The following is a 72,089-nucleotide window of genomic DNA, read 5'->3' as shown; positions in this document are numbered from 1 at the left end:
AAAGGTCAATACGAAGTAGGAAGCCATTCTAGAGCTCCACAAGACTCAGTCCAAGCTATCCACACCTTGCGTTCTGGAAAGAAGGTGGACAACAAGGTCCAACCTATTGACAAGGGAGAAAAGTCCTAGAGAAGAACAAAATTCAAAAAGAAGTCATAGAGTCTCCAAAAGAGAATGAGAAAGATTTGGAAAATCCTCCCATCATTTTTGTCAATTTCAAAAGCTTAATTTCCCCATCGCCTTAGAGATTCTAAAAAAGATAAGCAGTTTGAGGGTGTCTTAGAAGTCTTCCCAATTGTGCATATCAATATCCCATTCCTAGATGCCATTAAGCAGATACCTTCTTATGCGAAATTTCTAAAGGATTTGACCACAGCTAAAAGGAAAATATCATTTCCTCAGGAAGTCATCATGGCAGCCCAAGCTTCGTCGCTAATCCAACAAACGATTGTACCAAAATTTAAGGATCCCGGATGTCCAAAAATTTATATTTATATTGAAAATCAAGTGGTCGAAAAATGTCTCTTAGATTTAGGGGCCAGTGTGAATCTTTTACCATATTCGGATTATAAACAATTAGGTTTGGGGATTTTGAAACCCACCGATATCACGTTGAGTCTAACGATAAATCCATAAAAATTCTAAGGGGTATAGTTGAGGACGTGATAGTTAAAGTCAAAGATTTTTATTTTCCTGCTGACTTTGTTGTCTTAGACACAGAACCAGTCGTCAATTCGAACAGTCATATTCCTATCATTTTAGGACGTCCATTCTTAGCCACGTCTGACGCAGTCATTTGTTGTAGAAACGAGATTATGACTTTAGCATTTGGGGATATAAAAGTGAAACTGAACGTCTTGCACAATTTCCAAGGAATTGATGTAGATGATGGTATGGAGGAAGTGTGGCGGCCCGCCAAAACGTTAACACAAATCCCCATGTCAGATCACGAGGTACTAGGTGGCACCTCGAAATTTCAGCTTGATCTCCTCTGTTTATGTTAGTATTCCAAGGCGTTCAACCTGCACCTGATAAACGACATACATTCCTATATATATACATTCAAAATATAATACTAGCAGAAGCCTATATACATCTAATAACGTATAAAAATCAGAGTGCGGAAGAAGAAGTTTATATACATGATTATACAGGAATTCCTCACTCTAACAAAATTCCTATCACTCAGAACAAAATCTATATTACTCTCAGACAAATCGACACCACTAGGGGTAATAACCCCAATACTCACCAGGTAATTGACTCTTGTCATCTATCTGACCCACCAGATGGTCCTCACTCGCTGGTTCTATGCCCTCCTCGCCAACTGCAGGCTCTGAAGCTATAAAAAAAAAAAAGGAACGGGTGAGTAACAATGGTTACCCAGTAAAGAAACAAACAATTTCTGCCAATAACCCCTCCTAGCATGAACAAATAAGCATACTAAATCATTTTAACAATATAAAATTTTATAGAATAAACTACGATTAACTGGTACATATAACCAGGGATGAGCAACTAAACATTTTAAAACTCACATTACATCGATCATCATTACTCATTATAACATTCTCTTTTTATACAAATCTAATTGATCAAATGGAAACATTAAACATGGATTTTATTTTATACATCAAAATAAGCAACAGTTACATAATACACAATAGTGGAGTATTGGAATTAAAGAGTTGGGATTCACGACTGGATCGCTCCCAGTCGGGACATGATGTTACAATTCTTCTCTGACTTTTAGTTCTTGATTTTGTGGCTGGTCGTTGCATTTATAACGTTTGGTTGACCATTTATCCGGCTCAGGCTGGTCGTTTGACGTGACAGTAAGCAATGGGTCTCTTTTTGATGTGTCAGAATGTTCAACTACTATAGATTTTTAGTGATCACTGACTAATCATCTTCATCTATGCCTGACTAATCATCTTTGTCTATGCCTATCAGGCATACATGTGATTACCAAATATACAAACCATTCGTATTTGACCACCTTTACATTACAAGTTCACTGGTAAAGATAGAGAGGAATATCCCGGATTCCAGTTATGACTCCACCTCCACTCTCATATGCATCTCATACCACGTATGAGCTTGGTGGTTCCTACCATACATCCCAGGATAGTACACCACTCCGGATGATATGACGCACTATCCCTTCAGGCATTCACAGACTCTTTAACAGTTCACAAAATAGCTACATATACATATATTAATTTCATTTGAAAATAAAAGAGAAATTAACAATACAAGGTTGAGAATAGATATCCAGTTTCCTACCATGCAAGTGTGGCCACCCGGCCAAAAATAAATAACATAATAGAAAAATAAACAGTGTCTCACGCTAATAGAAATTTAAATAAACATGCAACCAGCAATATTATCCCTGGATATCTGTTCACCAACCTACACACAACACAACAACGTAAAATGCAGACATCACCCATCGGGTGTGACTCTGACATTTTACTGTTTCATACCATTTTTCCCTTTTTTCGATTTTTACAATTTTCAATCTTTTCAATAAAATATCCATTTTCTGATATTCATCAACTCAATATGAGTTTATTGAATATTAAATCACATTTTCCAACTATAGAATTTATTTTTATCAATAATATTGAAAAATAATACAAATTTTATATCAAAACGGGGACCGAGCAGTGCACAAGACCCAATTTATGGAAATAACCCGTTAAAATACCATACCCACATATAATTTGTTAAAAATACAATTAAACATATCAAACGTGCAATTTCTGGCATGAATTTTTGAAATAACAAAAGAATTCTATATTTTGGAAATATATCAAAATTTTTCCAATAAAATCGTAAATGCAATTTTCACAATCTACGATTACTAATAGAAATTGAGAGTTCCTTACAATCTCTAGGCGAAAGGATATAAGCGTCTGCACGGAAATCGAGGCAATCAGTGCAAAAAAATCGAGGTAACTCGTACTTCGAGGTGGTTGATTTTCAAAATCGTCCCGGTGATTTTGAAGATCTCGATGTGGTCGTCATTTCTGCCTTCTACGATGGAAGACGGTTTGATCCCAAAACCGATGAAATTCGACGTTGAAGTTTTGAAATTCTCGTATATAAATACGACTGATTTTTGACGATATCGGATGAAATAGAAATTGAAACGAAAAAAGGTTGGGTGGGTTTTGTACATGTCGAGGCTGCGAACGTTTCTCCCTTCTGCGTCAGTCAACAACGGCGAACCATTTGCGAGAGATCTGAGGTAGAAGATCGAAGAAAAATGAATTTTTTCGTTTATATATGTCGCAGTTGTTTGGACGAGTTGGGGAAGATGAGAGAAAAAAAAATTTTAAAAATTTATTTATATAAATTTTGGGACAAAATCGGTATTTCGCCTATTGTTTTGATCGACGATAACTTGACTGTCCGGACTCCAAAACTGACAAATGAATACTCTATTTCGTCTAATTTTTCGTTCCGGATCTAATGGTATGGTCAATTTCTATAAATTTTATCTTTAACAAAAATTGACATTTTTACCCTGAGGTGACCCCTAAAATTGATGTCATTTTTATTTTTGACGATAATTCGACTTCCTGATCTTCAAAAATGACAAATAAATAGTCTATGTTCAATAATTTTTTGTTATGAACCCAATGGTGTAATCGAATCTTAATAATTCTTGCTCTAGTAAAAAGTCACTATTTTAACCTGATCCGACTCAATAATCGAGGATTTTGCAACGTTTATATTTGGACTCGCATTTAAGCGTGCTTACAGGCTAAAGTATGTTTTTTGATCATTTTGAATCCAATTGTGAGGTCAGATTCCATTAAAAATGACCAAAAATATCCTAAAGTTTTATCCCTAAGTCCCACTTTCAAGATTTTCTTAAAATTTAAATATTTATTCTTCCTCGAGATACGAATTGAAAATTCAGGATTTTACATTCTCCCCCCCCCCCTTAATAAAAATTTCGTCCTCAAAATTGAAATCATACCTTATCGAGTTTTGTCTCGATTTCACTAGCACGACATGTATAATAAACAACACCTATTTTCGATTACTATCTATTCTTAGTCTCAAGCCAATCTCATTTATAACTCGTAGACTTATATCTCCCATACTCCGTCAATCCAATACATTTATTAATTAATCACTTTAATTCAAAATCATACGCCAACTAATCCATTATTCGTATAATCTTAAGATAACAATCAATTCACCTTGTATCACTTCCTTGCTAATATCTATCAACAACAATTCCTTCAAATCTTCTCTATTATGTTTTACTCATACTTACCCTGATTATTACTCCTCATTGCATAGACTTACCGCAAACACATCACTACTAGTTGCACACCATTTAATACTCCTTAATAAAATAATATACAACCTTCACACTTATTATATCCCTATTACAATACAAATATCTACTAACACTAAATTTGTAAACTGCATTAAAATCTCTATTCCTAATACACCAATATCATTATATTCAATGCAGTATTCCATTTATACTTACCATGACATCTCCCCATAATTTTCATGATTTAAAACCTTAATCAAGAGGGTAAATCTTACATTAAATAAATTGTTTCGCAACTAACCATGTGTGAAAGGCTTGACAAATACTTCTTCAACATGGACACGTGGAATATCCGGTGAATTTGCTCAAAATCTGTTTAACTACTTCAAACAATCCCATAAGCTGCAAGTCACACGCTTTCTTTCTCTACTCCCAAAATTACAGTATTGACCAGTTATTATTTAAATATCATTGTAATATCAATTAGTCCTTATTCATATAATTTTATATTTTGCCTAAATCATACATATTTCCACTTATCATCTAATATTGACAGTACCACAATTAACCTTTACAAATCTCACAACTATCTCTCCTGACTTTCAATTCATAAGTAATATTGTTATCTTACCTTCTTCATCTATTTCTCACAATTCCATTAAGTCACCATTAATGCAACCTTGTCACAAAATCATTCATTCTCGTATTTTACATCGACCCACCTCCTAACTTATACTCTACTAAATCTCTTTTCTTTTACATACCACATGCTATTTCAAAATTGTACGATACCTTTTTTTTTTTCAAATTTCACCAGTTCCTCAACTCAACCATATATAGTATTAGTTATTACCCATACCTTCTGTGACGCCCCGCCAAACGCTAACACAAATCCCAAGGCCAAATCCCAAGGTACTAGGTGGCACCTCGAAATTTCGGCATGGTCTCCTCTGTTTATGTTAGCGTTTCACGGAACTCAAACCTGATAAACCAATTTATAACAAAACCCTGTATATAAAGCTGGTAAATACAAAAAATGAACAGGAAAGCGGAAGACTAATTACATCTAACATGTAAGTAGATCAGAGTGCGAAAGATTTAATCATATACAGGCTTACAAAATACTCTCACTCTAACATAGGCCTAAACTCTCAATCCAAAAACTACATACATCCTGGCAGAAACTGACAACACTAAGGGATGTAGCCCTAGTGCTCACCAGGCAATAAAATCTGATCATCGATCTGATCGACCAGATACTCTTCAATTACTGACTCTACGCCTGCCTCGGTAGCTGCAAGTGCTGAAACTAAAAAAATAGGAAGGAAAGGGTGAGTAACAATGGTTACCCAGTAAGTCCACAGCCAATTCCTACTAATAACCCTTCCTAAGCATGATCGAATAAAGCATACTGAACATTTTAATACATGCAAGGTCTTACGAGATAAAATACGATCAACTGGTACATATAGCCAGGGATGAGCAACTAAACAGTTTAAAGATTACATACACATGGCATCAATCATCCATACTTATTATACATTTTCCATTCTATGCAAATACCGTTGACAACATTAAAACGATAGACATGCTTTCAGTTATAATTCGAAATATAACAACAGATACATAATACAAGTGGTGGAGTATTGAAATTAAAGAGTTGGGATTCACGACTGGATCGCTCCCAGTCGGAGACATGATATTCCCCAATAACATCGTAGTTTCCTGATTTTGTGGCTGGTCGTGTCTACCACGCTTGCGGAACCATTTATCCGGTTCAGGCTGGCCGTTTGACGTGACCGTAAGCAATGGGTCTCTTTTCGATGTGTCAGAACGTTCGACTACTACTAGATTGTTAGTGATCACTGACTAATCATCTTCGTCTATGCCCATCAGGTGTGCATGTGATTCCCAAATGACACTCCACTCGTATACGGGTCACCTTTACAATGCACGTTCACTGGTAAAGATAAGAAAGGAATGGACCCGGATTCCAGTTGTGACTCCACTCTCATACGCGTCCCATACCACGTATGAGTTTGTTGGTCCCTACCGTACATCCCAGGATAGTGTACCCCTCCGGATGATGTGACACACTATCCCTTCAGGCATTCACAAACCCTTTAACAGCTCACAAAATAGCTACGTACATATATGATTTTTCATTTAAAACAAAAGAGAAATTAACAGAACAGGGTTGAAAACGGATATCCAGTTCCTACCATGCAACCGTGGCCAATCGGCCTAAAATAAATAACAGTACTCAGCGCAAGCGCTAACATAATCGGAAATAAACATGCAACCCTTTCATTAATAACCTGGATATCCTTTCACCAACCTACACACAACATACAATGTAAAATGCAGACATCACCCCTCGGTTGTGATTCTGACATTTTACCGTTCATTCCCTTTTCCCATTCTCTCAACATTCTCATTTTTCATCATTTCAAATCAACCATTCATTTTTAATCTTTCAAAGTCATTCTTTGGTCTTTCCATTGAAAACCACTGAAGTTTATTCAAAATAAGGTCCCAACGATGCTTGAACCAAAGCTGTTAAAAATAGAGAAAGCTGGTGAAAATTTGGCTAAGTGTCAGAAACTCAAATTTTCAAAGTTCTCGAAATTAAAATGGGTTTTTCGAAATGAAAGTCTCGATCATGAGATTCGACACCATATAGTTTTTGTAATCTAATTCAAAGAAACGCGAAAGTTATTTCATTTTGAAAACTTGCCGAAAACGTCGAAAATACGTTTTGTTCTTTAAACCAAAATTCGGATTTTGATCCTTTGAGATTTGGATCTTAAAACCATTCCCATTGTTCCGAAATGGGGGGTAAAACCTTAATTTCATTAAAGAACTTAAAGTAAATGGAAAGTAAAAATTAAAGAGGACATTTACTAAAATGTTTTTAATGAAATAAAGGGTGAGAAATAGTGTATAAGGTGTGAGGAAGTCAAGCCAAGAGTCAGAACACTGTTCCGGTCAAAAACTGTGTCTGTCGGTGGCAGAACTAGGATTCTGTCGGTGGAACCGACAGTTTACTCATCAGCAGGTGTCGGTGGGACCGACGGTCCTGCCGACAGAACAAAGTTTTCGGCGGCTTCTTGATTTCGTCGGTGGCAGAAGCAACATTCTGTCGGTGGGACCGACAGAATGCCTTCGGTAGGTGCCGGTGGCACCGACCCTACCCGCCTACAGCCTGAACCTCACTCGCGATTTTTGGTTTTTCGATCCCTTTTCGATTTCTTCTTCTTCTATTTTTCGAACCATTCGACCCACCCACGATTTTGTTATCAAAATTCGATAAAGCATAAACAAACACCTACTTCTACCATGAATTTGAAATCAAAACACCAATTTCTACGATTTAAATGCAAACAATAAGTTTTGTTTCAAAACCCTAAATGCACATTTCGGAAATCTAAAGCTACCAATAAGAATTGGAAGTCCCTTACTTGGTTGTGAACGCCAGGGTACAAGCTAGCACTACACTCAAGGTTGGATGGCTCAAGAGTCGAGGTTGGGCTGACTTGGATGCGAAACGAGCGAGGGTTTGCAAGGTATCCGACAATGACGTTCTCCTTCGCTTCTACAATGAAGTATATACCTAGCTCCTAACTCGATGAAGCCCTCGGATGGAATGTGTTGAGGTTTACTCGAGCTACCCGGCTGGTTTTGATGGAGGATGGAGAAAATGAACAAGAATGGGTAAGTAAAGATGGTGAAGTTGTAGCTCTCGACGTGGCCGACAACTTTGTCTTCTTCATCGAGGTTCAACTCGGCTTCGTTCGGGCTAGAACTTGAAGGGAATGGGTCGAAACCCTAGGGTGGAGAAGTGGCTGTCATTTGGGGTTTTCTTAGAGAAGAAGAGGAAAGAATGAAATAAAAGAAATCAGATTCCTTTTTATAATAAAGCTGAGGGGCATACTTGTAATTTCCCCCTTATTTCTAGTTTCGATCGTAACTTAACTATTCGGACTCGGAAAACGACAAACGAATATACCATTTCGAATAATTTTTCGATTCGGATCTAATGGTATTATCAAATCTTTTCGATTCTCGCTCTAACGAAATTCCACTATTTTGGATCCCACTTAACACGAAATTCGAGGATTCTATAACTTCTCTATCCGAATTCGAATTCAGACTTGCTTACAGGCTAATGTATATATTTCGATCCTTTTGAATCTAATGGCGAAGTTGATTTTCCTCGAAATTAATCATAACCAAGATCCGAGTATTTTACTCTAAGTCTCTCATTCGATATTTTCTTCCAAATCTCACCATTTAATTTCCTCGAGATATGACTTGAAAATCTGGGGTGTTACACCTTCACTTGCTATATAGTCACATTATTAGTCTTATAAATCACACTCGCCTTCTCACACTTCACAACCATCCTTAAACCTAAAACATACCTATCAATTATCAAAACACAGTCTAGTTGGTTCAGGATTAGCTTCCTTTTTTTTTTTTTAGCTTGCACTTTTTTATTCTAGTTCCGAATTAGTTTCATTCCTTCACCCCCCTTACTATTAGTTGAGTAGTTTCTACTCCGCCCACTTCCAGAAACTTCGCAGTTCTAAATTATAATAAATATCAAATTGCTAGAAAAAGGGTGAGGTTAAAGATGAGGATGGGATGATAGCATAGAAAGTGGAAAGCGGTAGGAGAAAGGTTAGGTTGTTTAGTCCGCTCCAAATATTTTACTAGAATAATGAATAGTAGGAAGAACAGCTCTAGCAAGTATGCAAACTTTCAGCAGAATTATATGATCTAGAAGAATCAGTATTGAATAGAATTCCAATTTCTAACATTATAATTAGAAATCGTACTTTCCAAAACTTCATCGTCGGAGACAGGTACTTTCTCTTGGGTCATAATCCTTACTCACACTTATGATAGAGGACATTCTTTCTTAATATGTCCCACCTGATCACACGCGTAATATGTCAACAATCTTATCTTCGTAGGTTTCTATAGAGTAGGCAGTTGGTAAATTGGAGCCTGCATGTTCTGAACCTGCCTTGTTGGTTCCTTTGGTTCTATTGACATCATTAGAGCTCCAACTACTCTATAACTCAGTGATTGGGAAACTTTACAACTTGATAGTGGAGGAGTTCTAAATTGTGGATACACTGATCCGGGGGAGATTGATCTCGAATATATCAGCTTCTTGTCCGAATCTGATCTGGGAAGAAAAGAAATCTAAGGTCAACTCATTTGCCCCCTGGAGGTCTGTAACTCTATTTCTCCTCTCGTTTTATCCTTTAAGCTCGATTTACCGTATCCCTATAATTGGTAATCTCAATCATCAACCTCTTGACCCTTAGGTAGGATCATAGTCCTCTAAAGAATCTACAGGCCTTTTACAAATCTGTCAAGATAAGCTTGGCCGCATATCGTGACAACCTAATGAACATCATATCTTAGTCTCTGTAATTGATAAATTACCTTGCACTAATCTCAAAAACTCCTAGTACTTGATTTCTTGAGCAATCTCAGATATAAATCTATCGAGAAATATCCTCTCGAAGTCTACCCACTCAAACGATCTATCTCCCAATACATTCATCTCAAAACGTTACTAATGATTGGCATTCTTGTCCAACTGGAATGTAATCACCGTCACCCACTGATCTCTTGGGCATTACATGACACTCAAAATCTTTCAGGTCTTCAAAACCTACTCATTGACCTCAACCAGATTGAAAAAACCCTCATATCTTGGTGGGCGTAATCGTTGAAAATTCTACAATCACATCCATAAATTTACCTGTCCTTTAAGCTGAGGAATTTTCTCATTTTTCAAATGCACGACCCGTGGTAATGGTCCCGGAGGTGGAATAATATTTGCCTCTTGCGAAGAAGTCCAACGCTATCTCATTTCTTGGATTTAGTGGTGCACCTTACAATTGTGGTAAGTTTTGTACCATTTCTCGCTTCTGATCGTTAGTCTTGTATGTTCGGGATGGCACGAGTGCGTTATCAATTTTATTGAAATCTGGTGGCCTTATTATTTTCTAAATTGGTTTGTCTAGCATCTTTTAGAGCCACACATCCTTAATTGATTGACGCCGACCCGAACATTGTTCTCCTTTATATTCTAATTTGCCACATTTGAATATATTACAACTCTTTCTTTCGATTGATTTGCTAGTATATATTGTTGTTTCTTATAAAGGTCTTCCATCAATTGAGTTGGTATGTCTATAATCTCACTCCTCATGTATGATTATTTTTCCTATGAATTTATTAGTTTCGTAATTGTTTGTCTCTTATTAGATACTAATTGCTTTCCTTTTATTTAGCTTCAAGGTGGTGGTGATTGTATTATTCATATTTCTTCTCTAGACTTGACATGAGACTCATCCACCTATCTTATGAATGACATTAGTTGTAATATCGGGTTAGATGTCTGATCTAGAACCTATCTTGTCTCTGTTGCGTTTTGGCCTCTACCTTGTCCACTCCTCTTGCTTGTTTTTATTCGTAACAAGGCACTTATTAGAATAAGGCCAAAATCACTTTTACGTAACTATGGATTGCTACCGTAGTCTGGAACTTAGTAATGGACTCAATTTCTATTACTAACAGAACAAACCTAGAATCCTATCCTAGGCTTACTAGGCTCTATAGACTTTTAGAGAAGGAAGAACTCGTAATTCCAATATGGAACTACTAATGAGTTCAAATATCGGATTCTTAATATCACTCTAATATCTGTGGAACCAGCCCACTCTTCAAAACATAATAGATCTGTAACCCATACGGATTTAATACTATGCACTGATACCATCTGTGGCGTCCCGCCAAAACGCTAACACAAATCCCCATGTCAGATCTCGAGGTACTAGGTGGCACCTCAAAATTTCGGCATGGTCTCATCTGTTTATGTTAGCATTCCAAGGCGTTCAACCTGCACCTGATAAACGACATACATTCCTGTATATATACATTCAAAATATAATACTAGCGGACGCCTATATACATCTAATAACATATAAAAATCAGAGTGCGGAAGAAAAAGTTTATATACATGATTATACAGAGAATTCCTCAATCTAACAAAAGTCCTAACGCTCAGGATAAAATCTATATTACTCTCAGACAAATCGACACCACTAGGGGTAATAACTCCAATACTCACCAGGTAATGGACTCTGGTCGTCTATCTGACCCATCAGATGGTCCTCACTCGTTGGTTCTATGCCCGCCTAGCCAACTGCAGGCTCTGAAGCTAAAACAAAAAAGAAGGAACGGGTGAGTAACAATGGTTACCCAGTAAGGAAACAAACAATTTCTGCCAATAACCCCTCCTAGCATGAACAAATAAGCATACTAAATCATTTTAACAATATAAAATTTTACAGAATAAACTACGATTAACTGGTACATATAGCCAGGGATGAGCAACTAAACATTTTAAAACTCACATTACATCGATCATCATTACTCATTATAACATTCTCTTTTTATACAAATCTAATTGATCAAATGGAAACATTAAACATGGATTTCATTTTATATATCAAAATAAGCAACAGTTACATAATACACAATAGTGGAGTATTGGAATTAGAGAGTTGGGATTCACGACTGGATCGCTCCCAGTCGGGACATGATGTTACAATTCTTCTCTGACTTTTAATTCCTGATTTTGTTGCTGGTCGCTACATTTACCACGTTTGGTTGACCATTTATCCGGCTCAGGCTGGCCGTTTGACGTGACCGTAAGCAATGGGTCTCTTTTCGATGTGTCAGAATGTTCGACTACTATAGATTTTTAGTAATCACTGACTAATCATCTTCGTCTATGCCTATCAGGCATACATGTGATTATCAAATATACAAACCATTCGTATACGACCACCTTTACATTACAAGTTCACTGGTAAAGATAGGGAGGAATATCCCGGATTTCAGTTATGACTCTACTCTCATACGCATCCCATACCACGTATGAGCTTGGTGGTCCCTACCGTACATCCCAGGATAGTACACCACTACGGATGATATGACGCACTATCCCTTCAAGCATTCACAGACTCTTTAACAGCTCACAAAATAGTTTTATATATATATAATATATATATATATATATATATATATATTACTTTCATTTGAAAACAAAAGAGAAATTAACAATACAAGGTTGAGAATAGATATCCAGTTTCCTACCATGCAAGTGTGGCCACCCGGCCTAAAATAAATAATATAACGAAAAAGTAAACAGCGTCTCGCGCTAACAGAAATTTAAATAAACATGCAACCAGCAATATTATCCTTGGATATCTGTTCACCAACCTACACACAACACAACAACGTAAAATGCAGACATCACCCATCGGGTGTGACTCTGACATTTTACTGTTTCATACCATTTTTCCCTTTTTTCAATTTTTACAATTTTCAATCTTTTCAATAAAATATCCATTTTCTGATATTCATCAACTCAATATGAGTTCATTGAATATTAAATCACATTTTCCAACTATAGAATTTATTTTTATCAATAATATTGAAAAATAATACAAATTTTATATCAAAACGGGGTCCGAGCAGTGCACAAGACCCAATTTATGGAAATAACCCGTTAAAATACCATACCCACATATAATTTGTTAAAAATACAATTAAACATATCAAACGTGCAATTTCTGACGTGAATTTTTGAAATAACAAAAGAATTCTATATTTTGGAAATATATCAAAATTTTTCTGATAAAATCCTAAATGCAATTTTCACAATCTACTATTACTAATAGAAATTGAGAGTTCCTTACAATCTCTAGGAGAAAGGATCGAAGCGTCTGCACGGAAATCAAGGCGATCGACACGGAAATCGAGGTAATTCGTACTTCGAGGCAGCTAATTTTTGAAATCGGCCCTGTGGTTTTAAAGATCTCGATGTGGTTGTCATTTCTTCCTTCTACGATGGAAGACGGTTTTACCCCGAAATTGATGAAATTCGAGGTCGAAGTTTCGAAATTCTCGTATATAAATACGACTGATTTTTGACGATATCGGATGAAATAGAAAGTGAAACGAAAAAAGGTTGGGTGGGTTTTGTACATGTCGAGGCTGCGAACGTTTCTTCCTTCTGCGTCGGTCGTCGACAACGAACAGTTTGCGAGAAATCTGAGGTAGAAGATCGAAGAAAAATGAATTTTTTCATTTATATATGTCGCGGCTGTTTGGATGAGTTGGGGAAGATGAGAGAAAAAAAATTATTTATATAAATTTTGGGACGAAATCGGTATTTCGTCTATTGTTTTGATCGACGATAACTTGACTGTTCGGACTCCAAAACTGACAAATGAATACTCTATTTCGTCTAATTTTTCGTTCCGGATCTAATGATATGGTCAATTTTTATAAATTTTATCTCTAACAAAAATTTACATTTTTACCTTGAGGTGACCCCTAAAATTGATGTCATTTTCATTTTTGACGATAATTCGACTTCCTGATCTCCAAAAATGACAAATAAATAGTCTATGTTCAATAATTTTTCGTTACAAATCCAGTGGTATAATCGAATCTTAATAATTCTTGCTCTAGCAAAAAGTCACTATTTTAGCCTGATCCGACTCGATAATCGAGGATTTTGCAACGTTTATATTTGGACTCGTATTTAAGCTTGCTTACAGGCTAAAGTATGTTTTTTGATCATTTTGAATCTAATGGTAAGGTCAGATTCCATTAAAAATGACCAAAAACATCCTAAAGTTTTATCCCTAAGTCCCACTTTCATGATTTTCTTAAAATTCTAATATTTATTTTTCCTCGAGATACAAATTGAAAATTCGGGATTTTTCAGGAAGTGAACATGATAGATACGCTATTCAATCAAACATATCAAGAGTTAGGGTACTCTAATCTCCTAACGAAATGTTTGGCTCACTTTGGCCTTGACTTAGACGTAGAAGAATCTATAAGCAAAGTCAATGCTTTGCTTGAATCCGTTCTACTCTTAGATTCCGTACGGTGGCACGCAAAAGTTGAAAGTCTTCCTGTGTACACATCCAATCTTATTCATTTCCATGTCGAGCCTCCAAAATTAGAACTCAAGTCGCTTCCAAAGACCTTGAGATATGCATTTCTCGGCAAGAATCAAACCTTGCCCGTGATCATTTCCTCTCACCTCAATGAAGTTCAAGAGGAAAAGTTGTTAAGAGTATTAAGAGAAAATCAAGAAGCTATTGGTAGAAGCATAGCTGACATCAAGGGAATTAGTCCATCTGTGGTGATGCACCATATTCGTTTAGAGGATTTTGCTAAGCCTTTCTTAGAACCTTAAAGATGGCTAAATCCTGTCATGAAAGACGCAGTTCGGATGGAAGTGATGAAATTGCTAGATGTAGGTATTATCTATCCTATCTCTGACAGTCGTTGAGTGAGTCCTATACAAGTAGTTCCTAAGAAGTCTCGTATCACTGTGGTAGTGAATCAAGATAACGAATTAATCCCCACTCGAGTCCAAAATGGATGGAGAATGTGTATTGACTATAGAAAATTCAACTCGATGACTCCTAAGGATCATTTTCCCTTACCTTTCATTGGTCAAATGTTAGACCGTCTAGCAGGACATTCTTACTATTGCTTCTTAGATGGTTATTCCGGGTACAACCAGATACCCGTTGCTCCAATCGACCAAGAGAAAACAACTTTCACCATGTCGAAATTTCGAAGTGCCACCTAGTAGCTCGATATCTGACATGGGGATTTGTGTTAATGTTTGGCGGGGCGCCACACATAGAACCAAAGTTGTTGAAACTGTGAAAGTTGGTGAAAATTTAGCTAAGTGTCGGAAACTTGATTTTTCAAAATTTTTGAAATTTAAAACAGGTTTGTGGAAATGAAAGTCTTGAACACGAGATTCGTCACTATGTAATTTTTATTGCCTAATTCAAAGTAATGCAAAAGATGTTCACATTTGAAAATCTGACAAACACGTTGAAATTTACGTTTTGTTCTTGAAACCAAATTTCGAATTTTAATCCTTTGAGATTTGAGTTTTTAAACCATTCTCATTATTCCGAAATGGGAGTTAAAATCTTAATTTTATTAAAGAACTTAAAGTAAATGGAAAGTAAAAATTAAAGAGGAGGAACCGTAACCAAGGACGGTGGAACTATCAGAAAGTTGTAGTTTCACGAATTTTTGATTTTTTGTTGTATTTTTCAGGTTTTTCGCTCATTCTTTTATTCTACTAACCCATCCATAAATCACATGTTTAAATCACGATAAAACACATCAAACACGAAGGTTCTAGCATGAATTTAAAATAAATTTGATGACATTCTACGATATTGAAGCATACAACAAGTTTTGTTAAAACCTAAATGTATATTTTCAAAATCTTTGGCTACTAATAAGAATTGAGAGTTCCTTACAAGTTGTGGTTGTTGGACACGATGGGATAGCTTGAAAATCAATGATCGACGGTGTGGAACTCCGAAATTGGGTGAACTTGAGTGCCAACAATCGGTTTGGTTACGAAACCCTAGATAAAGGTGTTCTTCCTCTTTCAACGACAATGGACTTCTCTTCTTCAAATTGGATGGGACTCCAAGTAAGTAGAATCGAACCCATACACTGTCTTTGGTGAGGGATCAAGAAAAAGGAAAGAAAATGAAAATTGAATGGGGTGAGAATGTGGAGCTTGTCGATGCCGACGACTTTTCATTCTTCGTCGATGATCAACACGAACTTGGTTGTGAGGGATCTCACCGAGAATGGGTCGAAACCCTTGGGTTGGAAAATGGGCTAGTTCTTTGTAAGTTGGAGAGGAGAAAATGAAATAAAAGAAGGGATAAGTTCTTTTATAACAAAAAATAGAGGATATTTTGGTATTTTCCACGGTAACTTGACTATTCAAACTTGGAAAATAACAAATGAGTATTCTACTTCGAATAATTTTTTGTTGCAGACCTAATGGTGTTGTTAAATTTTTCTAATTCTCGCTCTAGCGAAATTTCACAACACAAAGTTTGAGAATTTTATAACTTTTTCATTCGAACTCGAATTCGAATTTGCTTATAGGCTAAAGTATATATTTCGACCTTTTTGAATCTAATGGCGAAGTCGGTTTTTATTGAAAATGAGCATAACAATATCCGAGTATTTTACTCTAAGTCCCTATTTTGGAATTTTTCTCAAAATATCATCATTTGATTTCTTCGAGATACGAGTTAAAAACTCGGTGTATTACAGTATATGTTCCGAACTCTATTCTTTATGAGCTAATAATTTATTTTGGGTGATGTTTTGATATGAACCCAATGGTTTCATTAGATTTCAAAAATTATAACTCCACTAGATTGTCCTTTTTTTTTAATAAAAATTTGACATGCAAATCGAGGATTTCATAACTTTTTCCTCTGGACTCTGATTGAAGTGTGCTTACAAGGTAAAGTATGTTTTTATACTATTTAGGATCTAATGTTAATGTTAGGTTTCCTCAAAAATTTGTAAATAAAAATTCATAATTTTTAATTCTTGGTTCAAATTCAAAATTTTAAAAATCATAACTTTAATTTTTTTTCTCAAGATATGAGTTGAAATATTTGGTCATTAGATCTTCTCTCTCTCACTATTTAAAGAAAATTATAGAGGAAATAAATATCTAAACTAAAAATGGAAAAAAGGCAAAAGGCTCAAAGGTCAAGGACTTGGGCTAGACAAGACAAGCCCAAACCCTTTCCATAATAGGTAAATGTTCTATTTATTGAATAAATTAAGACTTTTGCAAGGAACCTTTTTGAGACATTACCACAGTGAAGTTATTAGTTGAATCTTGGTTGGGTTCCTTATCTTATTCTCTTATTTTCAATGCAAAGTCATTCTGATAATTTGGTATATAATTTTGTGTTTTTAATCTTTGACTTGCACAATTGAACACGCGCATAATCAATTTTCTAACAAATACATTATTTCATGCAATTACACTTACTTGAGATGACACATTATGCAAAAGGATAAAATGAGGCATAAAGATGATTATTAACTAATAATGGTAAAATTGTGACTTAAACTGTGATAAGTGCTTGGAAAAAGTGCGGATAAATCAATATTTTGAGACATTGATCAAAATAGATATAATTAATTGATAAAAATTTCCTTCCCTTAAAATATTTTATTGACCAATGATCCTTTCTCACAATGAGCATTTGATATAATGTATTATTATAATAGTAACGAATCACACCGAGCATGGTGGATAAAAAGAAATAATTGAAGAATACTTAGGATCGAAGGTTATTGAGAAGAAATTTATTAAAAATATTTAAAATTATTTGCAAGAATAAAAATACTAGTTCAATATGACTTCATCAATCTCCCCAAAAGAGGAGATTTTTCAAGCATAATCATGGAGACAGAATAAAAAAATTAAAAAAAAAACTCTTATCTTTATTATTGATGAACTCGTTGAAATCCTTAAACAAAATCTTCTTTGTCTTACAAAATTATAGTAAGAGTAAAAAATAAAATCTAAAGCTAAAAGATGAAAAAATAAGCAGAGAAGAGGGGAAAAAGGGATCGAAACAAATACTTCTAAAACTAGGGAGTTAAAGTCTTTTATATTAAAAAACTAGGGTTGTCTTGGCAGCACATTTTCGCCCCAAAATGATTGAATTATCTTTCATGAAATAAAAATATCTCTTCCTATCAATTAGAGTTCCAACCCACTAAACTCGTCCCGTTTTAATAATCGAGTGAAAAGTTATGTGCGTAATGATTAAATATGACAGATTTTGAATCTTTGACTTGTTACACATTTTTTACCAAAAAAAGTTCAAATGGACTTTTCTTTATTATATACAAAATTGTTATCATCTGAATCAATTTTCTAACCCTACTGACTTTGCCTTAATTTCATAAGTAAGTCAAAAGTTATGGATAAAATAGTATGATATGACAAATTAAGAATGAGGAAAAACTTAATTCTATCAATCTGAGACCATTAGATTTCTTAGACATTACTTTGACTTTGACTTTGCTTATCATTTTTCAATTTTTATTTATTTTACCAGCAAGAAATGGGTATATAATTAGATCCCCGAAATCCGTAAAAATATATGCAATTTAGTCAATAAAATGTAAATTATAATGAACTAACTATTATACATGATTTCATGAAAAAAAAATCGTAAATATAGGTTAGAAAATTTGATTAAGTGATATATAAAATAATGGGAAAATACACACTTTTAGGCACTTAACACCTAGGTTTTCCCTTCAACAAAATTCGGGGTGCACACTTTATGACCACTAGAACCCTTTTTTTAAGGTTTCCAGGTAACCTTTTCCCCAAGTCGCTTTACCCAAGGTTTGAACTTGAGTTGTAGTATTGGCTCTAATACTAAATGATAGAAGTTGAATAAGCTCTAGGATATTTCTACCAATTTGGGAATTAGAGAAGAGGGAAAAGATAGATGACTGTTCTAATCAACTGGGAACTCCTCAATCTACCAAAGAATTCTTTTGGAATGGATCCTTTGTAGCGCCTTATTCCTATATCACTCTCAATGATTGAGAGATAATTGCATCAACAAAGCACTAAAATCTGGTGGTTGAAAATGTTAAATGACCATTGAATTTCAAAGCCATTGTCTAGACTTTGAAAAATATAGATTTTTTTTTCAAAAATAAAAATGATCCAAGCAATAAACCTTAGAAGTATATCATTTTATTTTTTCCCAGCCTAGTACTCTCTGATTTGGGGAAAAAGTGTCATAGGGAGCTACAGAAGATCTGCTCCTGAATTCTTTGATAATTACTAATACATTATATCCCTTTAAATCGAAATTTAAATTCATCCCAAATTGGAATTATTTTAGTCTAACTAAGAAGGAAAGAGATCAACTAAGACACTAATTGCCTTACAACAAGAACACAAGCAAAAAAAGAAATAATTCAACAACCTGCAACAAATGAAATCAATTGTCTAGTGCCTCTCCACTAGGGGAGTAGATACTTGTAGTACTTTTTTTTTCCTATAACTCTCTGTAGAACTTTTTCTATAATAAAGAAACACTCACATTGGACAAAATATAACACCTCAACCACCTCAGGATCATGGCTTAGATCATCATCATCCGAAAAAAAAGAAAAAAAATTTCCTTGATAAAAGACTTTAAAAATGGTTTGTCATTAAACTCCAACGGGATATTAATATCTCAGTGATGTGACGCTCTCTCAACCGTCAAAATGTACTATAGGAAAAAAGTGCTACAAAGGATCCACTCCCCTCCACTAATTGATCATGTTCATGTTGCATACATGGATTGCAATTATGAAAATGGATCTTATCATAAGTTAAAAATAATTTATCATGAAAGTTGAAGAGCTCGAAGATAACTGATTTACAAAAGAAAAAAATTTTAACATTTTTTTGGGGTTAAACCATATCGAAGATGTGGGCATTTAAGTTATTTCTCGTTAATTTATCATAGAAAACCAAGGTAGGGGACATATAATCAATTTGACGTGTGTGGATTAGAACCATAGATTTTCTTTCATCGGGATATACAATCACATAGGTTTATGAGATTGTGCGGTTGTGTACCCCCATCAAAGGCAAAATCTATGATTTTGGCGCACCCCACGTTAGGGAGCCGATTGAGAGTATTCTACGTGGGGAAGTCATATTATCACCCATAGTTGAATTAACACTTTAACTTTAAAGTTGTGAGAATATGATTCACCATAAGGCATATTCAAATGACGTGACAAGTTTGGACACAGTATATATACGCGTCTCGAGATAAATAATTGCACTTCCTCATAAATAAAAAAAAGTGCATCCATATATCTCGAGGCGTACAGATCATGATCCGAATTAATCCACACGTATTGGACTCATTTGAGTATGCCACCTGGCGATAGAATCTTAACCGTAACACCCTTATTTATTTGTTAACAGCTAAGCAAATTCTCAAGAGAAAAGAGAGAACTACCCACCTCGCACCTTATAAATAAAAAATAAAAAGATTTGAAGGCTTTGTTACTTTTTTGTTTTTTGTTTTTTGTTTTTTGTTTTTTTTTGAGGAAACAAGAGCAAGAGGAAGAGCAGTGATGGTGAATAACAACAGCAGTGAAGAAAGCATGAAGAGGAGGGGAAAAAGTAGTAGTAGTAGTAATAGTTGTTGGTGCAGCAAAGAAGATTTGTTCCCAGAAGAATCGTTCAAGAGCTGGGGTTCCTACTTGAAGGCCTTGGGTGAGACAAAAAAGAGGCTGAAAGACCGAGTTCTGAGTCGATCAGGTGATGAAGAAGAGGTAACTCGTATGAGAGCACGAAGTCAGCACCAGATGAAGAAAAGTCTTTCTTGGTGGGATCTCATATGTTTTGGAGTGGGTGCAGTAATGGGTGCTGGAATATTCGTTCTCACAGGTCTTGAAGCAAGAGAACACGCGGGTCCAGCTGTTGTTCTTTCTTTCTTTCTCTCTGGTGTCTCTGCTTTGCTCTCTGTCTTCTGCTACACCGAGTTTGCTGTCGAAATCCCCGTTGCAGGTCATTTCTCACTTCTCACCCACCACCGATACCGAGTTGACTCGTTTATGCAATATACATATAAGCAAACCGAATCATTAGATAGATGAAATTAAAGATCACACACCTTTTTTTTCTCTCTTTAAAATTAAAGATCACACACCTTTTTCCTTTAAAATTAATTGTAATTTCATAAGGATTGGTGTGCTTAAGAAAAAGTTGGTGTAATAATAGAATCTCTCTTTAAATAAGGCTGATTCATCGGATCTAAAGTCCAAAATATTTAACAAGAATAATGATGAATGAACACGTTTGTCTATGCGGATGACGTGGCAAAGGCATAGAATCGCACACCTTTTTCCTGTGTATTCGGAAGTATGATTCTGTGCCCTTATCATGTCAGTTGCGTACCCAATTCATTTTATAAAAAAGAGTTCCTATTGCACACCAACTTTTACTAATGCCACTACATAGAAATAAGTTGTGATGGTTAAAAATCTTTTTTTATTAGATGAAATGCTAATTTTGCCCCTGCCATAAACTCCCAAGGGTAAAGGATATCAAGGGTATTTTGGTGAAAAAGGCCGATTTCCGTATTAATAATTTTTCTTATTGTAAAATTTAACTAACCACAACAGAAAAATAAATAAATAAATAAAGATTTGGTAAATATTTTGAAACGGGTAAATTCCTAGTAATTTGGAGATCTTTCGCCTATGAGTTAGTAAAAAAATCTCATGACACCAAAATTTTGGATACCCTTAATGCCCTTATCGTTATATTTTAACTGAATACAACTTATTTTGATCAAAAACCAATAAAAGTAAAATCTTATTGATACTATTATCATGTTTTTTTTTTTTTTTTGTTTTTAAATTATAAAAATATTCTTTTGTAATTTTTTTTTTTTTTTATCACGATAAAGTTCATCCCAGATTTCCTAGAGGCTCTCTTCTTTTGTCATTTTATCTTTAAAAAATCCTTACCTTTAATTAACATTTTAAATTACAAAAAAAAAAAAAAAATTCCTTATAATACATATGTCTTTCTACATACCATCTAGCCATCTACATTCCGGTAGAACCAAACGAACCGGATTTTCGGATTTGGTTCAGGAATCGCTATAACCGAAATCGATGTATTTTGGGTTCGGTTCGGATTTTCATCAACATTCAATACCCACAATCGAACCAAATCAAAATCTACTTAAATATTTTTAAGCAAAAGTGTTTTGAAATGGGTTCTAAGGGATTTGAATATATAATATGTGGTGAAGCCAACATATCTTACCAATGCACCAACTTAGTATTTGTGTTAAATCTAATAAAAATATACATATTATAAACTTATTTGGTATTCCGAATCCAGACCAAAACTTTTCGATTTCAATTCCATTTTTCGGTTCAGTTCCGAGTCGGATTTCAGGTAATGGGTAATTTGTAGATCCCTAATACCATCTACTAGTCTTAAATAAACTCTGTCTGAACTTGTTTATTAATGTGAAATTTTACAAGACCTATTCAATGCTTGAGGATCTCCAACAAACAGATGGTGTGAGATAAGAGTAAAAGAAAAATAAATCTCCTTGAGATCTCAAGTACTAAAGAAATTTAAATAGATATAGATTTAAAATGGTTGGACTCATCCTATGTGAGTTGCCTGGTTTTATAACCATGACTCGAAATTTCGAATTAAAATCCAAACAAAGACCACAACACTGGCTTATAAAAGGACCACTGAATAAAAATAGTCAAAACCATTTATTAGGGAGGTGCTATTGGCACTCCAACTTTTACTTACTATACCCCAATGTTTTAAATTATTTATTGCATCCCAATTAAAGATTAAAACACACACTACAAATACTACAAAAGTTTAGCTCAAATTATAATCTCATTATGGAACATTATAACACTCTTCAAACAATTTTTAGTAGGTGTTTACGATTATATTGGGCTCATATAAAGTCTTAAACCCTAAAAATAGAAATCTAAAGAGAATAAATGAGGCAGCTTGTATTCCTAACTTTTACTTATTCTCCCACTTCACTTAATTTCTTGGGTGAGTTACCATTTTGGTGCATTGAATATGGCAAAATTCCATTTCCAGTAGATTGTTCATTTAATTCCCAAAATATGATTTTACAATGCAAGTGTCATTTCTATAATCAACGAATTCGTTGATAAATTACAAGCAAACTCATCATTATCTGCAATCTCACTAGTAATTTATCGGCAAATTCATTGATTATAAAAGAAGCGACTTAAAAAATATGTTTTTGGAATTAAAATGAACAATATACCGGAACCGGAATTTTGTCATAAGTTGGGCATGTTTTGAGAAATATCTTTATTTTCTTTATTTTTAATTGGAGTGTAATAAGTAACAGTTGGCGTGCCAATAGCAGCTCTTATTATTAATAGAATGATTTTAGGCTGTGTTTGGTAAATCTTCTAAAAAGTACTTCGTGACTTTTTATTTGATTGATCTAAATTGTTTTTTGAAAAAATGCAATTCGGTTAAATCAGTTGAAAAAAATAAATTTTAAGAAGCAGAGTAAGGCAAAAAAAACAAATTGCAAGCCAACATCGATAAATTTTGATTGTTTTGGATAGTTTTTATTTCTTTATGATCTTGTCATGCAGGAGGATCATTTGCCTATCTAAGGGTGGAGTTAGGCGACTTCGTGGCATTCATCGCTGCAGGAAACATTTTATTCGAATACGTTGTATCCGGAGCGGGTGTTGCCCGCTCTTGGACATCCTATTTCGCCACCTTATGCAATCGAGAGCCAGACAACTTCCGCATATATGTACCAAGCCTCGCCAAAGGCTACAACCACCTTGATCCCATTGCGGTCTTCATCTCAGTTGCCGTTGGTATCGGTGCATCCCTTAGCACTAAGGGCTCCTCCAACTTCAATTTCATCGCTACCATCATCCATGCCGCAGTCATCCTCTTCATTGTTGTCGCGGGCCTTACCAAGGCCGACCCTAAAAATTTCACCAACTTTGCTCCATACGGTCCACGCGGTGTGTTCACTGCCTCAGCCGTCCTCTTCTTTGCTTACGTCGGGTTCGATGGAGTGGCTACATTGGCTGAAGAGACTAAAAATCCAGCCCGCGATATTCCAATCGGGCTTGTTGGATCGATGTTGATCACTATATTCATATATTGTTTGCTCGCAGTCACGTTATGTCTCATGCAACCTTACTCTACGATCGACGTTAACGCACCTTTCTCCATAGCATTCAAAGCTGTTAACATGGATTGGGCTAAGTACATAGTTGCTTTTGGAGCGGTGAAGGGTATGACGACAGTGTTACTAGCTAATATCATTGGCCAAGCTCGATACTTCACTCACATTGGACGAACGCATATGGCCCCACCATGGCTAGGGATCATTAATTCAAAGACTGGGACACCAATGAATGCTACCATTGTCATGACCATCGCAAACTGCATAGTAGGTTTCTTCACTGATCTAGATGTCCTAAGTAACCTCCTCTCTGTCTCCACGTTGTTCATATTTACACTTGTTGCCCTTGCCCTCTTAGTAAGACGGTACTATGTGTCGGGTGAGACATCAGACTTGGAAAGGAATAAACTCATTGGGTTCTTGGTGTTGATCATTGGGTCATCGGTCGCAACAGCAATTTATTGGGCAATTAGCAAAAATGGCTGGATTGGTTACGTAATAACAGTGCCTTTATGGTTCTTGGCAACTTTGGGGTTGAAAGTGATGGTTAAGGAAGCTAGGAAGCCAAAGCTTTGGGGAGTGCCATTGGTTCCCTGGCTGCCATCGATTACTATTGCTTTCAACGTGTTCTTGTTGGGTTCGATTGATGGGGCATCGTTTGTGAGGTTTGCAGTGTGGACAGTAATCTTGCTTGTCTATTATTTACTTGTTGCGCTCCATGCATCATATGATGCGGCTAAGGAGGTTAGCCAGGACAAGGATGGGCCTGAATTGAGGAATATAGAAGCAGGGACTGCGACGTTGCCAACATTACAGTCAACCAACGTTGAGACTGTAGAAGGAAATTGAAGGAAACATTAAAAGCTCATTGTTGCTCTCACTGCTTCTTAATTTGTAAATAGATTAGATTTTGGTCTTAGTTGTTTGGTTTGATGTTAATGTTAGATATATTTTCTGTCCCACATGACACTTTTAGTCTTTTATAAAAGGAAGTTACTGATCTAATCTCTAGAATAGTGGTTACTAACAGTTAGCGAAGTAGTTTTCCTCTATCTATTAACTTCTAACTTTGATGGGAAGTGGAGTGGTAGTTACAAAAACTACATCAGCAGTTACTAAAGGAAATGGGTCCTCTCTCTACCCATTTTAAGAGGCATTATACAATTTCCATCATTAGTGTGTAAATGCAGATTTTCTTTTAAGAGAAAGGGTCAAGAGAGAGAAACTCATCTCCTGCAGAAATCCATATTTTCAGATTAACAATTAACTAAAGAAATTGCTATGGATTCAGGTATGTTATTTATCTTTGTAAAATCATATATGTTACAGAAATTGGATGTGAAAATCATGATAATCATGATCATAGAATAACTTTTATTAATCAATTTTAACTTACAGTTTAAACATTTGCAATTATTATTATTATTTTGGTACAAATTTCTGATTTAAATGTTAACCAATCTATATCCTGCATAGAATCCAAATCCCTGCAATGACAAATCAAAGATGGAGAAATTTGGTTCACAAACTTCAGAATTATCTATCCTACAAGGTTGGGATTAGAAATATGAATCCTATTTCATCATTCAACTCTATCTTGTTCCGTATCTTCGGCGAAGGTATATTATATTTGTATTTTTCTTACCATTTTCATCTATATGTACTCTTTATCCCCCAACTCTACGGATACAATATGAATCCCATTTCACCATTCAAGTTCAACTATATCTAAATTCATATAAAAATTAGTGTGGATATACACATAAAGATCATCATAAGTCTTATCCAATGAAGTCCAAATTTGCTGTGAATGGAAAACTATACTAAGCTATATAAAAAAAATGAACCAATGGCATGAGGCCACGTGTACAAAGAAAAGGGTAAATCCAAAAAAACAAACTCAAACGCTTAACTATGTTCTCTTGCAATATTCTCCCCTAACCAATCGGGTGAATATTTTCAATTCACATGACTCATATGCCATTGATTCATGAGCTTTTTTTTTTGGTTTTTGTTAACTACAAATGTCATTTTTTGTGGTAAAAATGACATGAGCCCAATCATATGTCTAGTGGGAGAAAATTAGGAGTATCTTTTCCATGACTACGATATGTGACAACACATAATGACATACCGATGAGATCACATCAACCTCAATAGGAAAAAAAAAAAGGATTACTATATATGTATGTGATTGCCATGAAAAATGAGATATCCCAAAGTCACTTCCAATATATTGCCTATCATCACCCAAAGTCACTTACAATATATTGCTTTGAATAATGAGATATTAATGATTACAAAGCACAGAACAAAAAGAAATTAATGAAGAAAACCATCCCCACTCTTTAACTAGATTTTCTCTTCTATCATATAGGATATTTCATAGCTTGGAATATGATCCATCAATATAGCACCAAAATCCAGCTCCCAACAAATTCCTCTTTAGAGACTTTGAATTGCTTTTCTTTCTTAAAAACTTTATAATTGAGTGACTTTGATTTTTATTTTGTTATTTTTACTAAAGCTTAAACTTCAACTTTTAACTCAAAAAATTTAGTGGCAAATGAACAAAAGTTCCTCCTTTATTTTATTATCTTGTCTTTTACCTTGAAAGGCTAGCTCCACATTACTAAGGAGTTTTTATTGATATTTATTTGCTCTCTCCAATTGTTTCCCTAAATACTATATATATTTTAGTCCATGTTTATCTCTATACAATTATAAAAAAGAAAAAGGGCAAATCGACATTAGTTAAATTTCTTCAATTACAAAAATACTCTTAGATTACATCATGATTATTTTATTTTAACTTCGATGAATACTAATTTTTGTAGCTCATACACGAAACGAACATTTCACCCACTACTTGGTAGAGTCGTGTTGGATTGACTTCATTTCTCACACTTTTTTGACATTCACTTGTATCTCAATGAAAAGCATCTATGGTTCATACATGTTGGGTGCAAATCAGTTTTATTAAGAAAATAAATAAAGTACAGAATTAAATGAGAAGTTAAGTTGAATCCAAATTAAATATTAGGGAGAAAATTAAAAGAACTTATAAATTTATAGAAACAAATTAAGATCAAGACTTCATGTTGAACGCGATGTCCTTAAGACAGATTTCGCCCCTGCTCCAGTGCCAACAATTTTTAAATGTCTATCTCCCAAGATACAGAGAGGGTAACACTCCAATCTCTATTTATGGCAAACCCGAAAATACTTGATACTCATTTTTTGTTTAATATATCTCACAAATAATAAACAATGAGAACAATTTAAGCATAATCGATTGGATGATTTTAGACTCAAGAATCTCACAATATTCTCTTCAGAATAAATCAAAAAAAAGAAAATTATTTGATCTCCTTGGATTGACTCCAATAAAAAAAAACAATGAAGAGTTCCCATTATTTCAAAGAGATGTTAAAAATTGGGGTGCCAATAGGCAAAATTTGAACCAGCGCCTTAAAGGCATTAGTTTGAAAATGACGTTCCAAAAAAGAAGACGTTGGAAGAGTTAAAAGAAGTTATAACTTCTTAAGGAATGATCTCATGGTTAGAATGCAACTTATTAAGTTATTTTCTTTCAAAAAAAAAAATAAACTTTGATTTTCTAATTCATTTTTATTTATTTATTTTACAAAAAATTTAACAATCCCTCACATGAATGCAGAAAATAAAATTAAAAAGTATATTTATATAGAGAGTACAATATGAAAATCATTTGCACCGAAATAGGTGTCTTTTGAACTTAGACATTCCCTAATGAAGACCAATCGGATTTACTTGACTATTCAATGAACATAATGTCTTAAACTGACTAACTGTTCTCATAAATTAAGACAATAGGCTTCACACAAAGGCTTTCCGTACAATGGGTTCTTGCGGTTGTGTTCATTACAGTCTTGAACAACTCTAAGATTCATAAGTGCTTTAGAGAATTTAGTCTTTAAGAAATAATTATCATAAAAGCGACCACACTTCTTCATTTATATAAGTGACACCCATTAGGAGTATCCTGTTATACTCTACTTAATAAGATATAGGCATATTAAAATAACTAGTATTAACCTTACATAATTGTAGGTAGCATTTCTACATCATATGATTTGGGTATAGAGATTTTTCTCTATTTAATGTTATCTTGGAATTACTCATAACTTAGTTGTCCTATTGAACTTAGATCTTGAGATCTCCAATCAACTAGGTTAAGTTTCTATTAAAGTAATTTATTTATAGGCTTTAAACTCATTCCCCTCGATGTATTATAAACTTGCTCTCTAAATAATCTTTTAGTAAAAGAATCTACTAAGTTATTTTGAGATCTCACAATTCAATAGAAATTATTCCATTGGAAAGTAGTTGCTTCACAGTATTATGTTTTTAACGTATATGTCAAAACTTTCCATTATATACATTATTAAACGTTCTAGCGATTGTTGCTTGACAATCACAATGTATACCAAAGAGGGATATCCTCCAAAACATGCCTCAACCATTCAACTTCTTTACCAGTCTTATCTAGTACAATAAACTCTGATTCCATAGTGAATCAAGCAATACAAGTTTGTTTGGAAGATTTCTAGGAGATAGTTGCACCCTCAAGAGTAAATGCATACCCACTGGTGGATTTAGATTCTTTTGAGTCTAATATCCAGTTAGCATCATTGTCACCTTCAACTACAACGGGATACCTCGAATAATACAAACCATAATCAAGAATATATTTTAAATATCTTAATACTCTTATTAAAGCTTCCCAATGACCACAACCTGGGTTACTTAATTTATTAACATAATAAACTATATCAGAGCGAGTGCAATTTATAATATACATTAAGCTACCAATCACACGAGAATATACTAATTGTGATACACTATTTGCAATATTTTTCTTAAGATTACAATTTGCATCAAAATGAATTCTAACCAGTTTACAATCAAATTGATTAAATTTTTTAAGTACTTTTTTAATATAATGAGATTGTGATTAAACAAGACCATCAATATTTCTAGATATTTTAATATATAAAATAATATCTGTAAGGCCTAAATCTTTCATATCAAAATTCTTTAATAAAATTCTTTTAGTAGATTTAATAATATCAAAGTCAGTACCCATTATTAATATGTCATCTACACATAAACAAACAATCACATGTGAATTATTTATATTTTTTACATATATACATTTATCATGCTCATTTATTTTAAAATCATTAATTAATATTAAATTGTCAAACTTTTCATGTCATTGTTTCAGAGCTTGTTTTAGACCATACAAATAGTTAACTAGTCTACAAATTTTACGTTCTTGACCTTTAGTTACAAATATTTCAAGTTGATCCATGTATATTTCTTCATTTAATTCACCGTTTAAGAAAACGATTTTAACATTCATTTGATGAATTTCTAAATTATACAATATTGTTATTACTATTAATATTCTAATTGATTTTATTCTACTTATTGGTGAATAGAAGTCAAAGAAATCTAATAATTCTTTTTGTTTATACTCTTTAGCTACTGATCTAGTTTTATATTTATCAATAAACTCACCTAATTTTAATTTATTTTTAAAGATACATTTACATCCTATTGTTTTACTACTAGGAAGTAAATCTACTAATTCCCAAGAATTATTTTGTATTATAGATTCAATTCACTATTAATGGCTTCTTTCCAATAAAAAATTTCTGAATTAGATATAACTTCTTTATATGTTTAGAGTTCATTCTCAATTAAGTAAATTAAAAAATCAGGACCAAATGAAGTTTCTACTCTAGCCCTTTTACTTCTTCTAGGTTTTAAGTTATTTTGATTGCTACTTGAACCTTCTCTGATTATCTTTTAGGATAAAGTCTAAAATTATCTTTCTTTTAAGGAAAAATATCTTCAAAAAATTCAGCATCTTTAGATTCAAGAATAGTATTTTTCTCAACACCTAATACATTAGATTTGAAAATAAGAAATCTGTAAGCACTACTACTATTAGCATAACCTATAAACACACAATCAATAGTTTTAGGTTCAAATTTAGTTCTTTTAGATGATGGGATTATAACTTTTATTAAGCACCTTCACACTTTTCAAGTATTTAAAAGACGAAAATTTTCTTTTTCAAAATTCATTAGGTGTTTTATCTTATTTCTTTAAAAGAATTTTATTCAAAAGATAATTTGTTGACAAAACTGCTTCACCCCTAGAATTCTAAAGAAGTCCTGAACTATTTAATATTACATTAACTATGTTTTCTAGAGTTTTATTCTGTCTTTCCGTTATGCCATTTTGTTGGGGAGTATAGGGTGCAGAAGTTTGATGAATTATTCCATGATTTTCACAAAATTCATTTGCAGAATTAGATTCATATTCTCCACCCCTATCTGATCTAAGAATTTTAATTTTCTTAAAAAATTAATTTTCTACTTTATTTTTATAAATTTAAAGTTTATCTAATGCTTCATTTTTACTACTTAGTAAATAAATATAACAAAATTTAGTGTTATCATCAATAGAAGTAATAATATATTTTGTTATCGTCTTTACTTTAAGTAAATTGAAAATCACATAAATCACTATAAATTGATTCAAGATATTCGTTAGTTCTTTTAATAAAATAAAAAGGTTTTCTTTGAAATTGTAATTCTATGCGAATTTCACATTTATGTTTTCTATCTATTTCAAACTTAGGTAAAAGTCTTAAATTAATCATTTTTTGCAGATGCAAAATTTACATGTCCTAGTCTAGCATGCCAAATATTAAATAACTCATGAATATAAACAAAAGAAACAACTTTATTATTTATTTCATGGATATATTTAGTTTAAACAATCCATCACTCAAATATTCCTTTCCCACAAACATCCCATTCTTGGTTAAGACAAATTTGTCTGACTCAAATACTAACTTAAAACATTTCTTACTCAGTAATAACCTAAACATTAGATTCTTTCAAATCTTTGGTACATGTAGAACATCATTCAATGTGAGAACTTTTCCTTAAGTAAATTTCAGTACAATCTTTCCATGTCTCATAACTGAGGAAGCAAAAGAGTTCCCCATATACAGTTGTTCTCCATTCTCTATCTTATGGTATGTAGAAAATACATTTCTATCAGAGCAAATGTGTCTATAGTGACCCCAATGTCCACCCACCAATTTTTGTTTTTATTCACAAAATTTGCTTCTAAAATAACTACTACGAGATTCTCCGTTTCAGTTACATTCACTTGAATAGACTTGTTAGTTTTGAAAGAATCACATTCCTTGCGCTTTCGATAATCTTTTGCTCAATGTTCGGGTTTCCTACAAACAAAGCATTTGCATAACATTTTCTTGAAATTTTTATTTTTGGGACCATTGTTCTTCCATTTTTTATTTTTATGGAAATTAGGTTTGAGTTTGGATGAATCTTCTTCCACAACATTTGCTTTGGATTCCATGCATGAAACCATAGATTTCTTCTCATTATTTTTATTATCTTCTTCGATTCTTAATCTCACAATCAAATCCTCCATAAACATCTCTTTACATTTATACTTGAGGTAATTTTTCAAATCTTTCCAAGTTGGTGAAAGTTTTTCAATTATAGATGCAACTTGGAAAAATTCACTGATTGACATACCTTCGACATGAATTTCATAAATTAAAATTTGGAAATCTTGGATTTGATTTCCAACTATTTTGGAATCTACCATTTTAAACTCTAAGAATCTACCAACAACAATTTTCTTTGTTCCGACATCTTCAGTTTTGTATTTTTTGTCTAAAAATTCTCAAAACAATTTTACGTTTTGAATTTGTGAATACACTTTGTACAACACATTATCTAGCCCATTCAGAATATAGTTTCTACATAAGAAGTTTAAATGATTTCAGGTTTCTAATGCAGCAACTATAGTTTCATCTCCACATTCTCATTAGGAATAAGATAATCTTTTTTAAGAAGATGGGTCAGATTCAAGGTAGTAAGATAGAACAACATTTTCTGTTACCATCTTTTAAAGTCACTACCACCAAATTTTTTTGTTTCTCTTGATGATTCATTTTCCAAAGAAACTAATTTACACTTTAAAAAAAAAATTATCTTAAGATTGTAGGGTGCAAATCAGTTTTATTAAGAAATTAAATCATGTACAGAATTAAATAAGAAGTTAAGTTAAATCCAAATTAAATATTAGGAGAGAAAATTAAAAGAACTCATCAGTTTGAAGAAGCAAATTAAGATGAAGGCTTCACGTTGAACGCGATGTCCTTAAAACAGATTTCGCCCCTGCTTTGATGCCAACAGTTCGTAGACGTCTATTTCCTAAGATACAGAGAGGGTAGCACTCCAATCTCTGTTTGGTGAACCCGAAAATATTTGATACTCTTTTTTTTAATATATCTCACAAATAATAAATAATGAGAACAATTTAAACGTAATTGATTAGATGATTTTAAAGTCAAGAATCTCACAATATTCTCTTGAGAATAAATCAGAAAAAAGAAAATTATTTAATCTCCTTGGATTAACTCCAATAAATAAACAATGAGGAGTTTCTATTATTTCAAAGAGGTGTAAAGAAGAGGAGTAAAAAATTGAGGTGCCAATAAGCAAAATTTGAACCAACGCCTTAAAGGCATTGATTTGAAAATGATGTTCCAAAAAAGAAAACGTTAGAAGAATTAAAAGAAGTTAAAAACTTCTTAGGAATGATCCCATGGTTAGAATGTAATTTATTAAGTTACTTCCTTTCAAAAAAAACAACTTTGATTTTCTAATTCATTTTTATTTATTTATTTTACAAAAAATTCAATACACACTTCCACATCAAAAAAGTGTGAAATGAAGTCAATGTTGAAGTCGATTCAGCATCATCATTGAGTTGATTATAATGAAAATGTTTTAGTCAAGGTGTGATGGAAATAGTATTCAAGGCTAAAAACCTTTAAAAAAACCAATATTAAATTGGTATATACATATAACAATTTTTTTTTTTCTAGGGCACTTTGAAACTTGAATTTTATAGAAGTATACAATAGTAATATATATATTTACGTATAAATTTTATTAAACAAAAGAGAGAGAATATATAATGGCAGTCGAGGTAACCAACCATTCAATAGATACAAAATAACTCAAACACAAGACTCCCACTTAAAACCAAACAAACACTTCAAAGAAAACACCTTTGAATTCTACAAAAAAAAAAAAAATATTACACCAACAAAATAAAAACCCTAGAATACTTAAATAAGAGCTCATGATATGAGGATTCGCTCCTGTTCCCTTGGAAGAGTTTCTTATTCCTCTCCAACCACAACCCCCAACAACACACTGCAAAGAGTAGAATTCTCCACAACATTGAAACAGAGATGGGATAGGACCACCCAACTGAGATTGAAAAGAAGTAGGAAGTATCTACTGGGCATATAGATATACACCTTTCAAATAGAGGGATCCTCCTCACTCTGGCTTTTAAAAAGACCCCACATTTTTTATAAGTGTAATATATCTAATGAAAGAAAACAAAGTACAAAGAGGCCGAGAAAGCCTCTAAACAATCTACAAATCAAAAAGAAATTAAAGCATCAAAGACTACATTCCATCTAAAAACGAAGCCATCAAAAGTAATCCCCTTAAACTCAATGTTCTGCTTCGCCCAAAAGTATAACAAGCCTAAAATCTCCGAGAATATGCCTTGAAAGCTTCTCATCTTATTGTTAAACACCTTGTTATTTCTCTCATTCCACACCCCCCAAGCAATAGCTGAGGGAAGAATAGCCCACAAGAATCTTTTTCAAACGATGTAAATTGTACAATATGAAGGAGCCAACAATCTGAAAGAGATGAGTGGGAAGAAGGGAACCCCAAGACTAAGTAATAAAATTACCCACCCCCCTACAGACTACAGAGTAGTGTGGAGAAAAGACAGATTATATATACTTGGGATTTCTCTTCCATGAGTATTTTTCATTAGGAGTCTTGCATAAAACTCTTATTGATAGATAGTTCCCAAACAAAAGTAAGCAACACGTTCAGACATATTCATGGATCAAATGATTAAGATCATCTCCTATTCTTCAAGGAGTGATCCATTGATTTGAATGAGAAAGATTGATGAATAGAAAAAGCCAAGAATCAATTACAAAGCAACTGAAGATAGACCACGATCACTTTTTAACTATCTTATATTCATTTTCCTTATTATTTGGCACCCCTTTTATAACTTACATTACATAACCCAAATGAAATTCAACACACAATATTTGGCTACACAAAGGAATGGGAGATTTAAAATTGCAATGCAGGGTGTCTTAAGAAACTCAAGAAAATGTTTAGGTTAAAGAAAAATAAAAAAGGTTGGGTATATATTCTCTTTCCATCTCCCTATGCTATGAGCCTTACCTATGAGCCTTACCGCTTTTTACCCTCCCCATGCCTCGATCGTCTTGGTGCCTCATCCTCACTCTCACTTTCATCATTTCTGTAGATATTCTTGGATTGAGCCTTAAGGCCTCCTGGTTGATACTTTGTCTCATCATATGTTGTTCTGTCACCAGGACTTGCCATTTCCTGACCCTTGCCCGGGTCTGAACCAGTGCTGTATCTATCATTTGTGGGTCTTCGCTGCTGCAAGGGTGGAAGCGGTGGTGGTGGACGGAACAACTGTGGCTGATTGGCACGAACAGGTGGTGTAGCAACCATACCCAACCCACCCCCACCCATGAATGGACCCCGGCCAGGACCCGTCACCATCCCTAGCCCATTAGCAGCAGGAAATATGGGTCCAGGTTGAGAAGGTCGCCCATGAAACATCATACCAGATGTCAGACCTGCTCCGCCTAGAGGAGCAAAACCCATTGCTGAACTCTGACCCAAACCAGTGAAGTCGGGAGGAAACCTTGGGCCGTATGATGGAAAAACACGGGGAGCCATGTTGAAAAGTTCGGGGGGCATGGGTAACCCGTCAGGTGTAATGGTCCCGTAAGTAAAGCCATCAGCACCCATCATTACGGGAGGGAAACCACGGACCCCAGGGATTGGTCTCCCTCCACGAGGTAGAGTCATGTGTGGAGGCCACAGCATTCCTCTTCCCCTTCCTCTGCCTTGGGTTGCACCAAGAGCCTGGCCATAGCTCTCATCTTCTTCCTCACTTTCTTCTTCTTCCTCATCTTCGCTGTCCTCAAACGGGACAATGTCTGGGTTTTCAACCCCATCATCTGGATTGACTCCCTTTGCTTTCTCTTCCGCCCTTTTTGATTCAGCAGCAACCGAGATTGCCTAGAAGGAAAATACTCTTGTCAGATACATTTAGCATCATCATGAAAATTTAACCAAGAGTTTGAATATGACAATATTTTGATAATGCAATGTCACGCGAGTCTTAAGGAACTAAAGCCCAAAACATTGGAGATGATAACAAAGTGTGGTATAAAGGGAAGAACAATAACAAGAAGACTATGGATGACAAATTAGGTGCATCTAAACTTAAAAATAAAAATAAATAAACAAATAAAACTCAAATTATCAAATTATGCTGCACATGGCACTCCTTAGAAACTTGCATAATGATCTTGTTGGACAACAAATTGTAAACATAAATTTCAAACTAATGGAAATAAGAGTACAAAAGAAAACTACATCTTGCTTCCCATGATGAACAACGTACCATAAGTTCACTATCTGGTTCAAGATAAAGAAGGGATGCCAACTGCTCACCAATAGAGGCTTCAAGCTCCTGGCAGTCTCGACTTATCTGCCATAATACAAAACATGGAAAATAAGAATGGTAGAGAATTAGTCAATAGCAAAATTTTCCACAAAAATGACAGAGTAGACTAGGCTAAATAAGACCAGGACAAAACAAGTGTTTCCCTCGCTTATATATATATATTACGGCCTATATATTGAACCATTTATCTTTCAGTATTTCTTTGTCAAAGTTCAACATAAATAATGACTAAAAAAAAGGAGAAAAAAGACCTCAAAAAGGAGGGAAACCTTACACAAGACATAAAACTATACCACAAAAACTATATTATTGCATAAGTTTAGGTGGACAACGACCAAAGTCACAGAAGAATATCTATTTTCCATCAAAATCTACAACAAACATTTCAGCAAGGAAATTGGATAACCAATATGCACTCCAATTTTGAAAATCTGTTTGTTACCATTGAGTCACCTCCATAGACCATCTTGAAGAGATGGAGTGGTACATTGTTTTCACAGAAAAACTACCATCCCTCGCACCACCCCACAATCTTCGATCCTCCATTCCAACCTCTATATGAATATTTTCCACCAAATGAATCAAACTCTCCAACTCCCAGTCATTAAACGCCCTTCTAAACCCGAAATCCCAATTTGTTTCCCCATTCCCAATGGTTCTAAATAGAGAAATTAGTTGGCCTTTCTTCATAGACAAATCAAAAAGGTCCGAAAATTGCTCCAAAAGCAGTCCATCCCCACACCACCAATCATCCCAAATTCCCAACCTAGACCAATTCCCAACCTTAAACTTAACTTTTTTCCTAACTAGTGGCATTCTTCTTAAAACCCTTTCCATACCCCACACCCAAATGACCCTCTAGCCAGAATACTTTGCCACCCACTCTCACTCACCCCAGATTTTTTCCACAATTACCTTCTTCCAAAGACACTCATCGTCCTCCACAACCACTTACCCAACAACGATGAATTCAACGATTTAAAATTTCTGAACCGCAAACCACCATTCTTTTTAGGCATACACATCTTCCTCCAACTTACCCTATGATGTTTCTTCTTGCCTTCTTTATCATACCAGAAAAAATCTCGACAAATTCTATCCAATTGTAGTTCGACACTCCAAGGCAAAGAGAACAACGAAAGGAAATAAATAGGAAGACCCATAAGTGCTCTGTATGAGTGTAATTCCCTCCCCCCCCCCCCCCCCCCCATCAGTAGTTTGGCCTTCACCTACTTAACCTCTTTCTAACCCTTTCCAACACGGGCTCCCAAATCTCTCTACCATTATATGCTGCCCTCAATGGAAGACCCATAAACTAATTCATATCGGAGATATCACTATCTGAAATGTATTCAGATACTAAAAATTATCCGAATTCGATCAACTAAAAATTTCAGGCTTTTCAAATATGGACTCAGATTTTGACTATCCATTAAGCTCTACCAGATCCCCAAGCTTCTTCACAGTTCCAAAGAGGATCCAATGATTGGATCCATAACTGAGAGCGTATAGAATAAATCTTTAACCAGTTAGTCCCTAAGGTAACTAGTGGTTCTATCCTACTGAATTTAGGCCACCAAGGTCCTCTCAAGATTAATTCAAAAGTTTCCAGATGACACTGTCATGGCAACATCTGCCACAAGGAACAATCCAACCTTATGGCAAGTGGAGTAAGATGAAAACCTCTTGACCATCCCGATATGCCTCTCATTGCCTTGGATAAGACCTCCCAATCCAGTGAATCATCTGAAGCTCCATAAACAAAAGCTTTAACTCTAGATATTTTCAAACCTTCTTCACCTAAATCAACAGAACACCTGATACCTCCAAAATCTAATACTTTTCTCTTTGAACCTCTAAAATTACTCTCTTCTTAGCAACGCTATAGAGTCAAAGTAAATATAAACAAGCTTAAACACCAAGCAATGGATCTCAAACTCCTTTCAAATCCAAACTCTTCATACCCTCTAATAAAGTGAGCTTATATTTTTATCTCTATGCAGGGAAAATCAAGAATCCAAGGAATAGTTTGCATTTTCCAATAGTTTCGTCAATTCCACTCCTCAAGTGGAGAAGACTCTCCTCCAAAATGGCCCCGTAGATGCATGCTTTTGAGCTTCTACAAGAGCTTTCTCTAGCTACTTACAACTTCCTCTAACCACAGCTCTATATCCCAGTCATCTCCGACCTATTTCCACTGTTCAAAAGGATATATTTCGCCCATCTACCACTTCAAACACCAAAAATGCATTAGCACCCATAATCATTGTCTTCACCAAAGCCACTAGTGTACAACATCATCAAGCAATTTGAGTTAGTCCCCAACTTCAAAAGGACAGAAAAATGTCTCTAAATATCTAGACACCCTAAAAAAGCAATTTCTTTTCCCCTTTTTGCTGATCTGCCTATGTTATCATCTTTTCACACAGATGGATAGAGATATTTCTTAAATTTTATTATATAAGAAGGAAGGGATCATATAATCATGATACCTAACTTTCCGTCTTTTCCCTCCTTTATTCTTCTCTTTTGTTTTGCAATCTTCTCCTCTAATAGCTTTCAAAGTTACATCTGAAAAAAGAGTTTCCAACTGACGAACTTAGTCTCTTTTTTTTTTCAACTTTGCATCAACTAAAAAATGTTTTCAGAAAAATAAAGGAGCGTTAGGTAATTAATTCAATAGGCTTATTAATGGAAATGTTCAGACTATAAATGAAAGTCCAATCCAGTCCTTCACCTAGATTGATTATGATATGGATTGCAAAAACTCTTACCTCTTACCTAGCTATTGCTATAACTGCAAACTTATTTTCATATATACATATATTTCCACTGAGGAAGAAAAGAAAACATCACAAGATATTATAAACATCAAATTAACCTTCAGATCTAATATCATACCTTCACTGGTAAGTTCTCATTGAATGGATTCCTCAAATGGCGAGTTTTGTGAAAGGACAACTCACATAGCTGCGATTACAACACATATAATAAGCTTCACATTAATGTTAAAATAAATTGATAAAAAAACCTAATCCTCTTCTTTACAACAGAGTATGCAATAAATGTTAAAAACACAATATAATAAGAAAAAGACTATCAACCACTGAACAATTTAGTTTTGGGCAGGCCATTAATCAATATTTGAATACATTAACTTTTTTCTTTATATGATAAGTGGAAGTTTTATTAATAAGAGGACAAGAAGTCCCCAAAAGGATACAAGCAGGAAAGTGACTAAAACTCTGAACAAAATGACTCCCACCAAAACACAAATCTTCAAAGAACCCTTATCAAAAAAACTTTTTGCACCAAAAAAATAACAAGCCCGGAATGCTTAAAATCAGCTTCTGAGCAGTGGATTCCTTTCTGTCAAAGGTACGGCCATTCCTCTCTTTCCACAAGCCCCAACAAATGGCTAAGGGAACCATCTTGTGCAAAATCCTTTCTCCACCTGAACAATTTGTGGACAACCAACAGTCATGTTAACCAACCAACTACTCCAAAGACCGACCCATTGGAGAAGGGGAGAACTATGAATATAAGAGGGTCACGGGGCTTGAGTGGGGTATGACACATCTGAGAGTGGAGGAAAATATACACTCCAACACTCCCCCTCACCCATAAAGGTGGAAGGAATCGAACCAATGACCTATTCAAACCTAGCAATCTGATACCATGTTAACCAACGTTACTCCAAAAGACCGATCTATTGGAAGGGGAAAACTATGAATATAAGGTCATGAGTCTTAAGTGGGGTATGACACACCTAAGAGTGGAGGAAAATATACACTCAACAAGTTAAGCATGGAGGAAATCGGAAAAGGTTGACGCCAAGCCAGGTTAAACAGAGCCAAAAAGTGGGACCAAACTTCCAAAGCCAAATTGCAATGAAGGAGAATATGATTAGCTGACTCCCCACTCACTTTACAAAGGCAATAAAAATCCACGAGGTACTGCCCCTCATTCTAAGAAAGTCAATAGTGGGGAGTTTAATCAAGGCAACCAACCACAAAAAGAAAAAAACTTTAGAAGAGACCAAGGGAGACCAAATCACAGAGACCAAAGATTAAGTCTCAAGACTCTAAACCAAAAGGGAATATAAAGAGCTAACAGATTACATACCGTCTCGGTTATCTTTCCAAATCCTAAGATCTTCCAAGCCTGGAGACAGCACCGTGGAGGATAACATATGGAGGAGAGTTGCCTTAGGTATCTCTAGTCATTCAATCTTTTTCTAAACTCCAAATCCCAAGAGACCTTTGTGTCTGCAAAAATCAAGAAGGAAGAAACTGGCTTCCCTTTCCTATTGGACAACAGGTACAACCCAGTAAATAACTCCTGAAGAGGGGTCTTACTACACCAACAATCTTCCCAGAACCTAACACGATCACCTTTTATATCTCTAAAACTGGTATGTTTCACGAACTTTGAAATCACTTTATAAATGCCCTTCCACACAAAGCAACCAAAAGATAATCTGGCTGGTTCGCTAACCCACCCCAACAAGTCCTCCCCATACTTTGCCACAAGAAGCTTTCTCCAAAGCTCCTCCCTCTCTAAACCAAACCTCCAGAGCTATTTACCTAAAACCCGATTAACTTTTTGATTCTTCTAATTTCCGACCCCCTCCCCCAAAAAAAAAATAAATAAATAAATAAAAAATTCTTAGGGCGACACACTAACTTCCAATTCACCAAGTGAAACTTGTGATTGCCCTTCTGATCATCCCACAAAAAGTTCCTCACCAACATTTCAAATTGATCTTCAACTTTCCTGGGCATTGTAAACAACGCCAAGAAGTGGATCGAAATACTTGACAAAGTACTTTTAATCAAAGTTAACTTCCCTCATTTCTAAAGATGCTTTGCTTTCTCAGACCCCGATCTCTTTCTCACTCTTTTAAGCACAGGCTCCCACAAACTTGACTCGTTTGTGCTTCAAGAAACAAACGGGTATCATCTACAAATAGCAAATGAGAGAAAATAGGGTCGTCCCCCACCACACCAAAATCTCTCAAGGCCCCAACTTCAGTAGCTTTAGAAATCATCTTACCCAGGGCTTCAAGCACCAAATTAAAAAGAAAGAGAAACATGGAGTCTCCTTACGTAAGCCCACGAGAATTTTTAAAGAAACCAGCAAGAACTCCATTCACCAAGATGAAAAAGCAGGCTAAGGAAATGCATTTATAGATCCAAGAAATTCATGTCTCCAAAGCCCATACGTCTAAACAAGTACCTCAAAAACTCCCAATTGACATGATCAAAAGCTTTCTCAATGTCTATTTTGCACACCAGGCCAAGCCTTCCCTCTTTAATTCTTGAGTCAATGCATTCATCTACTATCAAAACCCCATTAAGCATCTGTCTCCCCTTAATGAAGGCACCTTCTTTTTGACCAATAACTATAGGCATTGCTGCTTTCAACCTTGGGGTAAGGATTTTTTAGAGGATTTTATACACCGAACAAACCAAGCTTATCAGTCTAAAATCACCTAGCTCCTTTGCTCCCTCCTTGAGAATTAAATAAATGAAAGTCAAATTTGAATTATTGTCCCAAAAACCATTTTCATAAAAATCTGTGATTGCCAACAACACATCATCCTTAACTATCTCCCTCCGACCCCAAAGCTCTGTCTCCACTTAAACTCTTCACAACTAAAGCCACCACATCTTTTCTTATTGGTTTCTCCAACTAATCTCTCATCACCATCGTGTAATCAAATCAAAAGCTAGATTATCTAGAAAAGGTCGTTCCTCACATACCTTAGAATAAAGATTCTGATAGAAATCCACAATATCCTCACGAATGTTTCCTTCTCTGAAGATTTTATCCCCAACCTTAAGTTTTCTAATAAAATTAACCTTCTTATTAGCATTTGCCACACGGTGAAAAAACTCTGTTGTCCCATTCTTTCAACCACCACACTCTAGACTTTTGCTTTCAACTAATTTCCTCTAACAAAACTACTCTATGAAACCCCACTCACAAACTTTTGTGGCTCGCACCCTCCTCCAAAGAAATCTAACTGAAAACCTCCTTTCTTATCCAGAATTTCAATTTTCTCCAAAATCTCTTTCTTCTGGATCCCAATTCTTCCAAAACACTCTGAATTCCATCGCTTCAACTTCTCTTTTAATATTCTCAATTTCCTCCTTAATCGCACTCCCGGATTAACAAGAAATCTATCAAGACAGAACAAAGATTGGAGTTTCTTGTTTCTTCAACCACGTAAAACTCTCCTAACGGCAAGTCCAAAAACTCATTCCTATCAACAAAAGTTGCAAACGCCCATCAACCTCTAGGGTGATCTATGCCTCCCCTTTTTTCATGTGCAAATCTTACCACATTGAAATCTCTTCTTACACACCACGGCTTTTCCCAAAAAGAATTAACATCATCTAACTCCTCCCAAAATTGCGCACACTCCCACTTTTTGTTGGGCATATAAACTCTTAAAAACACCCACTCTAAACCCATACAACTACAAATAATCAAAACAAAAAAGGCTCCCATAAGTTAATCAAAAACCTGCATCTTAGAAGAATCCCAAACAACTAAAATCCCACCTAAAACTCCAATGGATGGTAACGAACACCAATGCACACACTCTCGTCTCCACAAATCTCTAACCACCCACTCATCTTCCGATGATCATTTTGTTTCCTGAAGGACTATGAGATGAGGTTTCCTTGAACTTAGCACCTCTTTAACAGCTACTCTTTTTTGTTTATTCCCCTAAACCCTCGCGTTCCAAGAGAAGATTTTAACTAACATTAGAACCTTTGAACCCCTACCACTTCCTCTACTTCCTCCAGATTTCAAAGGGAAATCATTCACATATTTTTGGAGATTTTCAACTTCCTTCAACCGCCTTAATTTTTCTAGTTTCCTCTTTGGTAATCCAACTTCTTCCTCCTCTCCACCTTTTTTGCACAAGATACCATCAGATGACTTCAAAGCCCCTTGAACCGAACTTAGAACACCATTGCTAGGACCGCACAGTAGAGGAACTTGGACAAACTCCTCCAACTCTTTCTCAGTACAAATAAGGCTTTTGTCCTGCTCAATTTTCCGATACAAAAAAGCTAACTCTCTTCTTTTTCGTAACATAACTTTTGTCCAGAATATGGTTAAGAAACTCGTTTGACATCTCCTCTACAAATTATTTTCTTTTGACCATTGCCTTAGCTGAAACCTCGGCTTCTTTTTCAGCCCTATCTAACCCCTTAGCCCCACCCAAACTAGAATCTGAGGTCTTGCCAGTAGTAACCCCCTTTTTCGAAATCAAAGCAACAAGTTCTCTACCTTGCTGATTTCTAATAACAGAATCTGATAGCAAATGGCCCAAAAAGAAGGGACCAGTAATTTCTGGATTGCATGCCTATTTCCCCGAGCTATTAATCCTTCTCGTGAGAATATCACCTTGCAAAGAAGATTTAGAACAAGTAGGCAACCAAAAAGGTAAAAAGAAGAAAACAATACTACGTGATTTTAAACTAGCAAGCTTAGGGGAACTAGATAGACAAAACAAGAAACAAGAAATCAAAACGAAAGGAACTTAATGTGGAGGAGAAAAGACACAAAAGGATCAGACCACCAACCTTTCTTGGAGGTTGCGAAGGGATTCACAACAGAATGCCACTCCTTACCTTTTTGGAAATCGTAGTAGGAGGGGATGAAGAAGCAAGGACTAGAGATAAATTACAAGGCCTCTCCATCACCGAAGCGCCAAACTGAAAGCCCTTTCCAATAGTAGCCTTCTTACCAGAAACGACACAAATAAACATTGTTGGATCCTCTTCCTGAGGTTCTAACAAAGAGAAAGAGGCCGAGAAGGAGAAACGAATGGCACTTGCTTTTCTTGAGGATAACTAAAAGCATCCTTCTAAAAAACCTATTGTGATCGCGACAGAGAATGAGAATTAGCCTGAGCATGAGCTTGGGCATGATCAACATTAGGACCAAGTGTCAAGTCCACTCCAACTGCTTCTAAAGATAGGTCGGCACAATTGGCCTCTGAAAACAACAGGTCTGAAGGGCCCAAGAGTCTTTTGTTAAGACCGATTTTGGGAAGATGTAAAATTCCAGTTCACTTAAGGTGTCGCTGCACGTGTCCTCCTTTTGACTAACTTGGGATCTCATCTCCTTAGCAAGCATCCCTAATTGAACAAAATTTCTCACTTAGAGGATTTAAAGAAACGTAAAGAAAAAGCAATCTTTTTTGTCTTCCTCAAAGTAGGAGAATTTGACTCTAAGTCCAAAGAAGACGTAAGGTCTCCAACTGTCTCCAAACTATTAGAAAACTCTAACCCAGCTAGACTACAAGACTCAGAAACCTCTGACCCAACCAAACCGCAAGACTCATAACCTTTTTCTACCGAGTTCGGCACAAAAGACACCTCAGAAAAAACTTCAATAGTGTTAGACTCGCTTGTGTCACTTCTTGATCACCAATCTCAAGGATCTGATTGAGCGATAGCCTTATGAGCACTAATATCCGACGTGAAATTCTCTTTTAAAGCTGCCACTAAAAGTTTTAAAAAACACCAAGCCCTCCACACAAAGCCACTCGAGTCGTGCCTCCAAAAGGCGAAGGAGAACCACCCGTTGTTTTTTAATTAAACCTACTCTTAAGCTTATGATCTTCAAAGAAACGAAATAATTAAAATGTCCAGTCTTAACAACCAAACCTCTCAGAATTTCCAATCCTGTTTTCCCAACAAGAACACACACAACTAAGAAGTTTTTCCTTTATAAACATTAAGGGTCTGTTCTTTACAAAAGCCAGCTCCAGCTCCAGCTCCAGCTCCAGAAGCTATCTTCTGGAAGAAACAGAAGCTCGGAGCATACAAAGCTACATCCAGTAGAAGCTTGTTCGTTACAGAAACACATAAATTGATGTTCGTTTAATAGCTTTTTATTGCTGGGTTCTGGTAAAATGACCAGAATACCCTTAACGTTGATAATGCACCCAGAATGCACTAAAAATGACAAAAATAATTTAATAAATATATATTAAAAAACTATAAAAATAATTATTTTCAATGTAAATGAATTTATAAATTTTATAATTCTATAGAAAGTTCAGCATCTCCTCTTAAAAATGGACATATGAAATTTTTCTAACAAAGAAAATACCTACATAATACACAATCCAACATCCACATAAAGATGAAGGGTGTTTTGGCAATAAAGTAGTGATGATGAATTGCTTTTGGTCTTGGTAATAAAGATGAAGGGTATTTTGGAAGTAATCCCCTTTTGGAAGATGAAGGGTATTTTGGTAATCCCCTTTTGTTTTTTAAGGTTAAGTTTGGTTGAAAATTTGATTAAAAATGAAGGGTATTTTGGTAATCTCCTTTAGTTTTTTAAGGTTAAGTTTGGTTGGAAATTTGATTGAAGATGAAGGGAATTTTGTTCAAGGTGAAGGGTATTTTGGTAATCTCATTTTATTTTTTAAGGTTAAGTTTAGTTGGAAATTTGATTAAAAAAGAAGGGTATTCTGGTAACTACACTTGAGCCATTTTACATTTTTGGCTTCACGCAAAAGCCATTTGAAGAAACTCCTCTTGAACGACTTCTATTAAGAGTTGTTTTGGGCTTCATTTGAAATCCGTGAGAGCCAAAAAAGTCCAAACAAACATCATTCATCTGACTTTTTTGGCTTAAAAAGAAAAAAAAAAGTAGAAAAAACTAGCTCCTTAAGCTCAAAAGAACAAGCCCTAATTATCTAGTTGAATTAACCCCCTCAAAGGTTTACAAAGCAAGGAGATAGCTTTTTTATTCCACAGGAGGAAGACCCAAATTTCTAGCCAAGTTTGTCCCTTCCCCCAAGACTCTGATTCACGATTCACCAAAGCCCACCAACATTTGAACTGAGGAGTAAGGTCCCCCACTGAAATTGAGTTGGTTGAAAGGAACCAATCCACTTCTAGTTGGGTCTTGGGCACGATAATTCTTCTAGCCCGATCCAAGGGGAAGAAGTCGTAGCTCTTGCTTGTTAGCTGAGATAAAGCTTCGCGTGAGTTACAACCCAGTTCAAAGTGTTTGAAAAGCCTTCACACACTATAACCTTTGGCCATTCTCCAAATCCAAGAAACGGAATCGAGACAAAACTCAACAGAGAAGGGGTGGCTCTCACTGCTGCTCCTCTAGCCATTTTTGACTCATTTGCAATAAGGTTGTTTGAAAACTAGACATTTTCTTTGGGGAAGACATAAGAGAAATCCACGAGTAAGCTTTTGATGCTTTTACTAACCTCTTCCAACCCTCTCCAAGCTTACCTTCAAGAAAGAGCAACGGACTTCCCCGATTCCTGGCCGCAAAATCTGATAAATTGATAAAACTACCTCTTTTGTGTTGACTGGTGTATTATCTGCCTCTGCTCCCAAGTGTCACGTACTCATGTATCATGCCCCAATTCAACCAATGACCCTCTTATATTCATAGTTGTACCTTCCCCATCAGATCGGTCTTTTGGGGTAAATGATTGTCAACATGGTATTAGAGCGTCACGTTCATATAGGTCATAGGTTTGAGTCTCCTTGAGGGAATTTTCCACCCTTATAGGTGAGGGGGAGTGTTGAGTGTTGTGTTATCTGCCTCTACTCCCGGGTGTCACATACTCACGTATCGTGGCCCAGCTCAACCCGTGACCATCTTATATTCATAGTTGTTGCTTCCCTATCAAATCGGTCATTTGGGATAAATGGTTGTCAACACTTTGTTCCTTCCTTTCTAAGCCACTCTAATATGGCCGAAGATGGAAAATTTGCTAAAAACGTGTTTTTTCTTGAGGAACCCTTCAGCCTTCTTCAAGAACACTTAAAAACCACCTAGCCTCTTCGAGAAACAAATCCATGGAACCCATCCACCTAGAAGAACTTTCGGTGATGGCGAGACCTGGTCAATTTTTAACCACCTTCTTCCTAACTTCAAACTTTTTCAAACCTAAATTTAAAGAAACCAATCCATAACTTGGATTCATCTTTCACGATAAGAGCTCCAAAAAGGACGGACTCCGGTCACCGAAGAAACCAAAGGCCCCTACCACAGATCAAAACCTCTTACATGCATTAATGTTATGGATTTTTCTTTCAACTATGGTGTGGTGTGTATGGCGTAAACTTATAACATGTTCTTTTGTGCATCCAACAAGACTTAGAACATTATCCATTGGATAGTTCACGAAGTTTATCAATCGATATAAACATACAAGTGAGTACATCGACTTGGGAATTAAAAAGGTTAATGTGGATTGCTATGTAAGCTTGACTTGAAAAGGCTTTATTACCATTTGGAGTAGAACTTTTTAGCCAATGTTATAGAAAGGATAGCTTCCATAATCAAATGGAGTTGGATTATGAAGAGCATATAAAATAGCTCATCTTTTCATCCTTGACAATAGGTTCCAAGAAAGCTACTTTGGAAATCCTACAGGTTATGATACCCAAATACTTCATGTCCATCATAAGCATATTAACATGAACGACAACGACAACAATACTAGAATAGTATTCAATTTCAACATATGTCCATTAAATATAACAAAATATTTTTATTTCCTCTCAATAAATTTTAACAGCTAGTTTCTTTTTGTATATATTTTGTGAAAATCATTGTTAATTTTACGAAATATTTCGGTCAATATCAATAAACTATGGTAAGAACAAACTTTTTACCATAGGTTCAATTGACAATATTGCTTTATGGCAGGGATCCTTAGGGTGCCAAGTGGACTCATTTCCTTTCTTTTATTAAGGTCTTCCCTGGATTGGGAGAAGAATTGATCTTAGAAATCAAATTATATTTGAAAAAAATGGAAAGACCATGAGTAAGAGCACTTTGTCAAGCATTCCTATCTTCTTATCATTGTTGGCTATTCCTAGGAACATCAGGAGTTCGTATGGAATGATAAGGAAATAAAAATTGTCACTTAATTAAATGGAATCATGTTTGCCTCCTAAGAAAAATGAAGGTCTTGGATTAGAAAGGTTGGAAGGATGAATCAAGGTCTCTTAAGGAAATGCTTGTGGAGATATGGAGATGAGAGTCAGATTTTATGGAAGAAAGTCATTAGGGCCAATTACAGAGTTGGTCGATTTGGCGAGGATCTCCACTTTCCAACCAAACTTTATTTCACTATACTTTGAAGCAATGCCACTCCTTCAAAAATTGAAGAGTGCTTCTCCAACCTAAAGTCCACTTAGCCAGAATAGTGAAGTCATATCTTTAAGGTCCTTGATTCCCAACTCCCCTCCATTCTTAGATAAGCAAATGAACTTCTAATTGACCAAGTAATACTTAAAGGACTCATCCTTGGCATTCCATAAAAATTTCATTAAATTTTCCATTCTTTTCACTGATAAGTGGAACGAAGAAGAGATAGAAGTAAATTGGAAGGCTAAAAAAGGTACTACGAATCAAAATTAATTCTGACATTTTCAATAAACACTTGGATTTCAAAGATGCCAACTTTCTACAAAATTGGTCAATAACAAGATCTCATGGAGCTTTTAGACCTATATCTTGCCCCTAGGTGAACCCAAGGTAAGTCAAAGAGAGAATTGATACCACAACCCAAGCAGGCTGCAAAGCAACCTATTTTCATCCATAGAACCCACCTCCATAACTTTGCCTTTCTTAAATTAACGTAAACCTGAATCAACATCAAAATAACACATTAGTAAGCCTACCTATAAGCTCCCACGAAAAAAAAAAGAAATATCAACAATGGATTGAAGGTGTAAAATGCATGTTTCCACTCGACCAAATTTGAAACCATCAAGGTCCTAAATTTACCACTCCCTTCATCATCTTCCTTACAATGATTCGACAAAAAAAATAGGGGTATCCTAGTCTCAAGCCTCTAGAACTCTTGAATAACCAGGAGGAAAATCATTGCTCATACCCCAAAATGAATTTGGAGACACAATTACCGATCCATCTCAACCACATTAGGCCAAAAAACATTATCCCAAAGAGAGATAATCCAAGAGAACCGAAGTAATATGATCATGGATATCTCCATACAGATCTTTTAAATAATCCCCAAGATCCTCAATCTCAACCTAGAATCAGCGCATTCGTTGGCCAAAAGAACACCATCCAAAATTTTATTGTTTCCAATACAAGCCCCTTAATTTGGTAAAATGACAAAAAGAAAAGCATGATGAACACTTGAGGCCAACATTTATGCAAGGATTTTTGTACACACTCCTTACCAGGATAGGCGATTTAAGATCCAATGTCCTTCCCCTCAAGAATCTTAGGGTGTTGTTTTAGTAGTCCAAATATTTATTATCCTAGAAGCCTTGAACTACCTTCATGAAGTCCTTACCAACGACATCCCAACAAACTTTAAAGAATGCAAGAACCCTCCCTATCCAGGCACTTCACCCCCATTGAAACCATTAATAGCCACCAAAATCCCTCCTTGAAATGCTTCTTTAGCCAACTTTGAATAGTTGGCCATCTAAGGTTACTTTATAACTAGCAATTTTTCTTACAAGTTGAAGCAAGTGCTATACACAAAATATGGTAGCTGAAAATAAATTTTTGGGTGGTTATCGTCCACCTCATAATTAAGCTCCAAATTCATAGAAATAAGGCGAATTTCTAAGCCTACATTCCAACAAAGCATGAAGCTCAACACATTATGAGAAATGTTAGGAGTTAGGACATTCAAACAAAGATTGCAAAAGTTACTTATCCGAAAGAACAGAGTAAATAGTCAAGGCCTTGGGACCCAAGGTCTCCATTTAAAGTGGTCAATAAGTTTTAGAGGTGTTGGGAGTTTAATAGTTGCTTTGATGAGTAAATTAGTTGGACATTGCCAAGATCTATATTTGACCATTTCTAAGCTAGTATATTTTGGCATTTTCTTCAAGAGCAGAATGGAAAAGGAAAGGAGGAAGGGCCCCCCATGCAACTGATTAAATATCGAGGCTTCTATTTTTCTTTGGTCTACATTATTTAGTGTAAAATGCTACTTTTTGAGGATTGTGTCTTCGAATGGGAACTTATCTTAGTTCTCAAGAAAAATCTTGTAGAAAAAAAATGTACCTTCAACCATTTGACTGAGAAATTCCGTCCATAATGTGCAGATCCATGTGAATATTTCCAGTTTCCTCCTCCAACAAATCCACCGATTTTAGATGTCATTTTTGCACATCCCTACCAAACCACCAAGGATTTCAAAACTTTTAACATACCACAACAAACGTAAATGAGTAAACTTGGCAGATCTTAAAACCATGAAATTATGTTGAATTCATTGAATGCGAAGCTCACTTGAAATACAAAGTTTTTCTACAACAGTGATTTAAATATTAGGATTCTAAATATTCAACCTACTTGGAAATGGCGAGTTCGGTTAACCGAAAAGATCAAAATCACATTCTCAGTAGTGTCGAAAGCTTCATTTAGTTTAGCCTCGTTGCTCCTTTGAGTTGCCCACACTCCTTGTTGTACAGATAATTCCAAGTTTTCACGATTGCAACTTTTGACGATAAAATACCTAATTTCACATTCCCGAATTACAAACGTAATTAGATGCGCATTCTTAGAGAAAAATGCTTAAAATCAATAAAAGCAATACAACAGAGATGGACATCAAACAAGCATTGTATGCAACTTAGAAATAGGGTAAACACTTCAACTATGTGGATTGGACAACCTAGCTATCCATACACTTGTTTGGCAAATATAACTTCAAATGTGATCAAGAAGTTATAATGTCTTGATGAATAATTTGACTTAAATCAGACCATAAACCAAACGATCTGAATTACACATAAATCCCATTTTAATGTTTCATTCAAATATTATGTTTCATGAGTTAATTCTTAAATCCTATGGTACTAGTTAAAAACAGTTGGCACCATGGCTTAAAATTTTGTATCGTCGACTGAGACATTCCAGAGTTGCAGTCAATACCAATTAAACATTGACTCCCAAAAAATTGAATGTTTCGGTTTCTTGAAATGATTGAGATAGTCTCTGATTTTACGCTACAAAAACTTTTCCTCAAGTGGAGATTTTAAACCTTGGTTGTCACTTGTCAGTATTACAAGTGCAATTGTGAATCCTACTAAGGGTACTAAACTCTGCCTTCAGACAAAACTTTGTTAAAATTTGGGAACTATTCGAAAGAGGGTTAATTGAGCATGGGGAAAATTTTCAAATGGATTGAATTTCATCTAGACATTTTGGATCCTAGACTAACATAATAAATCTTATTCTAAGGAGGCCTAGCCATTGGATTAATATTTTTGGGCTGTTGGGGCTTCATGGAGGATGATTGAAGTACCCATAGTATGGGGGAAGCTAGATGGTGTGAGGATTTTGATTCAGAGCAGTGCCTAGCCATTGGATTAGTATTTTGGGGCTGTGGGGGCTTGTGGGAGCTTCATGAAGGATGATTAAAGTACCCATAGCATGGGGGAAGCTAGATGGTGAGGATTTTGATCTAGAGCAGTGTTGATAGAAAATCTCAAATCCAGTAGATGTGATGCAGAAAATAACACCTTTGAGAAGAGAATACTTGGCAGTAAAGAGCTTGATGTCGACAAGATTTCGAGGTGGCAGGAGTCAAGAGGTCTGTCCACATGGATCGAAGACCAATAAGAAGGATTTCATTTGGCCAAAAAACACCTGTCAAGGAGTGTTTCAAAGAGGCAGTGCATTTTCAAAATAAAGTAATGGTACCAAATGGAAAATGGTAAGCCAAAATCCCCCTAAATTTGATACATGGCAGTTCTTTGGATGAAGAAAAAACTATTGGTAAATCATAAACGATAGTCAGCAAGAATCCCCTTAAATACGAGTTCATTAAAGAAAAACCAATGGAATAACTAAAGAGGAATGGATTCAATTTGTTTGGTATTAGATAGATGGGCAAAAAAAAGGGGGTTTGAAGGAGTTAAGAACTATATAAAAGGTTGGTGAACATAATAACTAGATGAAAAACCCTAAAGGTAGCCAAGGCTAATGAGAAACAATTTCATAAAAGTCTCGCAGCTTCTCCTATACAAGGTTTTTATTGTTTTCGGTTCAAGCATGAGCATCAAGGTATTGTAAGGGGAAAATGCTTGTCTGTCAAGCTTTTGGCAATGCATCGAGGAAGAAATCATTCATGAAGTAGAAGAGCAATATTGGGTTGGGGGGGTTAAGCATGGAGGGATAAGTGAGGTTAGGAAGCATGAGAGGGCCCAAGAGTAGAAAAGTTATGTGCACAATGGAAGAGACATTCCTTGGGTAAGGGATGCTTTGATAGAGTGATGAAGCTTCCAAGGGGGGTTGATAGTGCACTGTATACATTCAGTTGAAGTTAGTTATGTCAAAAGCAACAACCTGGCACACATGTTAGGTGACATTGACAGCATAACAGAAAGAATCCAATTTCAACCTATTCTAGAGCCCACTACAACAATCCAAAATTTTGTGTGTTCAGGGTTTGTTCATACAGTCCAAAAATAGAGGGTCTTGTTCCATCCACAAGTGGGTCCTAGCAACATGGCCTAATGAAGAGGATTTTCTTGTGCAAATCAATTTACGTTGATTTCCTTCTTTTAGCAAATATAATTTTTTTTCCTATTTACAATAATTTTTGGACATGCTATTTACAATAAATCATTTAATATTAATAGTAAACTCTTGTTATATAATGTTTTTGCAAATTATGGAGTTGTGAAGTTTTCTATGTTGGTCAAGTTGCAATTTGGAGGTTCTTAGATAGTTAGGGTTACTAATAAAGTGCCATGTAGTCGAGGATTCTATCGAGTAGTTAATAAGCTTTAGAGTTTTTATGATTTTTTTTTTTTTTTTTTTTTTTTTTTGATAAGCAATGATATTTATTGATTAAGTGGTCGAGATGACCAACAAGAAACTTACAAGGACAATACTAAGCAAAAGAGATACAACAGACCCCTTAAGGACTCATTTCCTGATCTATACGAAGTATCTTTGAAAAAGAATCATGTTATTTCTGCTTTCAAGAGTTTTGTCAATGATGAGCTAAATTGGGAATTTGGGTTTAGAAAAACTTTCAATGATTGGGAGGTGGATACGTTAGGGAGGTTAATTTTTACGATGGAAAATAGCTATGTACAGAACTCTTCGGAAGATAAGAGGTTGTGGCGAGACACTCGAGACGGGAAGTTCATGGTTAAATCTCTATATGTTGGCATCGCTCCAAGTAGTACTTCGGTATTCCCTCACTCACTCGTCTAGGGTGGTAAAATTCCTCCTAAGATATCGGTTTTCCTTTGGTTGGCGACTTTAGGGAGACAAGCAACTTTAGACCAGCTAATCAAAAGAGGCTTCATCTCTCCAAATTAATGTCGTTTGTATAGATCCCAGGAAGAAACAGTGGATCATTTATTCATTCATTGCAGGGTGGCTCACCACATATGATCACATTTTTTGTCTTTGTTCGAGATAGTGGGTTGTTTTCCTCGATTAGTCAAGTCGGTTTTAGAATCTTGGTTGGTGTGGCGAGGTTTTTTTCTGTCTTCTAAACGGATTCTTTGGTTCTTGGCTCCATTTGCAATTTGTTGGAGTATTTAGAAAGAATGCAATGGTTGTATCTTTGAAAGAAAAATTTCTATGATAGAAGAATTAGTTCTTTCTATTTTGGAGCTTATATACTCTTAGAGCAAACTTTATAAAATGTTCAAAGGGGTTTTCTTTGAAGATTTTGTTGTGCGGTGAGATAGAGTTTGTTCATTGCCAAGAGAGTAACTTGTTGTTCGTGCTTTGTTGTTTTCTTTCCTTCTTTTATTGTGATATTTTCCTTTTCTTGTTGGTTTCCTTTGTTTGAGTTGGTCACCTCAACCCCTTAGTTTTCTTTCTAATAAAATTATCTTTATTGATATAAACAAAAAGGATACTATAGACCCAATCCCAACCTAGCCACAAAATCAGCGAAAAACAACCCCCCCCCCCCTCCTCCCAAATTCCAAGCACACCTTACACCAAAAAGATAAAAATGATACACGAAAGGATCACCATTGAGACATCTGAGGAGTCCACTACCTTGTCTTCAAAACACCTACTATTCCTTTCCTTTCAAATCCCCCAATAGATCGTGAATTTAGTCCTCCAAAGCACTTTCTTAGCATACAAGAAATCACTAACCCACTACTTCCACGACTAGAACAAATCCAAAACAGAGGCAGGGAAGCAACCCCCAAATCAAATCTAACAAGGAAGAAACCCCAAATATGTCTCGCAAAAACACAAGGAGCAAAGCCACCTTCTAAGGAATTTTCTGACCCCACACCCCCTTTGACGGAAAACTAGAATCATCAATCAATAAAGACTCATAGAAGGAACTCACTGAAAAGGCCCCTGAGCGACTACCTTCCCCACAATAGCCACCACTAGCCTCATTGGAAATCCTCATACCATCAAGGCACTAGAGAAGAAGCGATGCCTCCCCAAACTCCCAATCATTTACATTCCTTCTAAAGCTGAGATTCCAACCCACAGCTCCCTCATCTCGAAGGCACTCACTGGTATCCCTTTCTTCGAAGATATCCGAAACAACTGAGGAAACCTCATCATAAGTGGTGTCTCCCCACACCAAACATCTTCCCAAAAATGCACTCTCCCCCGAGCCTACTACGAATCTTATTCTATTACGGACTTCCGAAAGAACTTTAAGGATTCCTTTCCCAACCCTACAACCATACGATAGTCTTGTTTCCCTACTACAAATTTCGCCCCCACCACCTTCCTCCATAAACTATTCAGTTCCACCCCAAATCTCCACAGCCATTTCCCTTGCAATGCCTGGTTAATAAGCTTTAGTCTCCTTACCCCAAACCCCCTTGTACCTTAGGATGACAAACCTTTTTCCAGCTAACCAAATGAAACTTTCTCTTACCTAGCCTCTCATGCCACAAAAAAGTTTCTCCAATCATTCTTTCACTCATTGGCTTGGCATGGTGAATAAAGATAAATAATAACCGATATACTTGCCAACACACTCTTGATTAAAGTAAGTTTTCCACCCTTTGACAAATACCTTACCTACCAAGAAAGAAGTCTTTTGCTAAATTTTCCAACCACAAGGTCCCACATTGCTTTACTCATATACAATGCACCCAACGGTAAACCCAAATAAGAATAGGTAAAAGGAAATGAGCCAAGTTGATAACCCAAACAAACTGCCAAAATGTGTTCTCTACACATCCCCAACAACAAACACTTTGCTCTTGCCAAAATTCACCGCCAAGCCTAAAGTCGCCTCGAAGTAACACAAAATTCCCTCCAAAAAGCCACACTTGCCTCTCAGACGCCTCAATAAACACCAACATGTCATTTGCAAACTGGAGATGCGAAATCATAGGTCCACCAGAACTAGGTGAGAACCCAACAACATCGCCATTCTCTACAACCTTGCCAAGCATCCTACTTAGAGCTTCAGACACTAATAGGATCAGGAATAAGGATATGGAATCCCCCTACCTCAACCCCCTAGAATTCCCAAAAAGAAACCTTTTGAAATACCATTCTCCAAAATAGAAAACGAAGTCGAAGAAACACACATCATCACCCACCGTATCCTTCTGTCTCCAAAACCTAAACGCCCAAGCATATAACTATGAAAGTTCTAACTCACATGATCATATATCTTCTCCAAGCCTATTTTACACACCAACCCCAGAATGATTGATCTCCTCCTGGAATCTATACACTCATTTGCTACAAGGACACCATCCATAATTTGGGCCTACCCTTAATAAATGCACTTTGGGTTAGACTAATAATATCTGAAATAACCAATTTTAATCTTGATGCTAGCAATTTCAAAATGATCTTGTACACAGATCAGCCAAACTAATAGGCCTGAGATCCATAATTTCTTCCACCCCGTCCTTTTTGGGAATCAAAGCTACACGAGAACAATTTGACCAAGTCTAGAAATCCATTACTGAAAAAGTCGTAAACCACCTCCATCAAACCCCCTTTCACTACCTCCCAACATGCCTTAAAAAAGTCATGGAAAAGCCGTCTAGACCTGGACCTTTGTCCCCACTAAAACTCAAGATTACCTCAAACACCTTAACTTCACCAAAAGGCCTCTCCAATAACACCCTTTGCTCCTCCTTTTAGGAATTAGGATTCCTATTAGTTGCTTTATCAGTCATTGTCAACATCATCATCATCAAAGCCTTGTCCCAAAAACAACTGTCTAGTTGGACAAATCTTGTTCCTCCATTGAATTTTATCTAAATTCATGTCTTGCTTATATTCAAGAGTCTTCAAATCAACAATAACTATCTCAAAATAGGGGATGACCCAAGTAACAATAAATATGATGTAATTGCTTTATCTTTTATGGAATGGAATGAAAGTTATTCGTATTGGTAACATGTTACCTACTTCTAGAGATGAGATTCCTCTAAATTTGATGATGGGTTTGCATCAAGCTCTAAGTGTGTTGAGACTCCACAAATATAGAAACTTAAGAGGTGCTCATCTCTATTATCTACAAAATCACACCCATAAAACCCGTGAAGCCAAATCTGTCTTCTAACTCCTTTTAACCAACAAGAAATTGCTTCCTATCATCAGTTTTCCAATCCCTACCTTGCTAAAAAACCAACCCCCTTCAACCCTAATCCACATCCCTTGCAAGGGATGTGAAGCCATTCTTAATGTCTTCCACTGCCCCGGTGGATCCAAGAGGCAAGGGGAATCCATTGGTTGAATCCATTACTGATGATGTGCCGCTAACAAGGCCTACCTATTCTCCCAATGCAACCCAGCCTTTTTTTTTTTTGTGTGGGTGGGTGGATGGGTGGGTGGATGGGTGGGGGGGCATTCAATCCTATCTCAATATGTGCTCCTCAAAGGCCCTAATCCACATCCCTTGCAAGGGATGTGAAGCCATTCTTAATGTCTTCCACTGCCCCGGTGGATCCAAGAGGCAAGGGGAATCCATTGGTTGAATCCATTACTGATGATGTGCCGCTAACAAGGCCTACCTATTCTCCCAATGCAACCCAGCTTTTTTTTTTTTGTGTGGGTGGGTGGATGGGTGGGTGGATGGGTGGGGGGGCATTCAATCCTATCTCAATATGTGCTCCTCAAAGGCCTGAGAGTGGATTGAATCCAATACCATCCAGCATAGGCGGTTAGAGTTCACTCATCCGCTAGGGTCTAAGTTAAGCCCTATTAAACTGTAAATTTCAGTATTTAATAAACCTTGTTCAAACCCAATAAAAACCTACCTTACATCCTACCGCAATTTCCTATGGTATTTTCAAAGCTTGTTGGGGAAATAGTATGGTCAACCTCATGAAAGTGTTATATGAAAATCCATGAGAAAGGAATTTGGAATAAATTTTGAAGGCCACTTTTATTACTATAATACATAAGGTTGAAAGGTCAGCTGAACTAAGGGATTATAAACTAATCAGCTTGGTCAATAGTGTTGATAAAATTGTAGCAAAAATTCTCTATAGTTGTTTGACATCAATGATTGATGAAGTGGTGGTATCTAATAAGGGAAGGGGGGGGGGGGGGGGGGGGACTGTAAAGTGTAGAAAAATTATGAATGGGATTCCCATAGCCAATGAAATATGAATTCAAGGAAATGGCAAAGAATGGTTTGTAAAAACCAACAAGGAGGAAGTCTATGATCACTTGGAATAGAGCTTTCTTGATTACTCTATGGGAAGTGTAATTTCGAGTCAAGTTGGAACAACGGATCTCGAAGTGTATGCTTTCATCTATTTTCCCTGTTTTGATTAACGGTGCTCGAGAAACCTTTCATGGGAACCTAAGGATATAAGGCAAAGCAATCCTTTTTTCCTTTCTTTTGTTTGTTAGGCACTCATATACTTTTTGTAAAGTGGAAAATGTAATGATCCCCCATTTAGTAGTTAAATAAAATCAGTATCTAATAGGATTAAGTCATGTTTGATTAGGATTCTTAAAGATTTACTCTATTCACATATTTTGGAAAGTAGGCTATAAATAAGGGTTTAGGGACACAGGTTAGAGAAGAATTTCCAACCAAACCTGCCTTTTACTCAAGGAGGGACGTCCATCCTCAAATTTGGACTGATGTTCACTAATTATTGATCAAGTATCTATCAAAAACAACCATGGTACAATGCGGGGTTTTTGGTTTGAGTTAATGGATTCGTAGTGATTCATCTCTAGTTTGATAATGATCCCTTATCTTCCTAGATGCTTATAGAAACGCACCAACTAATTCAAAGGGAATTATAAGATACTTTGAGGCAGTTTCCGGGTTGTCAATTAATTTGAAGGAGTGAGCTCTTATTGGCATGGTACAGGATTAAGAACAAATATTTGATGACAGAGCCAGATGCTCGTGTTGTAGCCTCAGAAAACTTTATTTCCTTTCTGTTGGCCTGAATGGGAATTTCATCTACCTCTAGCAAGATATGGGGTTCGATGACTGAGGGATTGAAAGGACGTTAACAAGAGTTTGCACTCTTTAGTGTGGTTAGGGGGTGGGAGGAGGGGGTGGGGAGATTTGGTGTGCAATCCAAAGAGATTCTGTAGGATCAGGTTGAAAAGGATGTAAATTATGAATAGAGCCTAGATAGTACAATATTTGTAGTGATTCAATAAAGAAGAGAATTTATCGCGGGAAAAAATTATTTGGCAAAAAAAATATGAGTTGCTTCCGAGGAGTTGGAATTGCAAGTTAGTGGTAATGCCTTATGGGTTTGGTGTGTAGAAAGGGATTGTGAAGGTGCAAGATGATTAAAAATCTTCACGGTAAGCAATGAAGAATGGTAAGATTTTGGAAGCTGATTAATATGGGGTGGGAAAGTTCTCTGATGTTTACGCTCGTCTTTATGGGAGTTCCACTACTTAGAGAACAAGTGTAACTCTCAGAATTTTAGAGAAGTATCGAAATATTCTAGGGGCATGCAAGGCTATCAAGGATTATACCATGGATGAGCAGCCATCAACAAAGAACTCAGAGGGTTGAACTAGGAGAACTATGCTTATAAACAGGACTCCTTGATTCAAGACTCGGAGTCTTGAAGGCAAATTTACAATTAATTATAAAGATTTTTTTCTTTATACAATAATTATAAAGAGCTTTTTACCAAGTATAAATATCCCATCCAATATGAAGACGAACATATAAGCTTTACTTGGCCGAGAAGGCCATCCAATACTAGTTTATATCAAACAAAGCTAGAAACTCATAAAACTGATGATCTATCTCCCATCGTGAAGTACATTACTCTGTGTACTTCACAGAATAGAAGGGATTTAATTTACTCCAAAACAAAGTAGGAAAAGTAGGAAATCTAGAACAAGTAAACAGAAAATGGTTCTACTGGAAGCCACCATACAAAGGAGACATTTTTCCTCAGCCTAGGTTTATGGAGGAATTTTGAAAAATACTCATGAAATTTTCCATGGATTCTACGCCCTAGCCATTCAAATTTCTCCTAAACCCAAGGTCTCATGAAACTCCATCTCCTAACCATACCACAAAATTCTGAATTTAACATCTTTTGTCTCACTTGATGTGAAGTAAAATTCTGGAAAACATGCCATCAATGAAGAGGTTCAACACCAACGATCCCCTCGAATGTTGCCTTATTGTATCTGCCATTTTTTAATCTCACCCCTTACTAAATTCAATCGATAGATATAGTATACCTCTTCATACGCCAGCAATTGTTTGAGTCCACTCCAAATCTCTCAACCACTAACTCATTAACTAGAGATTTCTAAGCCTCAATCCACTACCCTTTTTTGGGGAATAAACATCCTTCAATCTACTAGATGAAACTTGGATGAGATGTTTTTATCATTCCACAATAATTCCCCCACCAATTTATCTATCAACTTTTATACACCCTTCTAGATGGAAAAGAGAGGCAAAAAACACATCATTAATGCTACAGGCAATTCTTGATATGAATTAACTTACCACATTTTGATTCTGGAACCTAGTCTTCCAAGATGCAGACCTTCTTCCTACACTCTCAATCATTCAGTCCCATATTGCCTTCAACCTATAGTTGGTTCCTAGTGGGATGCCCAAATATTACAATTAGTCGTAAAGATAAATGAAATTTAGGAAAATGATGGCAATTACATTAGTGATATTCGTAGGCAAGTCAACCTACAGCACTAACTGTACTTGTGTAGTGTGTAAAGAATGTAAATCAGGTTCTTCCCAATTTTTAGGTTTTTAGCCCTAAAACTAGAAAACAGAAAAAAAAAAAAATGGAAATAACTCTTGTGCAAATGAAGCATGAATCCATAGAAATAATGCCTGCAATATCAACATAGCTTAAATGTATAAAAGAAACATTTTTTTATAGATAAAGAGCTTTTGTTAAAAAGGTATGACCTACCTAGCCACAATAAAAGGGAAACAATAAACACAAAAAACAAAAGCAAGAAAGGGAAGGAAGGCCAAATAGCAACCACCAAGATTGTAGACCCTATTACAGAAGTCTATTACACACCCACTCCCATCTCCCCATAAAATATCAAAGAAGACCCTTTCGACTCCTCGAACACTTTGCTCGTAAGGAAGAGCGACTTGAAAATGAAAATGATGATCTAAAAGGTAGGACTCGCCCAATCTTCAAAAACCCAAGCATTCCTTTCATTCCAAATTCCACAAAAAACAATGAATGGAAGAAACTCCAAAAGTTTCTCTTGAAAGAGGGGAACCCATTGCCTAGGAAGGCCTAACTCTCGATCAACCCCCTAGTAGACCACAGAAAGAAAAACAAGACGCCAAGCAGCCCTAAAAAAAATAGACAAAATCTCCACAACCTGATCAAAGTGAAGGAGAATATGCTCCACCAATTCTCCATTACTCTTACACAAGTGGCAAAAATTAGCTGCAATAAAGCCCCTCATAATCAAATTATTACCCACGAGCAAATACGTTTCCTCGGCCTCCTTTTCTATTTTGGTCAATGGTTGTCCGGTTGGCTTTTTTAAAAGCACCAGAGGGTTAAGATAAGGCGATCCGATTTCTCCATTCCTTTAACATTGTGGTGGAAGCTTTGGGGACGATGATTCTTTAGGCCACATCGATGAGAGCTTTGACTAGGTTCGGAGTTTTAGAGATGGGACCTAAGGTAACCCACCTCCAATTTGCAGATGATACACGTCTTTCAGGATGCGGGACCTAGTCAAGTAAGTTTTCTTAGGGGTCTTCTTTGTTGGTTTGAGGCAATGTCTAGTCTCCCGACTAATTTGAGGAAAAGTAAGATCTATGCAATTGGGGAGGTTCCAGATATCGAAGCCTAGGCCAAGTTTTTGGGTTGTCAAATCGATTCTTTGCCCACATCCTATTTGGGTCTCCCCTTGGGAATGGCATATAAATCTTTTTCGGTTTGGGAGACTTTGTTGGATAGGGTCAGGAAGAGACTTGGTTCGTGGAATACTAGATATCTCTTGAAGGTGGGAAGCTGACTTTAATTAGGAGCACTTCAACTAGTATTCCGACTCATTATCTCTCGTTACTCGTGTTGCCTAGTTCTATTGCTTTCCAATTGGAAAAGTTGGTGAGAGACTTTATTTGAAACGATAGAAGCAATAATCGAACGTTTCATTTGGCGAATTGGAAGCTAGTGTGTCGCCCTAAGAAAGTGGGTGGTCGTGGGATTAGGAGATTTAGGTCTATCAATAAGGCATTGCTAGGGAAGTGGCCATGGCATTTTGGTATTGAAAGAGACAAACTCTAGAGAATCTTAGTAACTACTAAGTTTGGGGAGGATCATTTGTGTTGAGATTGTAAGTCAAGTTATCTTCCTTTTGGGTGTGGGGTTTGGAGAGGCATTTCAAAGTTGGGAGCTTCCTTGGGTGATCATATTCGTTTTGAAGTGGGAAGAGGTGATAGTGTTTGTTTTTGGTAAGATTGTTGATGTAGCAATACCCCTCTACAGTATTTGTTCCTCGGTTTGTACTTGTTATCCATGAGAAAAGGAATGCCTATCTCTGCCTTCTTGGTTCCTAATGAGAGGGGTGAGTCTTGGGACCTTGGCCTTAGGAGAAGACTAAACGATTGGGACGTTGAAGACACAATTTCTATCATTGACTTGTTATCTTCAACGGGTCTTTCTCTTGGTAAGGTGGATTGCCAGACTTGGAAAGGAAGTAGTGATGAGCGCTTCTCCTTTCCTTAATTGAAGGAACACAGACAATTGTTTCCCTTCTTCGATTATTTGGAGTTCCAAGGTCCCTTCAGAAGTGTCTTTTTTACTTTTGGTTAACGACTTTGAATAAGCTTCCAACGGTTGATCATCTTAGGCAAAAGGGTCTTATCTTGGTTGACTATTATTGTATGTGTAAAGCGAGTGGGGAGTCTGTGGAGCACCTTTTTTATTCATTTTGAGGTGGCTTTATGTGTTTGATCTCACTTTCTTTCCCTATTTAGGGTCCCTTGGTGTCATCCTAGTACGGTGGTTCCTCTTCATTTTGGTTGGAAATCCCCTTCTTTTTCTGGCAAGCTGAAGATTTTGTGGAGTTTAATGCCAATTGCTATTTGTTGGGGTTTGTGGAAAGAAAGGAATATGCGTACTTTCAATAGCAAGGAGAGCAATGCTCAAGAGATTATATTTAGTATCTTTGGTTTGTTATTTTTTTGGTGTAAGTGATTTAAGGAGTTTAGTGGTTTTTTAATTGAAAACATTCTATTTTGATGGGAAAATGTAATTAGGGAGTAGTTGTTACTAGCTTGTACTTTCTTAAAGGACTCCTTGTTTTCACACTAATAAAAAATTTACTTATCAAAAAAAAAAAAAAAAAAAAAAATCCATAGTCAAGATCTATCCTTTATATGCCACCCAAAGGAAGAACGAGAACTTAGATGGAACTTTTGGATCCCAAATTGTCACAAACGAAAAACAAGCCGGTCAGACTGGCATAAAGCAAGATTGAAGGACCTGACTATACAGAACCATTTCCTGCCAAGCATCAACACCCTTGAATCCTCAACCTCTATACAAAGCTCCACCGACTCCAAGGCACTCCCAAGACTTGCAATTAGATCCACCTCCCAATCGTTTAAGGCTCTCATAAAACCAAAATCTAAATGCAAACCACTCTCAAGCTGAATAACAAATTTTGAAATAGGAGCTTCTCTCTTTAGAGACAAACCATAGAGGCCCAAGAATGATCCTTGGGAAGGGAAGAGCCAGAGTCAAGATCTTCACAAAACCTAACGAAAGTTTCTATCCCAACTTTGAACCTCAAATGATCAAGAAAGAAAGAGCCACTTTCTAAATATCTTTCCAAACAACACAGCCAAAAGAAGAGTGAACTAGGCCAATGACCCAACCAAGAGATTTCTCGTCAAACTTAACCACAATGACCCTCCTCCAAATATTAGAACAATCACACCCAAACCTCCAAAGCCACTTATCCCAAAGAGCATGATTCATATGCTTAAGAATATGGAGGCCGAGACCACCACTCTTCTTTGGACGACAAATACATCTCCAATTAACTAATTGGAACTTTCTAGTCCCTTCCTTGTCATGCCAAAGGAAGTCCCTAAAGAGCTTAATCAAATTCAACTCCACTCTTAAGGATTGAGAACAAAGACAGAAAGTATACATGAATGCAAGCCAACGAGCAAATGATAGAAGTCATCTTGCCCCCGTTAGATAAATAATGAGAGTTCCAAGAAGAGAGTCTCCAACCCATCCTTTCCAAAATTGGATCCCAATTAGATTTTCTATTAAGCTGCCCCCAAGGGAGCCCAAGGAAGGAAGAGGGTAAGCATCCCACCTGGCACCCAAGCATAGCTCCAATCAACTCAATGTTGCCCGCCTCTCCACTTGCATAGACCTTACACTTCCGGAAGTTCAACAGGATTCTAGAAAAGGCCTAAAAGAACACTAGGATACCACTCAAAAACCTATTTTGCTAAGTCGAAGCAGCCAAGAAGAATAAGGTGTCATCAGTAAACTGTAGATGAGAAACTATTGACCATCCTAGCATCCAAGCATAGCTCCAATCAACTCAATGTTGCCCACCTCTCCACCTGCATAGACCTTACTCTTCCGAAAGTTCAACGGGATTCTAGAAAAGGCCTCAAAGCATACAAGGATACCACTCAAAAACCTACATTGTTGGATTGAAGCACCCAAGAAGAATAAGGTGTCATCAATAAACTGTAGATAAGAAACTACTGACCCTCCCCCCCTTAACCCGAAAGGTTCCCATTCCCCACTGACTTAGACACCATTCTACCAAGGCCTCAACAACAAAAAGAAACAAGAACGGGGATAATGGGTCACCCTGTCTTAATCCTCTAGACCTCTGGATAACCCAGTTGGCAAACCATTAATCAAGATAGAAAAAAAGGGGGAAGACACACTTCGTCAACCAACTGATTCAAGTTTGAAATTACAGAGAAAATGCTGTTTCCCAAAGAGCACAGCCCGAAGAGCATTTGAAAATAATTTCAACCTCCACATAATGTTTTAAAAACTTCTAATGGAGTAGTGGAACTCACCAATGAACTTCCCATAATTAAAGAAATGTGGATAGAAGTATTTTAAACACTTCTCTGTTTTAAAATGCCAATCTAGAAAAGTAAATCAACAACATTAGCCACAAAGTCCACTAATTTTATGATTGTGATCCTGCCTTCTACATTATGAGCTTTTTAGATGAATGAAGATGATATAGAAGCATTGCTAAAGCACAGATAGGAATTACAAAACAAACCTAAAAGAAAATCATTGTGCAGATTCATACACCAAGATGTTTTTTTCACATGACAAACAACCATACTAAATGATTCAAAACGACAAGCATTACTTTAAAAAGGGAATAAAAATGTGCATTATAAGCATGCCAAACATATGATATAGAAATTCAAGCGACAGAGAAAAAAAATGAAATTTGTTTTTATACTATAATATACAAACAACTATAGAGAATTGGGAATATTGTACATTTTAATTTTTTTAATATTATTAATTTTACTTCATTATGATACACAATATTAGATTTTTTATAACTAAAAAAACTCAATTTACTAACAGAAAAAAAAAAAAAAAGGCATTCAAGATGACCAACCCAAAGGAACAAACAAGAGCAAGCCGAACCTCCCATTACATATCTTGGAGAATACAAATCTACCCCCACCTCCCAACAAAATCATCAAAAAACACTCCTCCGAAATTCTCTAAACACTTTACACTAGAATTATGATTTAGTCTATGATTCAATTCAAATTTACCTCCTTAAGACTTTACTATTTGATCAGACCTTGACAACATTGATGGCTCAAGCCAACCAGACCTGGCAATTGATACAAAACAAAAACATCCCCAAATAAGGTCTGCCCTCATTCTGAGATACATATCACACATGACAAGCCAGAAGGATTTCTTTAGCACTGTGAAACCCATTAACTTATCATGTCATATGCTTTTACTTTAAGACACTTTTTGCTTACAAGTACTTCATATGAGAAGAGTCCAATTAACAGTATCTATCGGGAAAAAAAAGTCCAATTAATCGGTTAATACATGCAGGCAATTGGATCACAGTCCCCTGCACCAGTTTCAACCACTCACCATCAAGAGTAGGTTGCCAAATTATATGACTTGTTCTACAAATAGGTAATTGGATCACAGTTTTCAGCTCAATCTTCCAGTACTTAGCATTAAACATAACTCACCAGATTATATGACTTTTTCACAATTTAGGCAAGTAAATGACTTGAACATAGAGTACAAGCATAAAGGAGTATGAAAACCATTCAAAATCACCCCACTAATACACTTTATGCAGCATAAGTAACCATAGAATTATTCCCTGTTTATTGATAATTTAGATTGAGTTATTCTGTGGGTAAGCTGCATTGAACCCATGATAACAAACAGCTACAATTGCTTACAAAAACTTTGGAGATAATACAGCTGAAATACCATAATAAACTTTAAAAAACAAGACGACATAAATACAGTAACGGGCTTACATAGCCTAATTGAAAATCTAAAAGCTCTGAACACACCGAGATAGTCCTTGAGGAAGCGGTAAAGCAGTTTTGTTGCCTTGATTTGGCATACCATCAGGAATATTTTGCATTTGAGACTGGTTAACCTGTTGTCCTTGAGGCTCCTGAACTTGTGAGTGCTGCTGCTGCTGCTGCTGCATATTGGGGGACTCTGCAGTTGTAGATGGTTTTGCAGCTACACCTTGATTAATAGTATTTGAACCTTGTGGAAACTGAGGCCTTTCAATTTGTTGGGCATACCCGGCATTCCTGTTTTGAAAAAACCTGTTCGGGAAGCCATAATTGAACGAACTCAGATTCTGAATCTTTTGAAAGACTTCTTCCACAGGAGGTGGAGGCCCAGGAAGCTTTACATGTCTATACCGGCAATCAGGTCCATTCGGACAAAAACCTAACTTGTACCTACAATTCAAAAGTGAGTCATCAGAAATACACTTCAGAGACCCCTTCAGATATGTTTAATACTTGCTAGTCGCCACCACAATAATAGAAATATCTTTTTACAGTCTTTCTTCATAAAGTCCAAAATTGCTATTAAAATAAGCTCATCAATTTCTTTAAAAGTAGCTTTTGAAATTTCTATTAAAGTAAAAGTATTATGAAAAATAAAATCCTTCCAATATCAGGAGATGAAGTTAGCTACATATATGCAGAAGTTTATATTTATACCAATTTTAGTCAGGGGATCTGGAACGTGGTCCTTAGATAAGGAAAATGTTATTGGACAGAAGGAAGACAACCTTCGATGGAGGACAATGGATCGAGGGGTTTCGTCAGAAAATTTAGAAATAGAAAGGCATTACTCAATCTTGATTTACTAGGCATAGATGGGATCCCTTGACAGTTAAAATTTACAATAGATGCTAGAGTCTGGACAGAATATAATAATCTTACAAGGAAGTTGCACAGAAGGTTTAAAAACGTTGGTTGTAGGGTGCAGAGCACTGAAAACAAGGGGCTACAAATGGAGTTCTTCAAAGAAAGAGCACTGGAGCCAAAGGACCTTGGCTGCTTATTTTGTGTGGGAGTGGATACAAAATTATCTACAATATCCTAAACCTTTTCCTGCACCTGCTCCAGGCTCTGGTCACTAAGGATATACCACCAAATGTATTTTAACGATTATGTCTTAAGCCCAAGAACATTTGGGATTGACGAATGTTATAGTTTGCCGGGGTGATGGCTAACTAAAAGTACTTAAAGAAAAGACATAGTGAATGCAATCAGAGTACATAAGAAACACTTGCATTCAACTTCAAGTATAGCTCAATTACAAAAGTAAGCAAAAGCGAAGGATAAAAGTGATGTCACCTATCAAAAAAAAAAAGGATAAAAGTGATGTTAGGACTATACACCTCTCACCCAAGATGGCAGATTCACCTTCAATAAGGACAATCTGATGGTGACCTTGAATTAGACCGTCTAAGCGTTTTACCCTGAAAATGGAGCCTTTTGTTGAAAAGAAAAAATAGGAGATGGTCTATCGAAGATGATGGAACCAAAAAGAAGGAACTCCCTATTGATAACATAAAACGAGGGATGAGCTCTGACAAACTTATGATAGTGGCAAGTTATAGCCCATTCAAAGAAAATAAGTCAGATGTCCTGACGATACTTCTCAATGGAAATCATTTCCAATTTTGTCACAATTATCTCCTAGAGAAAGGTATGATTTGTCAACAGATGGACACATGTTCGATAAATCTTGGAGCAACAAAAACCCAAGAGGGGGGATAATAAATGTAATATGCAGTTAGAAATGTAGTCAAACAAAAATAGAGCCCGAATTCAGTAACCACAGATGTTCCCTTAGAAATGGGTATGCACCAAAAGCCAAAGGACAAATCTTAGTCCAAGAAACCATAGAGAGAGGAAAATGGTACTCCAAAGCTCGATATGATCTATAATACCGCAGATCGGGTTGTGACCCATGGTATATCGGAATAGAATATGCTTCTCTAATATCTCAGAATGGATTTGACCCCTTGTAGAGCATATTTGTATCCTTAAGTAAAGACGTCCCAACGAAGTGATCGAGACGAATGAATTGGTTCCTGTTACTAGTGAGGGTAAGAGGGTTGAACTAGAAGTACATGTCTCAGGACAATGATAGGATAAATAATCATTCCAAGAAGTACTAGTTGTATAGGTAAAAATATGTGAATGAATCTAAATTCTACATGTGTCGCCTCGACAGTTGTGTCACCTCTATTCACATTTCTCGTGTCTAAAAAAGACTTTAATTCTATGCCCTATTCGGAACCACAATTTTCCATGACATTCATGTCTCCTTTAAATTTGGCTCGATACATCACAATTTGTCATGACATTTGTGTCTACTTTAAATTTGTCTTGACAATTTTTATGAAAAAATGCCATGCCTAATCAAGAATATAAGGAATCAACCCTACCTTCTTTTAGAATCACAAACAATAAGAAGGCAATGATGTTTATAACAATTATCAATAAAATATGGATTACAATCATCCCCAAACTTTAAAAACCCACCTTCTCAAACTTTTATTCCCTTAGTTCTCAGAAAAAAAAAAAAACTATAGCTTTCAAGAACTTAAAAGTTCAAACAACAAAAATTTTCATAATTCCACATAATCTAACTGTGTTCAAACCAAGATATAAAATCATGTCTTGAGACAATATTTCAATCAACAGAAAAACCGATACATTTCAAAACATTTCGGAGTTAATGTTTTGATCAGTCTCACCCAATACATTCCCATATTTTGAACCATGGTTCAAACTTTTCTGCAACATAAAAAAAAAAATTAATTCCAAGAATGACATCAAACCAACTAAATCATCCAATGCCCACACTACCAAAAATCATAAATCAATATCAATTAGTACTATCAGAAAAAACAAAATCAAACAAATGTGAGAGAGAGAGATGAAAAGCGTCCCTACATGTTACATTCTTTGATGTCCTCGTTCGTGTGCTTGTACACACAATCTTGCTCTCGACACTCTCCATACAAACGGAAAAACCGACAAATCGGCATCCGCGACTTATCGTACTGGTGCAGGAATCCACAAGCCTCGCCCTTCATGCAGAGCCCTCGAAGCCAATGTCGGCATACTGTCTGTCGAAAACTTCTACGACCAGGGTAATTGCCGGGGACCGGATCGGAGATAACGGATTGACCTGGACCCGTTCCCAAACCCGGAACCAGTGCTGGATTACCAGAGGCAGCAATAGAGGGATCGGTAGGAACCAAGGGTACGGCAGCAGAAGGATTAGAGGGAGCGGTGTCGAGGCCACCTTCGAAATCGAAGCTTAGAACTCCTTCGGGATCCTCCATTTCCTTGATTGGGCTTTAGGATTTTGAGGAACCCTAAGTTTGCTGGCATATGTGAATGAGAGTTTTTGAGGGAGAAAGAAACAATGGGATAGACGGGACACGGAGAGGGTCGGTGTCGGTGCATGGTTTCAAAACTCGTTTCCCTTCCCGTCTCGTCCCGTCCCGTCCATGAAAAAGACCGAGTTGTCTCGGTCTTGTTCGAGACTAACCACTTCACTCGGTTTACAATGATTTATTTACATATGAATAATGATTTTGAGACGTCCAGTTTACATACCTGATGGATTTTTTTTCTTGGAATACACAACTGTTCATACCACGTTAGGAGCGTATGTTGAAAGGGCGTCAAAAGATCACGACTATTTACATATATTTAAATTATAATAATTATAATTCTTTTTATATAATAAAGTAAATTAGAAGATGTTTAATCATAAAATCATGTTTTATTTATAAAATAAATATTAAAAATTTTAAAAAATTAATTATTTTAATCAAAATATCGTCTCAGACATCTTGTTTATCTTGCAAGACACTGTGAAAGCTGGGACACAGTGCATATTCGTATCGTTGCTTAATGATACAAAGATAACTCAATCGATATTTTGATTTAAAACCATGTTGATGACTGAATGAAAGAGAAAAGGAAAAATTACTTAAAGGACATTGGTATAAGGATTTCTCTTAATAGTCCGTTTAGCAAAAAAAATTTATTTCTTATCAATCTCTAACCCCACACCATGCATCTCTTTCAATTGAAATGTCAAAATTGCCCTAACCATTCAACTTATCATTTTCGTTCAAAAAATAATTGTATTTCCAGCATCCTAGTTAAGTTTTGGAGACTCCATTCACTTCAACACTCAAGGTGATTTGCGAGTTGACTGTGCAAGATGTGTTAGCTCCCGATTTGTCTCTTAAGTATTATTTGTTTTTAAAAAACAAATGCAATCTTAAATTGAAGCAATTTAGTCAATACTTCGGCTCTTTTAATATCTTTTTATTTTCTCAATTTGTTAGATGTGATGATGTAAATGGATATTGATTAAATATGAATCAGCATAATTTTGATTACAAATGAAATCCAGCGAAGTGTAAGAATAAAAAATGCATGAAACCTGATTCAAGACCTCCATTTTACTTATAGTGGGACCTATACTACCATATTGATAAAAATTACTTTATTTTTATAAGTGAAAATTATTAATAAAAGGATAAGAAATCCTCAAGGAAACAACAAGAAAAATAAGGCAAAAGCAAACCAAAAGCAACTACTCTCTAATTACATTCTCTCATTTAAGCAAGAAGTCTTTAAAGAATGAGCCTCTCTAAAACCAAATAATTGCTTGCTCCAATGAAACAATCACCTAAGAATACTAAAAATTGTCCCTTGAAGAGTGTTTTCCTTCCCATCGAACGTGCACATGTTCCTCTTTTTTCACAAACCCCAACAAATGGCAAAAGGTAGAAATTTCCAAATTATCATATCCCTATCAAAAAAGGAAGGGTGCCGCTAACCAAACAATAAGAAAGCAACAAAAGGAGGATGACAACACGAGACATTAAACAATGAGAGAAAATAAGACCAAACACTAAAAGCAACATTGGAATGGATGAGGCAATGATCCACAAACTCCCGGTTCATTTACACAAACGATAATAATTAACCAACACGAAACCTTTGTGTTTAAGAAGAACAATTGTGGGGAGTTTATTTAATACCTCCAACCACATGAAAAAGGACACCTTAGACCTCCAAATGATTGGGGAAGCAAAACAAACATCTTGATTATCTTCAAGCATGGCATGAAATGATTTAACAGATAAACGACCATCACTACTACCTATCCAAATCTGGTTATCCTCCTTATCCAGGGATATAGACACCCCATTTTCGCACTCGCCTGATTAATCAAGTCTTAAACCCAATTGCGACGATTCTCAATGATAGATAAATATTCCAATATTTTTTATTTGTTACTAGATATGTTTCAGAAATTCGGATGAGGTATCTCAAGCAAACAAAACTTTAGAAACCACACTACGCTAGGAAAATATGAATAAAAAATATAGAAATCATCATTGTGAAACCAAAAAGAAGTTTTATGTGAAAAATCACTAAAAAATGATCAAATTACCAAAATACCCCTAACATCAAAACATCCCTAGAGTCTATATTACGCTTAGGAAAATCCTTTCGAACACATAAAACAATAAATAAAAATTAAATAAACTCTTTCGTCAATTTTCACCAAATTCGATAAAATTACAAAAATACCTCTCATAAGGTCCACGATCATTTCACATAAAAAACCTATAAATGACAAAAACCAATATTTTCATTGAATTTCTTACGAAAAATCAATTCCAAAACATCGAAAAATGACATTAAAACGCAAAAGCCCTCTTCGGGGGCAAAACGATAATTTTTCACCCTAAAAATTCAAAGTTTTGAAATTAAATAATTAAAATTTGAATTAAAAATTTAAACAAATAAAACCAATTAATTAAGCCCACAGGCTAAATTTTAAGTGGTGGCCCACTTATTCAAATGGGACTCACCTGATATTTATTAAAAGACCTTTCCATTTGGAGTTCCAAAGAATTAAAAATATAATTAAAGGGGTTTCTTCAAAAATTGAAAAAATATATTCTTTCATTGTACGTAAAAATTAAAACTATAATCTAAAGAAACCTAGTCAATCTAAAGAGACTTAGTCAAATCCTAATTTAAGAGACCTAGTCAAACCCTAATTAAACAACATTATCTTATCTAAAAGAAACCTAATCTTAAACCCTAATTTTTCAAAAAAAATCTATAAATATGAGCCTCCACAACCTAATCTCACAGGTCAAAATAAATCCTAGGAAAGATAGGTCAGAAACATCTCCAGCCTTTCCAAAACCCTAAATCCAAAGTCCCAACTGGCTACCTAACACCCAAACCCTCTTTTCTCCTCAAAAAACACCTAGAATTCCTCAAAAACCTTCAAAACACCCAGAACATCTAGAAAATACTTAGATCT

At 35.8% G+C, this 72,089-nt stretch overlaps 2 protein-coding genes across 2 annotated transcripts; one reads left to right on the top strand and one right to left on the bottom strand.

The window, feature by feature from the left end:
• The first annotated feature begins 20,344 nt into the window (after positions 1–20,344).
• Positions 20,345–25,023, top strand: LOC147388042 (cationic amino acid transporter 1-like). The gene is made up of 2 exons (XM_086421905.1): positions 20,345–20,825; positions 23,450–25,023. Exons 1-2 carry the CDS (start codon positions 20,390–20,392, stop codon positions 24,850–24,852), a joined length of 1,839 nt encoding a protein of 612 aa, XP_086278031.1. The 5' UTR covers positions 20,345–20,389; the 3' UTR covers positions 24,853–25,023.
• A 9,114-nt stretch (positions 25,024–34,137) lies between these two features.
• On the bottom strand, positions 34,138–69,272 carry LOC147388041 (30-kDa cleavage and polyadenylation specificity factor 30-like). The gene is made up of 7 exons (XM_086421307.1): positions 68,669–69,272; positions 65,744–66,148; positions 50,086–50,248; positions 49,795–49,905; positions 38,629–38,697; positions 35,665–35,751; positions 34,138–35,276 (listed from the first exon to the last, which is right to left on the bottom strand). Exons 1-7 carry the CDS (start codon positions 69,061–69,063, stop codon positions 34,410–34,412), a joined length of 2,097 nt encoding a protein of 698 aa, XP_086277433.1. The 5' UTR covers positions 69,064–69,272; the 3' UTR covers positions 34,138–34,409.
• Positions 69,273–72,089: the final 2,817 nt, after the last annotated feature.

The sequence above is a fragment of the Akebia trifoliata genome, chromosome 13 (assembly GCF_017979445.1).
Source record: "Akebia trifoliata isolate Shusen 1 chromosome 13, ASM1797944v1, whole genome shotgun sequence".
Taxonomy (NCBI): domain Eukaryota; kingdom Viridiplantae; phylum Streptophyta; class Magnoliopsida; order Ranunculales; family Lardizabalaceae; genus Akebia; species Akebia trifoliata.
Note: the sequence above shows the minus strand (reverse complement) of the source record. Positions and strands in the feature narration are given on the sequence as shown.

Excerpts from the sequence above, each read along its gene's own strand:
- LOC147388041 (XM_086421307.1), bottom strand. The coding sequence starts at position 69,063 with ATGGAGGATCCCGAAGGAGTTCTAAGCTTCGATTTCGAAGGTGGCCTC. Across the intron at positions 66,149-68,668 it reads GACATCAAAGAATGTAACAT|GTACAAGTTAGGTTTTTGTC; the intron begins GTAGGGACGCTT and ends TTTGAATTGTAG. Across the intron at positions 35,752-38,628 it reads ATGAGAACTTACCAGTGAAG|ATAAGTCGAGACTGCCAGGA; the intron begins GTATGATATTAG and ends GTATTATGGCAG.
- LOC147388042 (XM_086421905.1), top strand. The coding sequence starts at position 20,390 with ATGGTGAATAACAACAGCAGTGAAGAAAGCATGAAGAGGAGGGGAAAA. Across the intron at positions 20,826-23,449 it reads TGTCGAAATCCCCGTTGCAG|GAGGATCATTTGCCTATCTA; the intron begins GTCATTTCTCAC and ends CTTGTCATGCAG.